Source organism: Galleria mellonella, unplaced genomic scaffold (genome assembly GCF_026898425.1).
Source record: "Galleria mellonella isolate WM207_F2 unplaced genomic scaffold, CSIRO_AGI_GalMel_v1 utg33, whole genome shotgun sequence".
In the NCBI taxonomy this organism is placed as follows: Eukaryota; Metazoa; Arthropoda; class Insecta; order Lepidoptera; family Pyralidae; genus Galleria; species Galleria mellonella.
In genome coordinates this window covers 7,667,553-7,728,500 of record NW_026442079.1, presented here as the reverse complement: position 1 = coordinate 7,728,500, position 60,948 = coordinate 7,667,553, and the positions used below count along the sequence as shown (strand labels likewise).

Here is a 60,948-nt window from a genome sequence, read left to right as displayed (position 1 = left end):
ACCATAAAAAAAACTAGTGATCGCATCTATTAATAAATGCAATCACCAGTTTTAAGGAATGGGTTACGTTAATTAACATACTACATAACGCTGAAATAATTATAATAATCATTTTGACAATGCTGAACAGTTTGGCAAACGTGTCTTGTCAACATTATAAAATGGGAGGCATATTAATAATGAGCGTATTATTAACATGCCTCTCTTTTTATAATGTTAACAAGACACGTTTGCCAAAGCTAGTCCCTATTGTAATTAATACAATTCGCCAGGTCAACCTCCACACGACAGTATGACAGCACGACCCTGGTAAACACTATGGTTACCATCGTGGTTATATCTTAGTTTTAACAAATTAGTCAAGAACCTTTTTACTAAACCGAACTCACAAAATTACTATGAAATGCCAAAAAACAGCAATTTAATAACATATTAAAATCTACAACTATCAACAATATGAAAAATTATTTACAAAGAAGCACGACATCGAGCCCTCATTGGTATAACGCGCCATTTGGATCATAATTATTCAAATACTTTGTGGTACATTTCCGGTGGGAAAATTATCTGCGATCTGATTTAAACTATTCACTTGGATCAGCTGTTTTCGTTTTAGCCAACCTGTCCCTTCCGAGATAGGATAATTTTTATCCAGCATAAGAAAAGTGGCGATAAAAATCAAAACATTTGTCAGGTCAGCTAGTTTATAGACAAAATATAAAAAATAAAAGCAATAAAAAACATTGTCTATTAAAATATTTACTTTAATTTTTTTAACTAAAAAGTGACAACTTATTAAATTAATAACCTTCCCAAAAAAAACAGGCACCTTTCCAATAAGATAAACATTTAAAGATTATTTTTTAAATTCGTTAATTTGGCTTCATACAATGGGCACTCTGAATTTGACGTTTGGTTATCCGACAGATATATTCAATTGAAAACCTTTTACAAAATCGTGGATAGAATACAGTTCAAATAATATATTAATTTAAAGAGTGTGCGAGTGAGAATAAGTGCCAGTTTCTTTTGTAAAGGGATTTAACAATGAAAATGTTACAACATAAATATATGAAATTAAAACTTGAAGTCTGACACCAAGCCAGTTTCAATAAAAATTATATAAAATATGATCTGTAACAAATACATATTTAAAAACAAAATTCATCTCTACTGTTATTCACATGAATAACAAAAATATAGGTAATTCAATATGAATTTTTTTGTACGTTTTGAAATTTTGGCTTATATATATATAATACAAGTTAAAATATACTTTTGGACTCATTAGACAGAAATATGACTATTACGTATTTATCTCATTAGGCAGAAATATTCAACACAGTTTCACCGCCTTGTACCTACTGCAATTTATGTCAATACGCTGCACGCGGTGAAGTATGAGGGACGGCTGATAAGTTCGCGGCCTAAGACACTTAGCGATTACTATCATCTCGCTAGTGACAACATTTATTGCATCACCTTTCAGTATTTGGTTCATTAACACTTAATCCTTGGAAGAACCAATAACACAATGTTGCAAATTATCTCAATTTGGAGCACCGCATTATAATTAAATTCCTTATTGAAAGAAACAATTATTTTTTTAAATGTCATCGTCCCTTCAAGATTCTACATCTTCATATACGACGTTAATAAATCGGCTTAGTTATTTCAACAAGGGTAAAGACTATTCACAGGTCGCCCAGTGATAGTAGTGAGGACAACACAGTGAGGCTTTGATGATGTTTTAAAAGGAACGCCACTGTCCATCCTTCCACCATTAAGTTCCCATAATTACCTCTTACGACACCCAAGGGAAAAGAAGGGATTGACCATCCCATGCCAGGACCACTGTACTATACTTTTCATTAATTAAGTAGCAATTGCGAACATATCAGCCTCCGCTCGTAACACTACCACTGCGGTATTGTGTGGACGAGCCCCAATATTATTTTTTTGTGCAACTCTGAAGAGAACTTAATATCAATTAAGATGCCCATATTCTAAGCCGTACTTACTAACTCAGTCCACAAACGATATCCCTTTGTATTGCTAGAAATATTATTATTTATTACTAACATTTTAATAATACTATTTTCTATTGTATGGATATCGATTTTTGTACGGAAACTTATCAAAAGCACAGTAACTTTATAGCTATATTTTTTTTTGTGGCATAGTGGCAAATCAAATTAGAGATAGAATTTTAAGAAATAAGATTGCTTAATGGTTTCCTGGACAGCCTGTTTAATACCTCAAAGGTATAAGAATATAGCTGAAACTAAAACTTTATATATTCTATTATTTTAACTAACGTTGCCAGGATAATAAATATAGTTAGAATCTATATGGCGATTTTGATGTTGCATATTTTTAAATTATTGTTTCGACATTCTATGATAAATAATTTTTAAAAATTTATTACTAACAATTTTTTAATAATTGACTTTCGGAAATAAATAAATCATTCACAGATATATTTCTTCTTTACATTTTTGGAATGCTTTTATTTTATTAATATTTTATACGTACTAAATACGTACTTTTTGTTACTTACATTGAATGTAATAAACTATGTAAGTAATTAATAACTAAATATTTTATTAATAACTAAAAGATCATAATTTAGTCATTACCCTAATTTTTCTCTAATACGACAAAATATTTAATAAGTCACATCAGTGGCATGCATACAAAAGTTGCATTACACTATAATATAAATTGAAATTAAAATAAAAGTTTGACACCTTTAATTACAATGTAATTTCAATATCTCTACACCGTATGCACTATGGAATGTCTATTGGCAGAATCCTTTGTAACATCGTCAAAGAAAGGGCCCATGTTCTCAGATAATGACGGGACATTGATTAAAAACTGTTGCACGGACGTGTAATAATCCCTGCAAGTCCAAGTGTCATCATGTCCGCCTCCTGGCATCACAATTAATTTCTTACATATCGCTCCGCATTTCATGTAAAGCTCTTTCGCCATAGACGGTGGCACTAAAGCGTCATTTGAGCCACATACTACCAACGTTGGTGCCATTACATGAACAATTTTCTTGATTGACACATACTGTAAATAAAATATTTTAAAATAAATAAAAATGGAGGATTAAGTATTTTATTTTGTCTATAATAAATAATAAATACTTTACAACAAAGGCGCTGTGCGCGTGACAGTAACTCTGTTTGTCTCATCTAAACCATTCTTTTTTTTATACAACTTAGAATGGCAAACAAGCTGACGGCCCACCTGATGGAAAATGGTAACCGTCGCCTATAGACATGAGCAGTACCATGGGCATAACAGAGTATACTGTTTCGCCCATGATACCCCCCATGCGCTGCCATTCCTGAAAACTTAGGTGTTATTCCTCTGTACCCAGTAAATTGGCTTTGATGAGTTTCTGTGATTTAGACATTTTATCTGATATTAAATGGTATATATATGTAATCTTATATTAGATGGTATATAGTTCGCATCCTGTGAAGCTGGGGCGGGTCTCTAATACTACATTATTAAATAGCATATGTGGTAAATGTATTCATGTAACGTAATGGTACCACATATTATTCAAGATGCAAAATGGTAAACTATTTCAAATTGATATAATCGATTAAAATTCACAAAAGGATAAAATGGCAAATTTTCTTTGAAATAACAGTAAATAGTGAACAAAGGATTAGGTTTTGTGTTCCTTTATGTATAGGTAATAACATAAATCGTATAAATCAGCGTAATTATTTTTGTGATTTAGAACATTGAATCCAAATTGTTTATCTTTTATTAATATAAATACTAGCTTTCACTGATACAAGTATGTATCAAAATTGAATACTTAATACATAAAGTAATAAGTAATATAAATGCTTACCTTATTCTTATGACAACATTCTGGTAGCCACAACAAACATCTCCATTTTAGAATAATTTGAGCCATGTCAGGTATACTTGTAAACGTGTTCTCTACTACCAGGGCCCAGATTTTGCTCCTATATTCTAACCTCGAAGCCAAATCTATGGCAACAGCTCCACCTGTATACATATATTTGACTTATCACACTAAATTACACAAAATCTATCACTTGGAAGATAAAGTAATAGGTAGAAGGAAGGTAAAACATACTGGATACACCCATGGTCTCCATCATAAATTACCAAACCTGAGGTCATGAATTTATGTTTGTGTCAGAGTGTACTAACACTCTAATAGATGCAAAAACTTAATGTTTATTGAAAATGAAATGTTTATAAAATTTAAAAAATAATTATATATAACTATAAAACTATTTGCTACATTATGTATAATGCATAATTTTAAGTTAAATAGTAATAAACACTTATTACTATTGTGTATTTGTGTCAAAAATTATCTTTGCATGTATACCTCGATAGTTAGAAGCCCACACTATAAAGACACATTTGGAGAATTACATTATAAAAATATGCTGCAAGTAAAGATTATGGAAAAAAATACTTCTAGGAAATTAATATAATTAACAATGTAAACTTGTATTAATTAATATTATATTAAATAAAGTACTATTGTCCACTCACCTAGAGATCTACCAAACAACATTATTTTTGTTGGATCAATGTCTGTCCTTTGCATCAAGTAGTCAAATGCAGCCTGAGCATCGGAATAAAGACCATACTCAGAAGGAGTACCTTCTGAAAGCCCATACCCTCTGTACTCCACCATAAGGATATTAATATCTAATTTGTGATAGAAGCCAGATACATTAGACAATCTGTAAAAGTATAATATATATTACATAGATTATCTACAATAATATTGCATGCCCCTCCACAATCTAAATAATAAAAAATATGTGCATTAAAATAATTTCCAAGATTTCAACCATCAAACATACACATGTTGACACTGCGATTAGACATAAAACTTAAACAAATACAATTATTACTCCTTTGACAAGTTGTATTTCTAATCAATAACACAGTGCTGCTCAAGTGTTTTATATGAATGCTATATATCCTTGCCAGCAGACAGTCATTCCAATTATGATTATTTGGTCAACAAATCTACTAAAACTAAAGATTTCACAAGTAAGGACAACAAATAAAGTAGAAACTATGTGTTATCTAAAAAAAAAAAAACATTATTTTACATGAGATATATTAATTATGATTCTTAATGTTAATTCTTAAAACTTTTTCTACAATCAATACTTTCATATATGTATGTGATAAGAAAACTATAAGATCTTGGACCACTGCAGGATCGCTGCTGAAGACATTTCCTCAGAAACACTAACAGAACACCACATATGAATATGGTCACAAACATTGAAGTAACAAGAGGAGTGTACAATGTTAACATTGACAATCTATAAACATATGTGCCTTAGATCTGTTGGAAATACTTTTAGTAAACTACTACTATATTCAATATTAGCTGTTTTCTGTGGTTTTGTCCACTTGCATCAATACATAAGTTAGGATATAACCTATTCCTATAGCAAATTTCTCTTAAATCTGATCAACTGTTCATGTGTGATTGAATAACAAACATCTAAATATGTTTACAAACTTTCCCATTTAAAATATTATTAGAATTACTTTAATATTTTGTTAATAACACTATGAAATTCACTTTTAAAATAAACATTTGTTTCAATTGTTTTTTTTTTTTTTTTGTAAGGAGTCATATATAATTTTACAATAGAAATAAGTATACCTATTTATTTATATTTAATACATAACTTTTTTTTATAAAGCTACAATATTAAAAATGTAATAATAATGAGAATATAAAAAATATTACCTTTGACCCATATTGCCTGCATTGCCATGAAAAAATATCATTGTAGGTTTAAGACTACTATTTGTCATTTGTTTTATAAGAAACATATGGATCTTGAAACCATCTTTATTGATAATTTTGATGCTTTCATATGGCAACTTGTAATTACTAGGTTGTAAAACAAACGCTCTGGAGTCTGGTGGATCATTTGGATAATACAATAATAGATCCTGGGCACTGTACAAAATGCCTAAAAGTATAAAAGTGAAAACAATATATAATATATTGTAATATAATAACAATAATATAATATGTAACATACTGTAATATAATAATAATAGTATAATATATAACATATTGTAATATATATAAAAAGACACTCCAATTAACACACATGATGTAACAATTGAGAAAATTAAAAAAATTACTTTGAGTGATAAGAATTAAAATTAGCATTAGTTCCCATAGTTATATTACATGTGTCACATCTCAATAATGCAATATTGAATAATCTCCATGGTGTAGCAGTAGGCAGACTGCTTTGCATAACAAAATCCCAAGTTTAATTCTCAATTGGGCCAATTTAGGAAACAAACTTTTCTAATTTTCCTTTGGATATTCATTTTTCAGTTACTTAAAATAGGCTAGCTTGAGTGCTCAGCAATTGATATGGTATATATTATTTACTTATTATTAGTAAAAATTAATAATTAGTATTTAAAATTTAATAAAAATCTTTATTTCAATTTATTTTACCCTATTGATGCTTGGTTTTTTACTGCTCCCTCCAGAACCTAATGGATTCTCACAAAAGTGTCATTTATATTTTTTTATTGTTGCTATTAGTTGCTGATCATTTAGGATGAAATATGATGATGATAAATAATTAATAAAATTTTCCTAATTTTTTTTATTAATATGGATTAGAACAAATAATTTTTAATCATCATCATCATATCAACTGTCCACCTGTCCACTACTGACCATAGGTCTCCCCTAAAATTATATTAGCAATAAAAATATTGGCAAGACCCCCAATGTCTTGCCATTAGCTATAAGTTTGAGTGGTGGATTGGAAACTGCAGTTAGACGGGGGATTGTTTTTTTTTTATGGCTGATAATGGAATGGTAACTCCGCCTGCACTATTGGTATACACTGGAGAGACACCAGTGAGGGATGATAGGTGAGGATGAAAATGCAATGCCAGTTAGCCCATCGTAATGTAGGCACTTAGAATTCAGCATGATAGATTCCAGTGGGGACCATTACATTATCATTATTATTTTTTTATTTTTATTTATTCATAAATTATTATATTAATTAATTCATTATATTAGTTACTACATATTAGTACATTGCTAGAAATGCAACTGGTAGTTTGCATTACTAACAATTCCTCCCCACCCTAGACACCAGTGAAGGATGATAGGTGACAATAAAAGCAGGTCAGTTAACCCATTCCACTAGAAATAAATATTTTTTTTTATTATATTTTTTTGGTGCCCCGCTAGTCTATACCATTAACACAAGCGGGATTACCATTCCATTATCACCCACAAAAAAACCTCCACTGGTGCCCTATCAGCTTATACCGATAGCGCAGGCAGGCAGGCATTACCAATCCATTATCACCCAATAAACGCAGTTGAACTTGGCTTGGGTGATGTTATAAGAGGATGCTGCTGCCCATTCCTCGACTATTAGGTTCCTTTAGTCACCTCTTATGACACCCATGGAAAAGGAAGAGGTGGTCTATTCTATGCCAGGCCTGCACAGCACATTTTTATTGTTTACTATGATAACCAGCAATTATTTAAGCATTATAAAAACATATTTTCTACGTACATAAGAGTACTTTAATTTCTATAACATAACACCTATAAGCAGCTTTAAAAAAATTATAGAGAAAAAGTAAGAGAACATATACTTACCAGTCATGCCAAGAGTGAAGACAAGGAGGGCTGTGAGAAACCCATAGAACCAAAAAACTATGACACTAGAAAATAGAGTAAGAGTTGACACGACCCAAACTTTGTACAATACTATTCTAAGTACGTGATACATGATACATTCTCTACTTTATAGTATTATAATTAGTATCACGTTTAAAATAGTGCAAAATTATTTTAGAAGAATAAATAAAAGTCAAAATAGGCACATCGGGTAGATATTTTTGTTATGAAGTCAAATGGTTTGAAGAGATTTAAACATTTTTTTGCACGTAATTTATATAATCTACCAAACGAAGACGTAGTTATATTTAAATTGCGTGCATTAATTTTTATTTCCAAATAAATAATCACATATCAGCCAAATGTTGCCAAAAGAGGTTACAAAAACATGAGCGATCAGCGAATAATGTTGCCAACTCACAGAACATTATAACTCTACGTGCCAACTAATGTAGGCCAAAGAGTATATAACCAAGGCATAAGAGAACGCACTTCATCCAAGCTACGTAAAATGTCTTGGTCAGCATTGCCTTACTAATTTACAGAAAATACTCCTTTTTTCAATATATTAGCCAGCCTAATGTTCAAAATAGGAATGAATAGGTTATAATTATATCATAGTTTGATAGTAGAGACACAAATCATGTGATAAAAGAAATTTGCAAAAATTCTGATGAACATTTTTTTAGATAAAATAAAACAAAAGGTAACATTCTTACATATATTTATTGTTTTATATAATATTACCTTGAGATTTCAATTTCGTAATATTATTGATGGTAAACACAAACTCACAACACTTCCTATAATAGAGTCTATTAATTATGCATAGTCGTAATTCCCTAGTCAAAAAATAAATAAATATGAAATACTAAAAAAGTTACAATACCGAAAGTTAAAACTGTTCCACAAATAGTTTAGATAGCAGCCATTTGGATCATATTTGACAGTGTTTTTGTTAGTTAAGTTGACACTGTTGTGATTTCATCATTTAACTAAATTTTGGCATGATATTTCCTGACCAAATCCATACATTAAAAGTTAGTATGGAAGTTACGCAAAACTGATATTTTTTTTTTAATGGGTGATAATGGAATGGTAACCCCACCCGCGCTATCGGTTTACACCGGCGGGGAAACGCAAAACTGATATAGGCATGGGTTACAAGGCTCTACGCTGCGCAATTGTGCCAACTCACTTCACTGCGATACATGTGTCAACTCACTTTTTAACCGCCTCATTGAAAATAACTTGACGCACAGTACAGCACAGTATCAGAAAAGTGAAATAGGCTTAGAGAAATATGGATAATATTTGTAAATCATCCATTTTATGGCATTTGGAAGTATCTATAATAGTACAGCGATACAAATCATCTTATGCGTTACAATGCATATGTAATTCAATAAGCAACGCAGTGGACCGCGCCTGAATTATTAAGTTAACGCAAGAAAAATTAATAAGTTACCCATGTTAACTAATCGTATCAAATAAAACCTAGATTACAGAATAAATACAACAATAAGAACAAATATAAAAAAAAAAAAAAAAAAAAAAAACAGATAAATAAGTCAAAAGGCATATAATACGTGATAAACATAGATTAAGTATAATACTCCTACGTGTGCCATTATCTTTTTATGATAATAATATAATTACTTCGTATTAGTCAACATTAATTATTTATGGTTCTAAGTCACACATCAAAATAAAAAGAAATATGAAATACCAAGCTGAAACTGTTGTACGAATAGTTTAGATAGCAGTCATTTGCATTGCATTTGACACTATTTTTGTTAGTTGGCACTCTTGCGATTTCATCATTTAGCTAAACGTTGGCATGATGTTATCCGACCAAATCCATACATTTAAACTTAGTGTGGAATTTATGTAAAATTTTATAGTATGATAATACCGAAAATGTATTTATATCATTGAATTTAATATAATATATTAATTACTTGCTCTCTGCAGTTTAATTTGCTACTAGGAGAAACTAATGAGGAATGGAAAATATTTAAAAAAAAAAATTCATCTGTAAGAAACACGCTAATTTTGTTCAAAAATAAAAAGAGCGACAATTTTGGAGTTTCTTACGAAATTCTTCAGTGTTCACTTTCCCGGAGTACAGAATATTTATAAACGTTGCAAATTTTGTTCAAAAAAGGAGGAAACGTAGATTCAATATCGAAGGTTTTTACTGTGGTTTATAACTTTACGTAAAAGTTTGTTTTAAAAAAAGTCATTTCACCTATCATCATTGATGACTGGTGGCCAATTAGCATTTTATTAAAAAGTACTATTTAAACTGGTATCAAATATCCTGAGTGGTGACGGGGTTGATGGCTGGCTTATTCATCGAATTTGTGAATAGGTGCTGTTTTTGGGGATTGATCTTTGCTCGTTTGCTCATTTATTTTAATTGAATAGTATATATAAATAGAACTCAATGTTAATTATAGTTTCATCCTCATGGGTGCATGGCATACTACTATTGTCCATGTATCTTGTTAATTTCTATTTCATACATCTAGGTTATGGAATGAGCTCCTGTCTTCAGTTTTTCCTTTATAACTCATAACAAATGTACAATTATCTTGTATATAATAGTTTAAAAATAGTAACTGTTGACTTTCTTGTAGGTTTTTCTTAGGATGTTTCTCCTAAGACAGCAGTAAAGACATTCCAAAGGGCAGTAAAATCATAAAACTTTATGATTTAAAAGAACTAGCAAATAAGTGTATTTGTATAAAGAATATTTCTATTCTATTTAGTGAAATTTTCGTCTATTACAAACTTTTATAGGAAATCACCTAGTAACACTCTAGGGGTGACTTCCAGCTTAACTTTTGATCTTATGTGAATAAATTTGTCAACTATGTTCAGTCAACAGTCGGCTAACAGTTTTTTGGTGCTCAACATTCTAGTTTCGTACTCTGGTTGTAGGAATATGACCTATTGGAGACCAATATAATTAAATAATATACATGATAGTTGAATAATTATATTTATTTACAATAGACTAATAAAAACTTGTAAATTTTATAAAGACAATTACCGGAATATTGATTATTGCATTAGTGTAAATAGAGGGTTCCAGTCTAGGTAACATTGCATTGTATAAAAAAATCACACTTTTGGACCCATGAGCTTAATCACTGTTTACAAGGCACAAGTAGTATTGAACAGTTGTATGAATAAAAAGAATTGTATTGTATTGTATTGAACAAAAACAATTGTATGAATAAAAAGAATAAAAGATTAAAATAAAAAATACAACAGATTTATTTTAAAAACAAAGTTATAAAGTTACCCAATATCAACCCCCTATATAAAATATGTATACCTAAAGATAATGGACAGAATTTTATATTGTAATTGTTATAGAGTATTGATTTAAAATAAATATAACTGCATATTTAATCTGTATTTTGTTGCTGTACTTAATACAAATTCCAGAAAAAACACCAGTTCCAAGCATAGGCATAACAAGATAGCAACGGGGTGGGCACGGCCACTAAATAAATAATAGTTGGCACGGCAAAAAGGCTCTTCATAACATGAGAGGCTATTTGTTGATCTTGAATATCACGTTTGATTTTATTAATTGTTCCTTAAAATTATAAATCTAAAAACTTTAAAGAGTATCTAAAAATTTGTAAACTTTTTTATAAATATATTTTTTATATATACTTTTTTATGTACATAGGTACAAATCACGAGATGATCTATTTCATATGGTGACTGCAGATATAAACACACGACACGAAGTCACAGTTCAAAAATATGTACATATTGATCCATTATTTGGCTCTATATACATATATTGGTATATACATATAACTACTGTTTAAATTCAAACACATAGAAACGTTAAGATGTTACGACACGACAAAATGTTTATATCTGAGTCCATAACAAAACATGTTTGGTGACCTGCCTCAACCAAAAGCTCTAGTTATATCTATGGTCTCATGGAACTATTAGTCTAAGTAATTATTATAATTAAAATGCACTTAAAAGCAAAAAGTATTGTTAGTATTCTCTTTATTTACAAAACATCAAGATTGTAAAATATATCTTATATAGCTTATATGCAAGACATATTAAAATAAAATAGTAGTTTCTATTAGCTGAAAAATCCCAAATCGAAAATAATTCGTTGGGATATAGTCCAATGTTTTCAGATTACTAAACACAGATCCACCTAGATGTCTCATTCCATATCTATTAGTTATATTAAAACCTAAGAGGCCCCAAAACATGACACATTATTTCATTCTCACGTAGGAAATATATATATATATAATATTGGTACAATAATTATACTAATAGTATGCTGGCTTTAGACGATCATCTAATTCTGATCTTTGAACTAGGACTCTCTTTTTGTAGGTCTGTACAGGTGAGAAATTGTACTTGCAAAGAATCAGATTTTTTTTTGTCGTCTGAGTACTTTTATGAATTATACGTTTCATGCAGTTTTGTATTGTATAATGATTGTCAGTTTACAAATCAGTGCCACCAATTCGTTGAGTACCAATCCAAACTCCATTTGGGGCCATTTTACCATTCCAAGAGTAATATCAAGCCAACTCGAATGATCTACGAACTGATTGTCAAGTAAACTAATAAAATAAAAAAGGTGCCGTTGGATTCTGAATCTACATGAAAACTAAGGATCCACATTACAGGCGCCCTATTCTACGCGTTTTTTTTTTTGTCAAATTTAGTAACTCCGAATCGATATTGAAACAGGTCTAGTAGGCTTCTCTGAAGCTCTTTTAGAGCCAAAAATTGTCCCACAAAGTAAATGCAGTTCTACGTTTGCGTTCACTTTTACGTCCATAAGTTTGTATAAATATGAGTTTTAAACTCCTCCTATCACAGAGGCACAGTAATTTTTTTAATATAAACTATTTTATCAACCATGTGGTCCCAGTATAGAATAGGCGTTTCCGGTGAGTGTTCTAAGAGAAGATTAACGGACTTTAATAGTTGAAGGATGGACAGCGGTGTCTCTCTTAAAACATCACTAAAACCTAGCTATAGCTGCCAACCCGCCTGCCAGCCATGGCAACTACCGGCAAAACCGCCCTCATTGGGAAGGCCTATGTTCAGCAGTGGACAATCAACGGCTGAAATGAAGATGATAATTTTATCAACGTAAAGACTACAGCAGTTGTAAAAAATATCAGGGTTAAAATCGCAAGAGAACCAATTACGCTACTGATAAATCGCATAGAGCCAGCATTGTTACACTTTATCACTCCACTAAATGGCGCCCATTAGTTACTGAGTATATTTGGCTATCGACACAATATATTTTACTAACATCAGATTTAATAGTGTCATGAACTCCTAGAAATTTTACAATTGTATATAATTAATAATTGATTACCTACTTACTTTATCGACTTATCAAAATATTGATAACGTTAAAGTCTCCTCAATTTAAGCGGTGGCAAGCGTATTCAATTATATCTGATATTTATTACACAGAGATTTTATAGATTACGTTTGATTGATACCTGTATATGATAGAATTAGTTGCAATATTCATGGATTAGTGATAATGATAGTGAGAGGAGTAGAATCGATATTCTATGGTTAGCATAGAGGAATTGGAAAGCAAACGTAATCGTTAAATAGACTACGAACTGTGAAAAAACATTTAATATATTCTGTATAGAATGTTATGTCATTTGATATATTTGTATACAATGTTATGTCATTTGATATATTTGTATAGAATGTTAACGTCATTTGATATATTTGTATAGAATGTTAACGTCATTTGATATATTTGTATATAATGTTGTCATTTGTTATATTTGTATATAATGTTATGTCATTTGTTTTATTCTGTATAGAATTTCTGTCATTTCATATTAAATATAATGAGTATAAAAACGCTCTGCTATCACAGCATCGACACGCACGTCAGTAAGTTTGCCGTGTGCTTACTTTAATGTAAACTTCATATGTATAGATTATTATAAACTCACCAAAATATACTTATTCATAACTATAATACATTAATCAAAGATATCGTCAGTCACTGAAACCCTGTTTTTCTGAGTTTATAAAGACATTGATTTGTATTGCTTGACCGTGCAATAATATATATAATATTGCAACAGCTATATATACATAGTATTTATAAAACATAATTGTAGCAACAAAATGTAAGAGTGAACGCACTGAGTTTTCGCTTAAAATGTTAATTCATGCCTACAAATACTACACTAAAAATATTTCATTAACTAGATATTACAACAACAACAAAATTAAAATAATATTAATCTAAAAGAAACTAGAAAGCGCGTTAAGATTTAGCACCATTCTGAAGTTTGTTGTATTCAATAAATAGTTCTTGAACGTCTTTCATTGAGTTCTCGATTTGTTGCACGAAGTTTGATGAGCTCTATAAAAGTTAAAACAAAATTTACGATAAAACCAGTAAAGCCATCCAAAACAAGTAGCAGCAAATTTATAAAGTTTAATAGTTATTGAATAAAATAATTTACTGCGAATTTATAATGGAAATGTAGTGTAACGGTTAAAAGAAGTGATTTTATTGTAGCAGAAATGCAGAATTGCATACAGCTCACTTTTTCAATCACAAAATGTAACTTTAAACATATTTTAATTAAATATTTAGTATATTTACCGTTATAGGGCAACTTCTCTTGCTTGAAACGTGGAAGAATATCGTGTCTTCCCGCGCGATGATATATGATACTCCATAGCCGTCGTCAGCGACTGGGCCAAAGCCACCACCTGCGCTTACGCAGTTCGGGTTTTTCTTCAGATCCAACATGCTTGTTTGACCTAAAAAGACGACATTTTCAAAATTGTTTTAAAGGATCACTGGTAATCAGGCGATACATATTCAATGATCAAGATAAGCACCATATGATGGTAATGTTGTTTGATTTAACAAAGCTAATAAATCATATTTGGTGGCATCTATCTACCATGTTTGCTTTACAAATATTTTCTTAAGAAATATCGTAACGAGACTATTCACTACATTTTTAACACGGCAAAGGTGGCAATTAAGCATATAAGACTGTCTGATGGTAAATGGTCATCGTAGCCTATGGACGCTTGCAACACTAGGGGTGTAGTCTCGTGCGCGTTGCCGATCTTGAAAAAATCTTAATATGCTTTATTTACAGAAATCAAAGTCAGTAGTTACCTGAGAAAATTACGGCAAAAAGCAATTTCTTTAATCTGATCGCTGGGGAACAGTAACTCTACCGAAATCACACTGTTCATGATAATTCAAATTGACATTTTTATTAGCAAAACATACTCGTAAATATTATAATCAATAAATGAGATCTAGTACTCAGACATGGGTCTGAGGTTAAACAATTTTATCTCAACTACTCCATTAGACGTGTTCATAGTCCTCATTAGTTACGAGTAATGTAATATTGCGTATATAATTTACATTCATAAGTAAATATTGTATATAAATCAAAACTAAGCTTTTCAATTGCTCAATATGTCTGTTAGATAAACAAGATAATTTATAAATAATAATGACAATAACACAGCTTTGCTCGCGTTAAACAATTTGCAAATAAAATATTTACAAAATTTTTCACTTGTTCTCTACTAGTTCCCATTTTAAAATCCTATGTTAATGGAAGTTAGAAACCGCGAGGACCCTCTGAGCAATATTCAAGAATAGTTTGGATGGTTCAGAGTGATATTTAAGCTAGTCAATAATTCAGTTTCTTTTACTACAACAGTCACCTATCAATAGTCTAGCTATAATTTAAGTAATTCCATATATTCGTTATTAGTTTTTATAGATTAGAAACTGCATCTCGAGAGTTGTATATGTAATACTATAGTCAAGTAAATTATGATAAGTTGGCTAGTACAACGATTCGTATGTCAGCAGAGTACCACAAAACTAATGAGCATTCTCGACGAGCAGCTTCCTTTTAAATCAATAAAATATATATGTACATTATGTATTACAGTTCCAAATAACATGCAAGCAACTTAAAAAATAGCAGACTGTTTACATATGTGGATTTATAACGGAAGGAAACTTGCAAAATCTGTATTACTCACCGTGTGGTGTTTGACTGGTGGACAGCCGCCATGGTTCGTTAAACACCTCTTGCAGGAACGGGGACTCAAGTTCCAGATATTTGGAGACGACGTAGAGACAGAACAGGTGACGGTCGATACCGCGTCCAGCCATCGCGTCTTGGTACCCCAACTGGTGTCGTTGGCACGCTTTTCTGAAGAGATTCACCTTCGTCTCGATCTTGAAAGTAAATAATGTTTATTTTCAATATGTAATAATTGAAAAATTAATTAAGCGTCGTAAGTAATATACTTATTATTTAAAATTAGCATTTTCGTATAATCGTATATCAAAAATAGGGTCTATGTTAATATTCTTTTGGCTTGAGTCGCAAAACTAAATGTGCAAATATTCATGTTAATTTCACGATTTCATTCAAATAATACAAGTCAGTTGCCAGCTTAATAGGTTCCATCGTAACCGGTTCCAGCTGATATCAGCTTAATTTACTCTGTAGCGACATTGATAAATCCCAATTTATTATGCCAAAATAATTCGTACAATATATCCATTAACAAATCGCAGAGGATTTGCAATCTAATCGTATTAGGTGGATGACATTACAATATCACCTGATAACAAAAGTTTCCGAGGTTAATCTCATTATCACAAGTACTTGCCCTCCCACAAGTAAATAAATTTGCATCAAACTCGATCCATCCGTTAGGGTGCTATAAAAACCGATGAACACACATATCCGTAATGTCTATTTCTCTTACAGGGAAAGGGATTGTTAGTAATGGAGACTAACAATCCCATTGCTAGCAATATACCCGACCAGATCGACCTCCTCGCGGTTTTCGCTGAAAACTGTCATGATTAATTCCTGATGAATTCATCATGATGGGCTAACTGGCCTGTTTTCATCCTCATCGATCACCCTTCACTGGTGCCCCGCCAGCGTATCCCGTTAGCGCAGGCGGGATTGCCATTCCATTTTCATCCAATAAAAAAAATGTCTATTTCTCAGTGACAGTACGTAGAAACAACAATTATTAATAACAGTAATTTAACATATGTTCTGTATTTTTTGCATTACATAAAATTATCCTCATAAACTTGTGGAAAAACATACAAATGTTGTGATGGACAGCAGCATTCCTCTTAAAACATCATTAAAGTCTAACTGCCGTTGCCAATCCGCCTGCCAAGCATAGCAACTATTGGTAAACCCTCTTTATGGAGGATGCCTATGTTCAGCAGTGGACAACTAAAATAGTATGGTGATAATAAATAGGTCCATCAGTTAGGTGACAACTTTGAAAGTGGCAAGCAAGTTGTCTATTTGAGTAGAATAAAAAATATCTTACCGATGCGTTAGGGTCGCACATGGCTTTCACCCAGGCAGAGCTCTCAATGGTGCAGGGTCTGACTGTCTCGGTACGGCCTTCGCGGAACATCCTCGTCATAGAAGCTTCGTATGTGAGGCAGAAGCGGCCAGCGTCTCGGTAGTACGACAGTTGCAAGATCAACTGTATAAAGGCGTCCGGTGACACTCTGCAACTCTTCATGAAACCTACGAGTTTAATAGCATATAAATAACCTTTACTCAAGTAAACTTGTTTACAAGCTCTTTATAATTGTTATTTTTTTAAAGATTCTACTGCTGGCTTTGAAATGTTGCTATCTACTAAGAAGTACCAGCAAGAAACTCCTACAGTTTTAAATTTAAAAACAGTAATGTCTGATGACCTATATGTGCATACATGAAAGAAGGTGATTTTGTGTTGATTATGAAAATATTATTTTATATATTTTACCTTTGCCATATTTGGTGTACATAAGTATTCTAAGGTCGACGTCGTTGAGCAATTTTTGTGCGACGTTGTAAGAAACATCGATACCCTTCAGCAAATCTTCGTTTGAAAGATCCCATTGTAGACGAATCGGTGTAGGCGGAGGAGTTTCTACTACACCGAAAGTGTTGCCATCCGGTTTGTACCTACAGAAATAAAACAATTTTTAGTAAATGTAATTAATAAAAAAAAATGTGAAAGTAGTGTCCTTTAGGACTTATAAGTCTTAAGATCGCTTCCTATAAAAAAACTAAAGTATTTGACTAAGATTTATGAGATGATAGCTCAGTGTAACTACCTTGTGATGTTTTTTATGTCTAAAAATGAATTTACATCAGTTTGTTTCTGACTTTTCATATCGTATAAAAATTGCAGAACAATAAATAAAAAAAATTGCAATTAAAATTAGGCTTTATGCATTTCTATGTACCGATATTTCAATTTCTATTTCTCAATTTTATTGACGACGACAATTTTATTCATATAAATTATTAGGCTACATAAATATCATACGGAAGCGTTCTCAGTGGCGTTCGTGTTAATTACGTAAAACACGAGATATCAGAACTTGTACAAAACGTTACGGAACTTTTAGAGTTAAAAACATATAAATAACACCCCTTATCTCCGTCTTGGACAGATAAAAATATATCAGTGTTAATGACGTTCGAGTATGTAATAAAAGATAATTATTGTTTTGACTAACTCAAGGATGATCAATAAACAGAGGTACTCACCCAATTTCTAGCTCTGACCAAATAACATATTCCCATAAATGACCCATGACTGGTGCATCTGCCCTGTAACAAGCAACATAGGTCATGTCAATATTATGGGCTGCGCACAACAATATTTCTGACTACGCTCTTGTATCTCCAGAGATAATCTTCGGTTCAAATTTTAATCTTGAAATTGCATACTACGACGCATACGTGTTGTGCAAGTACAGATAATTTTTGTCAGAGGCAGTGCCTATCGTCTACGCCGTCCATTAAGTTGTCGAGTTGGATAAATATAAACGTAACTATGTAAATTGACAGTCGTATGACTACAAATAAAAAATTGAATATCATCAAATATAGAAAAAAATTTAGTTTAGTGATTGTATATTTTATGTTTAATATTAAATCATAATCGTCCCAATCCAAGCTTAGTTATGTTGTCCAGGGATCTTATTTATACTAAGATTTAATCCAGGTTTCCTTCTTTTTCACTGATTTATAGTTCTATGCTGCATTAGTAGTTTTTTACAATATCATGGGGATGATAAGGAGTGACCATTATATTTATACCCCGTACTAAGATATCATTATTTCTAGTTTAGACAATAAATATACTCTCAATAATAAACATAAAATATTATAATATGTGTGCTTACCATGTATGTTCTGAATTGAAGCCGACCTGAAAAGATAAAAAAAAGAATCCATGTAAAACACCTGGTTATATTCATAATTTAAGATTTAATTACACAAAAAATATTGACCGATTGGGAACAACCACTTGTTGGAGAAGTCGTATAAAAATACAACAAAGTACAAAGAACGATGGATTTACATTTTTCCGCTATTACACGAGTTTAGTTTTAGGAATAAGTATTGTAATTGAAAAGAATAATATGAAATACTCACAAAGCCAGTTTTACTGAAGCATAAGTTGAAAGATTTGTCAAACCAACGATCGTGGCCTTTTCCGTGTAGCAATATACGCCCATACCTGTCCAATGAGGGTGGATCATTCTCATCATAACCATACTCTTGGTCATCTGTAACACAAAATGACAAATTGGATTTATTGTTGCGTCCGCTGATTTAGTAAACCTCAATGGGCCTATATATATTGTATATTCGTAATATTAGTAACATAATTATGTTTGAAATAGTTTTTAGATTTTAAAAATGTATAGAAACGGTTCAGCTATTCATGAGTTTTCCACTTAGCAACTCTTCGGTTATATTATATTTGAATAAAAAGTTCACTTAGTTTCATCATGCAACTTGGAATACCAAACAAGCTACAAAGATTCACTTAATGGAAAGTGATAACCGTCGGTTAAAGACATGAAGACAATGAACATCACAGACATCATCATCTGACGACCTATGTGATTTCACTTGTGAAAATCAAGCTACTGACCGAGTATTTAGAACTATATTATCATGTGTTATAAAATTCTATAATTACATTAAAGAACCGATTTCTTTTTTTTTTACGACACAATTACCACATTAGTATTGGTGATAAGATTTGCAAGTGTTGGTGTATAAATTAAAAAGAGAAGGGTCAAATATAGTGTAAGAATAGGGGACATTGGAACTTGATCCTCGTTGCCGAAATAAACAATATGGGGTCAGGGCCGGAACCTGACTAGAAGATAGATAAATTAATTATAGTCAAGGCCGAGGCATTCTTCTAATAACTAATGATAATGGGATGTCAAATTATATATTACTTAGCGGACTATCAATAACATTACGCATGAAAGATCAATACAAAATAAAAACAACAACAACATATTTTTTCATGAAATAACTAATGTATAAATATTTAGAACTATTGTAAAAAAGTGTCCTAAATATAATTAATGTAATTTAACTTTAATATTGTACTTTAATCTCTTATCTATATAAACAGATACAAATGCCATGGGCATGTTTCATGATTCCCATATTTGGAAATAATGGTCCATCAGAGGATGAAGAAATATGATTGTGAAAGTAAAAGGATACCAGAAGGTTGATTCCCTGTGGCAGCAATCATTGCGCAATTCATTACTAATTGACAAAAAAATGGTGTTACATAGCACGATTGCTTCCTAATCGCCAGTTGACTTAAATGCACTTTTATCTGACATGCTATTTGCTATCAAGTAGCAAAAGTCAGCATTAATAATAGTTCCTAAATACAAAACTTTCACTCGTTAATCTTTTTTAAATACAATGTAAGTTTACTATTGTAATCTTTTGGAGGAAACAATAAAGAGTATTTATCTATCTATAACGGAAAAAATGAAAATTTCAATTTTATATAAATACATAAAAACTGAAAATAAAGCAAGAGACGTATGCATCTGAGATTTATTACCAAATAACTTTTAAAGATAATGAAAAATATTTGTGAACTATGAGGCTGTGTGATTTACATACCCAGGCATACGTTAAATGCAGCACGTTCTATACAATGCAGGGAAGTTCTATTGTGTCCTCTATTGAACATCGTCTGCCTGATATGAGCCCAGTGGGTACGCTCTCCCGCGGTCAACGCAGCTAGTCTCTCTTCACCCACCGCGGGTGGTGAGTCGTCATCTAGGATTTGTTGAATTTGTCTGTGGGATAAAAATGAATTTCATTACATTTCCATATTACTGGCTAGAGTAGTCCATTGTCTAGATATAAATAATAATAAAGTAGAACAAAGCGTGACTGGTGTATATCGGTAGACAGTGATAAAGTCTATGCCCTTCTCAATACCAAATACAATATGCACATCAAATTTAGTGACCATCGGTTGAACTTTTAAAATGCCAAGAAGTAAAATAGCCAATAACATTGACTTTTAAATTTATAATTAAGTAAATAGTAATGACTAGCTGCTTCACTTAGAAGTTTGGATATAACCTATCCACGTATAAAAATTAATTTAAATTAATTCAGCCATTTAAGCATGATTGTGTAACAAATTACCAAACATATATCTTTATAAACTTTCACATTTATAATATTAGTGCAATAAGATTGTAAAATATTTAATTGTAACACTACAAAAAGAAAACGAACGACTTTAAATAATATGTAGACTGATATAATATTTATTACATAACTACGGCATTGTATGTAAATTAGACATCATTTAAAGTGACCTTAGGGACTCAATTGGATTGCTATTCGTAATTAATAAATGCACTCTACTAACGTAGCGGTCTTAATTGCACATCGCACGTATGCTCGTTGCGTGGTACGTACTTTCAATTAAAAACGAGGTCTGGGTTAAGTTTCTGGATTATTTCGTTACAATAACAGATATTAATATATTTTTGGGCGCTTAGTTTCTTTTCAAATCATAATTTCGAGTGAAACCCTATTCCTCCGTATGACGTTCTCAAACATCTATAACAATGTTTACATGCAACTGTGATTGTGTGTAGTCTGTGACTGTAGCGTCGGTTCAGTCCAGTTTTAGACTTGAAACAGTAGATTTCATAAAAAAAGTTCTTAAAAATTTCTAATCAATATTACAATCACATGGGACAAATTACATACTATTTGTGTATATAAATGGAGGAATCAGTGGTATTTTTCGATAATTATACGAAATGTACTGGAAGATTTTTATAACTGTTCGCATTTTTTTATGATAATTGATAAAGTATCGTTAGTTGAACATATATATAATATAGGTATTCCAAAAGGAGGTTAACAATCCATCTGTAATTTTTTGTGACTATGTTACGCGACTGCTTTTGATAGTTATTTTTCCAATATATTTTGGGTCTACTTCCGTGTTGGTCTCATGCCAATTTTTATGACTACTACTGAGCTGTTTTTCTTTACAATAAAAAAATCTACTTTTAAAGAGATACGATTCAGCACTGAAATAAATGTATTTTGAGGGCAAAGCAATAAACTGAGTTGTGACCATTTTGTGTTACTATGCACACATGCACGAAAAGAAAAATCTCGTTTTGTGTATCTCTAACTATATCTGTTGTTATTTGTGTAATGCAATTAAATTATATATCTACTTATCCACCATTTCCAAACACGTGAGTCTTCGAAACATCCAAGATGTTGTTCATCGGTATATTAATACAGTTTTCTTTTTGTGTAATAAAATGTACTTGCAAGTTAGATCTATTGTATTTTCGTAATTTTATTGACGTATCAAATATATTTTATGTGTACTTATTTAAAAAAGTTTTTGCATAATATAAAAGCATATAATATAAAAATATAGGTTTCACATACTAAGCTTACTCAGTGTAAATGCAATTAATATTTATAGGCGAATAGAAATTACTATATACACGTGACAACGCTAAATATACTATAATAAGTAATCATATAGATTACTTTTATCTTATCTCCTAGACTTCAAGTCGATGTCTGTAAACGTAGTGTATTTAATAGTAAGATAATGCTCATTTATATTTATTTTACCAACAGACTAGTCTGCTAGTACGAGGGTCAAACTGAAAGTCGTTAGAAAATTAAAAACTGATTAAATTTGCAGGTTTTTACCTTTATTTTATCTTTTCAAAATAATGCGCATTCACGTTAATACATCGCTGCATCCAATAGAACCACTGAGAAAAGTACTTTGCCCACTCGTCCTTAGGGATCTCTTCAACGGCCTTCTGAAACGTAGCAACAGCTTCCTCGGCTTCCATAAAACGTTTTCCTCGAAGTTTTTCTTTAATTTTTCGGAATAAATAAAAATTGCAAGGTGCGAGATCAGGGCTATAAGGCAGATGACCTAGTAGTTCTACATCTGAGGTCGCCAAATAATCGATTGTTTGTCTGGCGGTGTGCGACGAAGCATTGTCGTGGTGAAGGCGGATCCTGCTGCGAGGTCGTTTCTCACGTACTTTTTCCAAAACAACTGGCAAACAATTGTTACTGTACCACTCTGCAGTAACTGTTTTTCGATCCTCTAAAACAATTGTTGCGTAATGACCTGTCCTTCCAAAGAACGAGGCCACCATCTTTTTTCCCACGCTTCGACCTCTCTTCACTTTAGTTGGCAACTCCGCGGAAGGAAACATCCACTGAGCTGACTGTCTTTTAGTTTCGGGATCATAACAGTAAATCCAGCTTTCATCTCCCATAACTATGTCAAACACAGAATTTGAGTCACCTCTGTTAAATCTTTCATGCATTTCACGACACCAATCAACACTCTAAAACTGACCATAATTTGAAATCTAAAGGGTTGAGGTCTGTGCTAGATGAGGGCCAATCTTCAGTTCTTACAAAGTCTGGAACGTTGGTTTCAAGCCAGGCTTGGGTAGTTTGTGCCTTGTGACCAGGTGCAGAGACCTGTTGAAAAGTCCACGATCTATTTTTAAAAAATGTATTGCTGAGAGGTTTCACAACACGATCCAAGACTGTATCTTGACACATTTTGGCTGAAGTTTTCACTCCTTTTTAACAAAAATGTAGTTCTATGACTTTTTGATAAGACACGGCCCACCAAACCATCACTGATATAGGATGATGATCACATTGTACCTTTCCGATCACTTGAGCAGCTTCTTTAGAATTCTGAGCGTACATTTTATCATTTTCTTTATATTCTGTATGTTCTTCAATCGTGAAAATTTTTCATCGGTAGAGAGGATATTTCACCTACGTATTGAGACAGAAAGTCTCTCTTGAATTGTAAAGATTGATTTAGGGTATGTCCTGTATATCGACGATAAGCACCGAGCTTCAGGTCTTGTTTCATAATACGCGACAGAATCCTAGCGGGAATCTTCATTTCTTGCGATAAGATTTTTTGCTTCCTAATGGAGTTTCGACTATTCTGGTTTTAACAGCATTAACAGCCTTTGTAATTCTAACAGCACGCGGCCGCCCCGATCTTTTCTGGTCTTCGACAGAGGAAGTGTTGTTGTATCTGTTCTACGATACACGAACATACTGCGACTGATACCAAGTTTTTGAAGTGTCTGGAATATGACCGACGGCTTCATACTCATTTTGTTCAAGGTGATCACTGCAATTCTATTTTCTTTAACACCCCATTCCATTTTGTAATTTGATAATCAACACGAAAAATATGTAAAATGGCGCGGAATCGAAAGAATTTTATAAAATAATAAACATGTTCCAAATTCAAATTAATAAAAAGTTGAAAAAAATTAAATTATTTATGTAACAGTCTTTATGGCCAGACTAGTTAGTAGCGTAGAATATAGAGATATTTGTTAGTTGGAGGGCCCTGTTTAAGAGTTCACTTCAAAAATCATGTGTATCATCCATAACACAGTTAGTTTAATGTAATAATTAAAACTTACACTTGTATTTCTGCGGGTTGCAGCAAACGTCCTCTGGAGTACACAATGACCTTGAAATATCTCCCCTTGTGGTATACAGTAATGTGTGATGAGTCCTCATAATGCACTATTTTATCTGTTTCAATTCCAGGCACACGGACCGTGTTGAACAATCTCTCATATTGCCACGAACATAGTGGCACCATACCTTGTAGCATTATCTATTGAAAGAATAATTAAAGAGGGTGTGTATTGTTATCATTGATATTGATTATTAAATTTATATCTCTATCGCAATCAAAATAAGGACAAATAAAGAACTTCCTTATCGTGTGTTTAATATAGAATATATGGTATTACAATTTATAATTACATTATTAATTACATTCATAATCTGTTGTATAATTAGTAACATATTGATAATAGTAATCGTACGGCTAGACAGAATAAATGCTAAACGTCAATATTCATATTTATTAAGACATTATCACGTGTTTGTACAATACAAGCATTATACGTACCGGTTCCAATTCTTGTCTATCAATAAGCCTTCTAAACTTAAGACAAAGATGAATGACGACGCCTGCGCGCGCTGCCTGTATCTTAGTTGGTCTTAATAGGATAGCATCAATCCCATAGAAGTTTGAATTTACCATTAGAGGTGATCGACCACGTAGGTACACATATTCCTCCCACCAATCAGACACGTAGTTGCTGGACCACCTAAAATTTAGTATATGATTTTTACTTGTACACTGGATATTTTGTTACAATGTACTTAATACTGACAACAAGGTAGCCAGCACATCTAATAAATGAAGCAATATGAATTTAAATATAATATTTCTTTTGTTTTATTTGTAACAGAAATTAACTATATATAATATTATGATAATATTTTATGGAACTATTATTTTTCATACAAGTCTATGCAATAGATAATAGATATATTATTATTTTTATTCTCTACTATATATAAAAAAATTAAAAATGTTATAACATTTTGTGTAAAGATAACGTAAAAACTTACCATGACTTCAAAATAAGGTATCGCTGGAGCTTAACAGCTATTGTTTCTTGAAATTCTTTTGCTAGTTTTTCAACTCTCTGAAAGTTTTCGTCATCTAATAATGGGCGAACGCTAATAAGATACTGGAAAAAAAAAGTTTAGCTGATATAACTGTGTATAGGTTTAGTTATAAAAGATAACGTATACTAAATCGTAACTCCCCATGAAAGTGAACAAACTTTTCTCAAATGATATTGTCGAAATATGTAAATAGAAAAATAATATGCGAGTGTAAGCTGTCTTATAGTTATATTTAAGAGTTCGGTGTGTAAATGCTCCCCGCCACTAAGTTATGACCAAATCTTGCAAAACAATAGTTATCTTGGACTCTTAATCGAAGTACAATCATGTACCTATCTATTTATATCAACTTCATAACACTTGACTACACAATATTGAAATTATCAAAAATTAAAATTATTTAATCAGTTGTCTGCAAAATAAATAAAAAGATTTGGCTATCAAAATATAATTAAAGATTGTATCCGAAGAAAAAAAAAACCTATTTCAATTGGGACAAAACTAACAAAGTTATTTTGATCTAAAAACTACTATTACTACTACGGAATCGATTTTGATAAAATTTCTATGGGACCATTCTGTAAATATATTTAAAAAAAAAAAAGGATTTTCCAAATTGATTTACAATTGATGGAGTTAGGAGGTAACAAAAACCTCCTTCTGTTTAAAGTTGATTGAAAATTAAAATAATCCCTATTTCTTACTATAAACAGCATTTTTCCAAAGGTATGTACTATGATTATGTATCATGGAGAAATTTGTTCAATTTCATATTACGAATGCTAATCGTTTGATAATTGTTACAAATCTTTTCAATCATTTAAGCACGATTGAGTTATAAATACATTTTGTAATATTTTAAAATTCGTGTCATCCTTCGATAATGTAAATTTATTTTGAAATAAAATCTAATTAATTTATTTTACTGAGTGCTTTATGTTAATCCTGAGTTCCTCACCCGTTTCATGGTATCTCGAACGGAAGGTAAGGGAAGCCTTGGCAGTGATCCTTGAAAACTGTACAGTTTTGGTTTATTCCACCCTGAGAGCACCTTTACAACAGCTATCCACAGCAGTGTTTTTCTAGATATTTTAGCACCAGGTGATCTGGATTCATACATCCAACCCTAAAAAGGTTTTATTATAATAGAGTGATATTATAATAAAAAGTAAAAGTAGATATATTGCAAGTGCGCCGAAAATGAAACCTAGAGAGATAACGCTGTCACCATTATAGAATTTACATACCACTTTTCCGTAAATGACGAACACTATCTTACTGTTTGTTTTAATCATTCAATATTTTTTCAATTATTCGACAATGTGATGAAATGGTATTATGCTGACACAGCGTCAGCTTAGAATGTATTTTTTTTTACTTCTTGCAACGTTTAATGAATATTAATAAAAGGACTTCCTTTCTCAGGAATGGCAACGCATGGGGCGTATCATGGGCGAAACAGTATACTTTGTTATGTCCATGGTACTGCTCATGTCTATAGACAACGGTTACCACTTTACATCAGGTGGGCCGTCAGCTTGTTTGCCATTCTAAGTTGTATAAAAAAAATATTACTAATATAATAAAATTGTAAACAGGGGTCTTAATGAGACTAAGAGACGTTACAATATTAGTCTTTAGAAATTTTGTGTTTGTCTGGTTTTTTTTTTATGTTTCTTCCGCAAATACTAAATACAATTAATTTGAATGTGGTTATTACAGTTGTATTCCTGAAGAGGGACTCAGGAATTTGTTAGCGCATTTGCTCTATATAACTGGCATGTAAAAATCATGTTAGAAAAAAAAAATAACATCAGCTTTGTACTAGCCTACGTCTAACTATCCTAGCGTGTAGATATTGATAGATTGTAACTGATTGATGATAAAAACTTGTAGCAGTTAATACATTACCTTGTATATCAGCAGCAGTTTGAGAAGATACCGCATAAAGAATATAACAGAAAGCCACATTGTGAGAGCTGCTAATAAGCAAGCAATGATTTGCCACATAGTTGAGTCGCTAAAACAAAACCATGTATAAACTAAAAATATTTGAAAGCCTGCACTTATTTATAAAAATATATATGATAATTTTAAAATAAACTTCTAAGTTAGGTAGTAATGTATGTAAATAGATCGATGGATGTAGCCACGCGATGTTTTTATGGTGTATTCATATAATTTTATACATGTACATAATAAGTATCTCTATTTAATACGTCTATAGCAATACATATTCCTGATTTTAATTAATTTTTGAAGGAGCCGTGGCAGGGATATGTTGATATAAGAGACAACTTTAATCTTCAGTAATATCCGAAGATTGTTTCCACTTTTCATCAGGTATACTATCAGCTTGTTTGCTATGCTTAGTGATATACATAACATTACCAGTTATGATAAGCGAAAAAGCGCATTAGAACATTGTCGCTATGAATCTACTTGATGGATAATGATATTGCTCATTAGGCACATATAATTACTATCAAACTGTACATACCCGGGTAGGATTATTGAAGCTTTATTTACTAAGTTGAATGGTATATTGATGCCACCGAAATGAGCAGCAACCAATAATGTCCATAACACATAAAGGGATTGCAAATGTCCAGGATATACTCCATTGTGTACACTGTTCTGTGAAATAATAAAGAAAATTAGTCGACTACTTTTAACGCGATTCGATATAAAATATACTCACGACTGTACTCTCAGACGGAGAAATATATAAGACTAATGTGAGTAAGTTAATAATGGTAATCGTTACCAACTTGTTCATATACATTAGAATATATCGTGGCATTGGAAAATAGTAGCGACATTAGTAATCAGTATCGAGTGAACCTACATGTGATTTCCTCTCGAGACCATCGTGATGTTGCGAATTTACTACAATGAGCTAAGTAATCGACCTGATTTATTCAGTTATATCATCATATATATATATGATATAACTGATATGACTATATAATTTTTTATCATATTTAACTGTTTTGTTTTAATTTCTTTCCTAATTCGATGACTAATCATTTTACTTATTACTGTTATTTTTTGGTGGTTATCTGTTTTTTTTTTTTTTTTTTGATAAGATTTCCTTTCGTTACTGTAGTAATGGTTTTATGACAAATGAGACTTTTTCCTTACTAATTGTGTTTGTTTTTCTAGTTATGAATTTTAGTTGGTTTAATAATTTATTATATTTTTCTTGTATTGATGTACCTTCTTTTCCCATAAGTTCATTGTCGTCTAGAGATTTTTGGAGGTTGTTTAAGCAATTGTTCCGGGTCGCCTATGTATTAAATACCTAATGTGAAATCATCTTGTTTTCTTGGGACGTATTCCTGCCAATGTAGCCCGAATCGTTCTGTGGTCTGTATTAAAGTTTAGATTGCGTATAATAGATATATCCTCGAAAACTTGTTTATTGTTGGACATAATATAGTCTATTTCGTTCTTATAAAGTCCATTGGGCGAAATCCATGGCCATTTTTGCTTCTCGTGCCAAACCCATGTCTTCCTATGGTATTTTCTTCTCTATTGTGTTCCGATTTGCCTATTAAAATGACGTTTTTATATGCTCTTTCAATTGTATTTTGTAAATCTTCATAGAATTTTTCGATTTTTATTATATGTTCCTTTTTTTTCCGATTCCGTTGGCGAATACGCTTGGATAATACACCATTTTTTTTTTCCGTTTCTCCATTTATGGGTAAGTCTTCGATATTGTTTATAAAATTTCTTGTAATCCAACCCAACCAAGGAAACCAACTCTATACAGCCTAGGTGTCTCTCCTTTATAGTATAATATATAATTTTTATATTTCTTTATACTTTCTCCAAATCTTCTCATTTCACTGATGCCAATAAAATCCAATTTTATCTCTTCTATTACCAGTTCTAGTTCCTGTAGCTTTTCTGGGGTTCTAAGGGAACGAAAGTTGATGGCTGCTATATGAAAATCCTTTTCTTTTATTTTAAAACTAATTAACCAATTTTAAATATTAATTTACCTATAGAAAAGTTCTATTAGAGATAACTACTATTTCATTTAAGATTTTCTTGTTATAACTTTTGAGCAGTAATTTTATAACACTGCCGGATTAGATCCAAGAAAGAGATTTACAACATCAACATTGCTCAGATAGAAAAAAGTTACTTACCCTAAATCTTACGAGACGTTTCTTCCAGGACCTGACGCCAGATTCCCATACTAAGTAAAGGACCTCACGGTCAAAGTTTACATCCCAACCATCGTGCGTAATTGCAAATGAAAACGCCACTGCTGAATGCGCTTCCGCCATTATGAATTATCGCACCTGCAATGCAAAATCTATTTTTATTTTTGCTCATTGTAGTAACAATTAAAAATACATTGCGAGCGAGAAGTTTGTTTGAACCCTAGAATTTGACGTGTTTCTGCTTGTCCTAAAAGTTGACAATGTATCTTTGCTAGTAATTTGTAACTATACAAGGGCATTTATATAATTAAAGCGAATTAATTATAGTTGGTATTTTATATGTATGATTGGATAATGAAGATAAAACACTTTATTAATTTAACGTAAAAAGGCATGGCAATAAAATATAATGTAAGTTGTTGTTTGTCATATTACCTTTATTACTACTCTGTCTATTCGTCCCATTCCCTCTACAGGGCAAGCAGAAAAAAATTGTGTAAAAGGCCTCCTTATTTATACAACACAGGATAGTTATTACACAACACTAATTTATTCACAGCCGAAATTATTGACTAGTACTATATATAACTTTACACAGACATATAATATAGGTACAAACTAAATAAGTAATAAAAAGGGCTTCTTTTATATAGTCATAAGGCTAATGTAATGAGTTAGGTGCAGCTGAAGCCAAGAGAAACGACTAGTCTATATAAAAGGAGGACTAAAGCACAGCAGAGTCACTAGAATCACGAAATTTTGAACATTTAACCTTCAAGGTTTATTTATATTTCGTATATTTCAAAAAGGTGTTAATAAGATCAAATCAGGGAATAAAAAGAGATTTTAGATGTGTATGTGCTCCCATATCTTATGTGGGATACATAAAAACGCAGTTACTGATAATTTTAATTATCATCATTATCATTTCAGCAACTTTGTTCAAAACGAAATTGCTTCAAAGTATGCTAAAATCATGTTTATACGCTTGAATATATCTGAATGAAATTTAGTACAGGGATAGGCGATAGATAAGTGCCTGACGAATTCGCCATCGCCCAATTATCGAATTAGAGTAGCCTGTGTTATCTGAAATCAGATAACAAATATCTCGGGTTGCAATCCAGAATACTTGAGCCAATTTAGAAGAATTCTACTCCTAAATTTAACCAAATAGGAATTGATATTGGGAATTAATTATAAAAAGCATTGTAAATGCCACTGAAGACTACATTCTGATTTAAAACCTAGGATATATTATATCCTAATTGATAGGGCTACAGTTGTCTGTTACAATAGTACTACATTTTTCAATGTGAACTGTGAGCTTTTTTGAAATGACAAATCGCTTTGCAGTCACACTATAACAAAATGTTTAAGTAATATCAAATTACATAGCAATACTCTTCCAACAGCATTTAAAATACAATAAGTAAATGTACATACATACATTCAAAAGTATAAAAGACCAGAATCATTATCATAAATTACCCAAACTTACATAAGTTTAATAAAAAATTATTGAGAGTAACTTCTATTAAATAAATAGGTATTATATTCAATTGTATTTTTTAACAAGAGTAGAAGAGTTTATGTTTTTAAGATTTAATTATAGTATGAACTATTTGATATTATAATAAGCTTATGGGAATTCATATCATAGTCTACATTATCTGTCAATTTTCATGATTAATCATGTAGTGTTGTCATGCACCATGTCATACCAGCATAGAATGCACCCCATCCTTTCACATGGGAACTTAGTAAACTTAATGGTTGAGGGATGGGCAGCAGCATCCCTCTTAAAATATCACCAAAGCCTAACTGTGGTTGACAATCCACATGCCAAGTATGGCAACGACTGACAAAGTTATGGGGAATGTAAACACTTAATGGCTGCTATGACGATATGATGATATAAAGTGTAGTGACAGAGTAAGGATACAATGAACTTTCAAAGCCCCAAAAACCAGTATGCTGGTAAAAGGTAACTAATAGAACAAAGCATAATGCCAGAGCATAAGAAAATTATAATATTTTTTTTAGCACACACAAAGTAAACTTTAAGTAAAAAATATAAGGCAAAGTAAATATTATGTATAGAAATTTTGTAATAAATAAAAAACCACATAGTTGATTAAAATTTTTTTTATTAGTGGTTGATTGAAGAAATTATGTTTTGGAATATTTTACAAAAAACGACATAAATATGCTGAATAAGACTCGAAAATCACCCAAAGATATTTGCAAGACATAATTATGATATGTAATTACACAAAACTGCCTTAAAGACAAATTGTATGTCCAAAGATGAAGATGGCTCGAAGGAAACATTTTAATGTTAATAAATATTAAAGTGATTTGCTTCTATTGAAAAATATTTATAGCAAATCTATAGGAAAAAATTTTGCACTATATATTGTGCTAAGAAATAATCACTAATAATAATAATCATCATCATACATGATTATCTAATTTAAATATTATTCTAAGGCCAGCCATGACAGCACAAAATATAAGCAAAATATGTAACAACTCAATTAAAACAATGTCATCTACGATTAATTGATAAGTTTTTTGTTCAATGTCTTTGCATACATAATAACTAAGTGTGTTGTGTGTATTGTAGTCATAATTAGTGAGCACATATACAATAATATGAAATACAGATATGAAGGTTATTGTTGATTTTTATAATTTACTATAACAATTTTTCAGTTACTAAGAAACTTTTGTCGAAATTGTTTTTTAAATTGGGCAGTAAAATGTTAAAAAGCTATTATGCAAAAATGCTCAAATTTAAGTTTACATCAATAAAAAATATCTTTAGTTACATTTTAGTTAAGAACAATATTCGACAAACTAGTTCTTAGTTACAATAAAATTCTAGTTAATCTAAAAAATATTTATCCAGCCTTTATAATTATGGAGAATGTTACTACAACTTTCTAGTGTTTTATGGATGTACCTATGCTTGTTATTACTTGATATTGTAGGTAGTTAGACATTTCTCTTTCTAGACAGATTTATGTTAGTCTGTTAACAGTTTAGATTTACTAAATACGTACCAGAAATGAGCAATTCTAAATTTCTGATATAAAACAAAATATTGATAAAGTTTAAAAATAAATTTCACTTTTTTAACATTGAGTAGAGGCAGTAAGCACTAGGAGAAATCGTTGTATACACGAATACATTCGCATTAAACAGGATATAAATACGCGTTCGCAAGAGCACACGCACACAGAAATAAGAGGTGTCAAAGTCTAATCCGGGGAACGTTACCGCATTCTACGTATAAGTTTACCCACGTAACAAAAAAAGACGGTTGTGTTAACTGTTAATAGAACAACAGTTAAGACTTGACAATATAATAATCATCATTAGAAATTAGCATTTTTAAATGTTTCATGTTAAATACATTTAAATATTATATATTGCCGTGACTTTAGCTTTTAACTTTTAAAGTAAAATAGAAGTAAAAGATGATAAAATTACCAAAATAATAAAATATCATACCTTATAAGTCACTAAAATAGATGAGAAGCGGCAATAGGTACTCGTGAGCTGCACAAATAAATGCGCAGACAGGTATTGTAACAAGTACCCGTTATTTTAACAATTATACGCCACCTTTCAACATTATGTTACAAATAAAAAAATATAGAGTTTATACAAATATAAACAATTTATTAAAAATAAAATTGATTAAATTAATTGTTAAAATAAATTTATAGACATAAATAACTTGAAAGCACGAGCGTTTACAATGCTGCAATAGCAGATTAATGAATTAATAAGATAGAAGCAAGAGAACGATAAACAGCGAGTGCTCAAACGCAGGTAGACTCAATCAGGGTTACCAGATGCGATCTTTGAATTTTACCCAAATATCAAATATTTTTTTCGAATCGATATAATTTTACCTAATTACAAATTTGTATTGCTTTTCGACTTGTTTTGTTATATACCTCAAAATAAATAACGGTAAGAAAATACAAAAAATGCCTTCCTTTCATTTCTACTTGTAGTTTATTTTACCGTCTCGTTCTTTTGTTTTATTTTCATCTTAATATTTTATTATATTTATACAGTATGTTAATTAACGGAACCCATTTTTAAGTACCACATATATGAATGCTTAAATTTTAGATTATGATGTATACGTTATATATCCATAACTTAAATAAATTATAAAAAAATAGAATTGTGTCAATTTTTTAATTATTTGTAGATATTAAAAAAATACTTTATTGATGTTTATAGAACTTTAAAAAAGTAGTTACGTTTATATAAAAATTTCTTAAAAAAATAGTAAATAAAAAAGAAAATGAGATTAAACTGTAGAAACGTAACTTTGAGCAATATGACATTAATGACATCACATTAAAGTAAACAATCATCGAGTGTCATACAAAAGTTTGGCCAATATTTATTATTGTTATTTTTTACTGTTACTTAAAAGAATAAACTACAAATGATATGTACTATAAAGACACGGAAAAAACTATTTGTTAGAGTGCTAAAAAGGTCCAAATAAATTCAACGATTTTCTTTTGTGAACATTATTAACCAAATTAAAAAAAGAGGACATTCTAAGTTCTAATGTTTATTATTTACTTATGTATGTTTACTATGTCAACTGTAGACTGATTTTAATTTTTTTTTTATAATCTAAAGAGTATAATAATGAGGAGGTCAAGGTATTTCCAAAAGACTATAGCTTAGCTATAACCAAGCTTATTCTTAAAAAAGTGGTAAAGAGGTTTCTTCTTTCTGTCCAAATAAATCGCCCACAATTCTCTAAACCCATTTCACTTTTCTCTGAAAATTTCTCAAAAATATTCTTCATAATTTTGCTAACAAAAAAATTATCCAAAATTGTGACATAAGTACATAATCTGGCAACACTATAGTCAGCTCATGTAGTTTTTGTTCAGTATGTTATTTAGATTAAACATGGTATCTAACATTCTCTTTTTATGGTATCTATCCTTTATAAAATTAGTAATCAGTTATTATTTGGTTATGACAGCTGAGAATTACATAAGAGATGAGTTCCTAATCTAATTGCCGTCGATTATTTTTTTTTACATTTCGTTCTAGACATAATAATAAAGCAGCCCTTTAAGTTGCCTCTGCAGAATGTTTTTAAAAATTAAAATTATTATTATGAATTTAGTTCTGTCTTCTGCCATGGATCACAAATAGCGCTGTTATGAGAGAAAATCATTGATAAGGATAGACCTGCGGCACAGATTAAGGATAATCCTTGCATATAGTATAAAAATTTAATTAGATATTTTAAATAAGATAAATCAGGCACAAACCCACATTGTAATAATAGATTTATGCGTTTTGAAACGGAACCAAGGTAACCAGAGTTCTAAACTTGTTAAAAAAAAATATCTTTTACACCAATTAAATTAATGTCGATCTTCTTGAAACCAAACCATTAAAACTAAAATTAATGATGTATGATAAATTAAAAAAAATTGATACATTGCAATATTCAACATGTCGCTAAGTAATACGTATGAAAACATAAAAAAAGTTATAGTAAATATATATATAAAAAAAATATGTATTGAATAGAAAAATTTGACACGATAATCAATAAGTTTAAGTTTTTAATTAATTTTAATTTTATTAACAATGATCAAAATATAATATGCAAAACAATCCATACACTGAATTATTTGTTACGCGCCCTTCATAGATATTTTTGAATTTAAAAAGCATCATGCATATTTAAAAAAACGGCGGACACTATGAATATTAATGAAAAGCTATATATATATATATATATATATATATATATATATATATATATATATATATATATATATATATATATATATATATATATATATTTTGACTTTTAAATTTTTATTTGAATTATATCAATTGTTTATCTTTACGAAAATTAAAAGATTAAAGTCTCTACTTTCTTCTTATGTAATTATTTTTTCTAATTTATTTCTAATATAGTTATATTAGATATTTAATAAAAAATACGAGTATTTACTATATTCTAAAAAAAACTAGCATTAGAATATATTTGCACTTCTGTAATATGCCATATAATTATAAAGTACAAATTTACGTGGCCAGATATTCTATAATTTTCATAAAATTTGTTTAACTTTGTGTGCCTAATAAATTAATACAAACATTTTGTAAAGGAAATTTTTTAAATATGTAAATTTACATTAAATTTTTTTTTAAATACTTCTATTTTTTTATTAATTAACAAAATCTTAATGAATTATTATAAAATTTGTTTTCGATAAGTATAAACCAGTTTAACATGCCAAGAACAAAAAATTGTTATTATTAATTTCATAAAATGAAAAAGTAAAAAATTATTAAATGAAAAAAAGTTTTTTTTTATATGCAGTGTTATAGAGTTTAGGAATAACCTTATTATAAAAAATTATGTTTTTACTTCATAGTAGTATTTGATTTTTCTGAATTAGTCAAGAAGTAACAAAATTATATAAATTTCAAAATAACATAGACCAGGGAAAAATCATACGAGGGTGTTTTTCCTTTAAAGAGGTCAAATATACCCTATCTTGAACCTATCATGTTTTGGTTAATTTTTTATCTGTTTAATGTTAAAAGAAATATCAAATTCTGTTGAATTATTACAGGTACAGTGTAATCTAGGTTTCTATAGTCATTTTAAATTTTTTGTAATAGTGTTTCAATTGTATGCGAAAAACGATTTTAAACTAGAACTAGATTTTTACAAGCAATTTTTTCTACTTTCATTTCATTTTTCCTGTACTTTTTTTTTTTTTTTTTTAGTACGTTTGTTCCGTTTGGAACAGGCTAAGGTCGGAGACCATGCTGCCTAGTCTTCAAAAAGATAATTTGTCTGGAATTTTTCCTGTACTATTTTGACATTGACAGTTTTGATCACAATGTTTTTTTTTCTCTGACATATACAAAGGACAAACAGAATTACAAATGGACAAGCGATAAATATATCTATTTTGAAGGGAAAATAGTGTTGAATTACAAATAAAAAAATATCATTTTGCTTTGAATTATCTTAATTAATTGTTTATAGAATTTATTTGTTTTGGTTTAATTCTGGTTGTTATACCTATGAAATTTACAAAAACTTTTTTCTATAAAAATAAAAATTTGTGTTTTTCTATATCCTTTTGGTTATACATAATTATTATCTTTTTTTTATCGATACGATGATATCACGTACACTATCGAAGTCCAGGGATAATTTTTTTATGTTGTTTATTATTTTACTAGTAGCTTTTACTTTAGTATATTTATATATGAAATACTTACAAGAAGATAATAGTTTGGAGTGGTCAGAACAAAGATGTTTTTCTGAGTTGACATCAATTAAATATCAGTTGAATGGTAAAATATTGTATTTTTTAAAGACACTAGTTTTACCTCTGTTTCATACAAGTGGATTTGAAAAGTAGAAAAAATCCATAAGATTTTAATTAGATCTTCAAGAAAACAACTGTGAAAACCGCATCCATTTTTTGCACTTGTTTTTGCATGATGCCGGAACAAATATACAGACATATGGACAGATAGACAAAAATTCGAAACACTATTATTTTGCAGCTATGGGTTTTATTAAGAGCCCTCATATTAATGTTTTTCAAATGTTTCCCATGTAAAGACATTGTTCAGTTACAATTTTATTAAGAATAAGTAAGTAAATTAGCTAATGAATTATTACATTGTGAATATAATACATTTTCAGTGGTTACCGAGTATAAAAATCGTATAGATAAATTACTCACAGAAACACAGAAGGCACAGGAAACAGAGAAGGAAAAGTTTAAGGAAATAATGGAAAGCTGTGTTGCAATGAAACAACAGACTGCCATATGCCAGGTAGGTATTGGGATCATTTAAGAATTGCTAGCTCCTAAACTTATACCTGAAATTAAAAATGCACGCATATATATATATATATATATATATATATATATATATATATATATATATATATATATATATATAAGATACTTTATATACTGAATCTCACAAGAAAAGCCATGGGAAACAGTTAGTATGTTGCCATGTTGTGAAGGGATATATTATAAAACAAATAGGTATAACCAAAATAATTCCTTAGGTTATTTATGAATTACTTTTAAGTTATTAAGAATATTTTTTACATTTGTGTAGAATCAATTTGAAGATCTCCAGATTGAGTGCAAGACTGTCAGGGATGAATATAATAAACTTCTGAAGGAGCAGAAGAAAATTTGAAGACTGGTAGTATTTATTATTGTTTGTATTATTTTGCACATGGTCAATTTAAACTTTACATATTTATTAAATTATTGGTCAAAGACTGATGTATATTAAAGTAAGACTCAAGTACAATGAAGTCAATGTTATTTTAACAATATATCAGCTAGTATAATATAGTAGTAGAGGCAAAAATAATGAAGTATATTCCTAATAATTATATTTCAGTCAGAACTTTTTCTTGGTTACAGTTATCTTTGACTGCAAAATCCTAATTAATGATTAGTAAATGGAATTAGTTACATCTAACTGATCTAATGTATCAGGCAATAATAATTTTCACATTGTAGGTACTAATATAGATATATTTATAAGAAGAAATTTATTATAGATTATATTGTAAATTATTGTTTAGTGTAATTGTAGGTACTTTATTGTAGTACCTGTGATTTATTAACTATTGTAATTAATTTTGCTACCACAACATATTATACTGTAATGAGTAAGATGACCGTCGAAATAGTATTCTCTATTTTATTTACTAACATGGTTTCTTCGAGGGTTGTCCGGCTTTTTAAGGAGACTTTAAGTATGTAGCAAATTTTATTCTAGAGTAAGGAGATGTTACATGATCATCACATATCTATTTATCACAATTATCATTCTGTTCATAAAAGCTAGTTGGCCACAAGTATCTACTGTTAACTTGTCACCTTATTTAGCACCTTACATATTTGGTCGAGTTTCGTCCTTGTAGGATGTGTTCTTTTAACATTATTGATTCACCTTCGATATATTTCTTTCTTACCTTTTTTTTTATCCATGCTTTATAAATAATCTTAACTAACAGTAATTAATTACAGTCATCATTTGATGAAATTCAAACATCGAAATTTTTTTACAAGTTTAAAAGCATTAAGCGATTGCTCGTATATGGGTTGAACAATCTATAACTGTAGGATAATATCTGCCACGCTGCTAGCTGGCTAGGTGTGGGGCTTTATATAGAATTTGCTTTGTTTAGCCTTGCAATGCTAGATAAGGCAAATTCTATATAGAGCCCTACACCGAGCCCTTTGGTGTATATACTGTGCTTCCTCTAGTCGCCTTTTACGTAATTTTAATATTAAAATTAATTGGAGATGTGCGAGAACGGAGTGGTGCGACATAGTATTCTCACTCCGTCACCACCATCACATTATGTAAAAACATATTAAGTGTAAATAATATGTTTAAGAGCATATGTTTATAAATTATTTAATAAGAACACTTAAATTTTTATTTTGTTAACGTTTTCTACAAGTTTTTGTAATAATGTTAACTTTGAAGAAATATTTGAAATATTCAGTCATAATTTACATTTATAGCTCTATTTTTCAAAAAAATATTTTATAAAATACAATAATCGCAACTGTGACATACCGACTCATTTTTTTAAATCACTTTTGTATTCTCTTTCTTGAATAGATTCTAATCTTTAATATTTAAAATTTTAATTGAGTAAATATATATTATAAAGGTTTTCGATCAAAATATCACCATTTAAGGATGAGAATAGAAAAACTATATCAACGACAAAATTGATAATTTAAAAAAATATATATTACATAACTATTTAGCTGTCTATCTATAGATTTGAAAAGCTTACAATCCACCTATAGATGGTGACTATTTTAATATTTTTTACGTTTAACTTCTTAAATTTTCAATAAAAATGTTTGATGTGACGATATCCTACAATGCTAATTATTGAAGCTGATGTATTCATCGCTTGTAAAATGTACACAGTACATTAGGTACCTATTAACTTATATGTTTGAAAATTAAGTATTAAATAATTAATTGTACTTAGTAGTATTAGTTATAACTTGTATTTAGTTTCATTTGTCTGTGAAAGTTGTTTATTTGTAAAAGAAAGAAAATGGTATTTATTTAAGCGATCGATTTTAATGCATACATCACTTATAATATCTACCTATTATGATTGTAAATTTTTATTATTAAACACATTCGTTTTTTTTTTTTTTTGATAACGTTGTTTTATTTCGTAACAGTTCGATTAAAGTTCGTAAAGAATAAAAAAAAGTGGAATTTGGACAAAGTAACGTTTGCCGGGTCAGCTAGTATGTCTAAGTAGGTATAGAAATACATAGTTACTAGCAATAGTTCTTAGTGACAAGATTGTAATTGAACAAATTATTTAATATATAAAACAGAACCTTGTTCCATATTAATCAGAATTAACCTTTACCTGTGACTTCGTCGATATGGCCTGCATAGTCTATGTTTTCCTTTGCCGTATATCTGGTGTATATCTATCAAATTTCACAATTAAAGCGCCAAGAGGTTAACAAACTTACATAATATTACTAAGGTTGTGTGTATTTAATTATACTTCGGACTTAATTTCGAAGTTTTGGATCTAGTGTGGACAGTGGCTATTAAAATTAGGCATATAGACGAAAAATCATGTTTAATTCATAATAAAGTTTAATTAGCATATAATCTATAATGTATTTAAATTTATGGTATAAGCTACGTATAACGGGCTCTTCTAATGTACCGTTAGCACTTTAGTACGACTCGATATTGTACGAGATATTACCTTTACGATATAATATATGGTAAAAGAGGGCCTACCATGAAATGTTTTTCGAAATTTCGGAGCCAAACGAAGCACAAATTTCATGTTAATATTATATAATAGGTACATACCGTTTGGAAATATTTAAAAATGTTATAATATTGTTCCTTTGGACTTTTATGATTATGATAGAATGTATGACGAACGAAATGTTAAACTCCATTTATTGGTCCGATTTTGGTATAAACAAAAACACGAAATTGAGTCTGAAATTTCGGAATTTCATTTCATGGTAGACCCGCAGAATATAGTACATATACTGTTCAATTAACAGTATATGTACTATATTTACAAGTTGTTTACTTTTTTAATTTTCTATATGAAATTATTAAGTACCTATCTACTTTTAATATCATTTAATATAAATAGGAGGATGTTTTTAATCCATCTTTTTTTTATAGATCGGTAAGTACGTGATATTTTCACATAAAACTGAACCAATTTTTATTTATATTTGCAAAAAATGAAGGTTTACTTCCATGTTAGTCCCATATACATATTTATTGTAACTGAAGATGCCGTTATATTTTTGTACAGCAAAAAATGCGTGTTGCTAAATAAATTTAGCATATGCGTTTTTTGTTGTTTCTTGCGGGGCAGAATTTTACCAAGTCCCTAAACAGTTTTACCTAGTGTATTTATGAACTTGGTAATTTCAATAAAAAAGTCATTTCCTCATAGTATCTACTGGAATTCTGTATTCTGTAATCAAATTATGTAATATTGTGATAGCGCCATCTATTGAAAAATTACTGTTAACTTCAATGTTTCTTTAGTTTGCCCAGTGGATTACCCATTACTTGCTCTGTGTATTTCCTTGTTTAGAGTTACAGTACAATAAGTTTAGATGGCGTAATTTGTAGATAATTTACATTTAATAAAATCGTCATTGAAAAAATATTCCATTAATAATAATAAATTTATATTATTTAACAAATCAATTTTTTAAAATACAAGATAATTATTTTCACATGGACATAATCCTGTATTCATATTTCATAAATGTTTAAAAATCCGATCTTATTTATATAATATTATTGGTATTTTGGGGTTCGTAGGGTATGGCCAGTTCCACTTGTCCCTACCAACTTTTCTCCTTGGGGGGTAAGAATGGATTTTTCCACTTGTCCATATCATTGTCTGTCTAGTAGGGATAAATTGAAAAATAGGCAATTTTTCCTACCGATAATTTTTTGATAATAATAAAAATAAAATAAAAAATATAAAAGTCTTGCGAAATGCCGTCTTTGTCAAAACGTTGTCACATTTATTTTTAAATCCGAGGTACCGCGTGGAGGTCGATCTGATAAGGTATATCGGTAATAATAAGGCTTTTAGTAACAATCCTTTTCCCCCTTAGGGATATATTTTTGTAATGGGTGAAAATGGAATGTTAACCCCGCCTGCGTTATTAGTATAGGTACTATTGGTGGGGCATCAGTAAAAGACGACAGACGCGGATGAAAGCAAGTCATTTAGCTCATCCTGACGAATTTAATTACAATTAATCTCGATAATTTCCAGAGGGAAACTTGTGGAGATCGACTTGATACGAAATATTGCTAGTAGTGACACTATTTGACCCCATTTCTAACAATCCTTTCCAGCCTTTGGGATATGTTAGTGCTTACCTACACTAGGAACTATGTACAAGTTAGGAAACAACGTTGATTTTAACATTCTGGTCAAGGCAAGAGGAGAATTGGTATATCTGTCTTTCTGCAATTAAATTCGTAAAAAATAATAACTAAAGCTACGGAAGTGGCTAATCTGTAGCAGTTATCTTAATATTGCAACTAAGTTATCCGGGTTATTTGCTTTTTTGTTTAGAAGATAAACAAATCTTAGTTCACACATGCTCGAGTCAACAGTTCGAGGTTTAACATTACGACTTCCGATGTTTAATTAATTAGCATGACAGATGACAACATAGAGTCAACAGACATAGGTAGATATTTCAGTGTGTGTGTATGGGGCAACACCTATCTAATTCAATGTACCTATATGGGTTATTGGAACTTACTAGTTGGGTTTTAATTTAAAGTATTTTTTTTAAATTAAATGAAAATGACATGGTAAAGCACTTGATCAATTTAGGTATTTATATCTACTGCCGAGGTATCTGTGAGATGATAGGCGAAGAAATTGGCTCATCATGACAACTTCACTAAAACTTCCACGTGATTCCCCCTGGAAATCATCGTGTTGAATTCCAACTGACCTGTATTTTCATTCTCACTTATCATCGCAGGTTTTATAACCATTCCACTGTCGTTCATAAAAAAACATCAACTCTTTTGTAGTAAGATGGTAACTTGTTTCTGTTAACTTTTTTGTAGTAAGATGGTACCTAAATGCTTAAATAGATAATCAATCAAATTCATCCAATATTCTACTCGCACCTTTTAAACTTTATTTGTATAGAATACAAGGTGATTTATTATTTGTGTATGTGTGTAACGCACGAATGTATGCTAAACGCTTATTTTTTTAAGATAGATATTTATTAATAAAAGATTACGTCATCTAGGTATTATCCTTAATCTATAATTACGAATTATTTACTTAACGACCATCATTAGGTGTATAGATTGTCTACCATAACATGGAGCGCCTCTCCAAAATCAAAATAATTAAAAATGTGTGAAATAAAATATTTACAAGGTTTAATACTATAATATTCCTCTGGACGGACTGATACTGAAGAAGTTGGAGGGGCATGTCATGTTAATGTAGACAATCTATACGTCCCTACTCTTTGATATAAAGCATAAAATTTTAAGAGTTAATTTATTCGTATGGGTATTTTTTGATGTCTGATAATGGAATGGTAACCCCTTCTGCGCTATCAGTATACGCTGACAGGGCACTAGTGAGTTAGTCAAACTAATGTCTATTATAATAAGCGTCGATGAAAGCAGGCCATTTAGTTCATCTTGAAGAATTCGATAAGAATTACGCACGATGGTTTCTAAGGGAAATTGCGTGGTGGTCGATCAATATCTATCAGGTACTGATTTGTAAGCACTATTTCATTGAGACAATTTCATTGCATTTTTTTTATTAAAATACTTTGTACATAAAACTATGAGGATGATTTAATTAAACTTATTATTGTTTAACTAAGACTTCTAGTCGACAACGCTATGGTTTTTCGACGGAGACGAGTTAAGAGTAGAGTGTTAGCTACAAACTCGTAACTATTTAATTCGGTTAGTATCTAACAAAATCTTGAAAGGCACAGCTATCAGTATCCTTACTTTAATAAAATTGCATTATTTTATTATTATTAGTAATTGCAACTGAGCTACAGTTGCGTATATTCTTAGGCACAAGCTATTTTCTCATTAAAGAAAGACTTAAAAAAGGTCAAATTGCTTGTTTTTTGAGTGTAATTCTATAAGATGTCGATCATTATTTTTCAATTGATAGAGTTTACTTAATATTATGTGATCCTATATTTATAAACATTAATTTTCGGAGCAAGATCTCAAGTATATATAGTTTATATACCTATAATTTTTGAAACTACTTAGGACCTTGTACAATTTGATTAGGCATAATTCTATAGTTCTAGTAGTACTTACTTATACAAAAATATTAACATTTTAAATGAATATGAATTTAAATTTCTTTACTTTTTAGCGCAGATAAATGAAAAACTAACAAACATCTAAATATTCAAAATTATAGATATATATTTATTTATACAAGATAGATTGTCATTGATTTTTAAATTTTTAACTAGGTTTTGCTTTTTTTTCTGTAATAAGAATTTAATTTTTATAAGTTATCTGTAAGTTTATGAAAATGGTTTTATTCTCGAAATTATTTGCTTTACCAACATATTCATATTGGTTGCAGATATACAGTAGACACTAGATAGATACTCTTTATTGTTTCCTCCAAAAGGTTTGGGGTCTGGGATTTCATTTAAAAGTTAGGAGTCACATTGATGACGTTGCTGGTACAGCTGGCTATATTATAAATTTAATTTAATACATGGGTATGTAAGTACTCAAAGATATCGAGTGCAATGCTTTTTGGTCGTATAGTATAGTTGCCCGACAATGAGTATAGAGGATAAAGTCTGTTAGGGTGTGAGTGTCACGAAGCGAAGGGGAAGTGCTGTGCAAGATAAGTGGGCGCCGCCCTCGGCCGCGGCTTGGGCGTGAGTCGCTCCACCTGGCGTTTGACGGGGCTGAGCGACAAAGACAGATGCGGCCCCTATGCAGTTGTTTGAGCGAGACTTGCTTTGTGAGGGCGGGGCGAGGCCGCGTCATAGCGCAACAACCGGTGGCGCCCACGGTCCCGCTCATTCGTCTTTCGTTTAGCGTCCGCTATGTAAACGTGTCTTGTTGTGAATCCAAACAAAATCAGTCAGTCGTCATTTTGTTGCCGAAAGAGCAACGTGTCGAGGGTTCCGCGCTCGCGGTCTGAGTATGTTGTGGTGGTGAACGTGGCTTGCAACGATGCACGCGTTGTTCGGCGAACAGAGCCCCTATGCGTACCGTGGCGGAGCCGCCGGCGGCTATTCAGCCGGAGTGACACCCTATGCCTACGAACAATATCGATACGGATATGGAGCTCCTTACCTCCATCCGCACCAACAGCACGTTGGAGCGCCTAAGGATATGGTCAAACCGCCCTATTCGTACATAGCGCTAATTGCTATGGCGATACAAAACGCACCCGATCGACGTATCACTCTGAACGGTATCTACCAGTTTATTATGGAGCGATTTCCTTACTATCGAGAAAATAAACAGGGTTGGCAAAATTCGATCAGACATAATTTAAGTCTTAATGAGTGTTTCGTGAAAGTAGCGAGGGACGATAAAAAACCCGGTAAGGGAAGCTATTGGACTTTGGATCCAGACTCTTACAACATGTTTGATAATGGTTCGTATTTGCGACGGAGACGCCGATTCAAAAAGAAGGACGCCATCAAAGAAAAGGAGGAAGCGTTAAAAAGGCAGCAACAACTTCAACAAGCGCAAGAAGCACTCGCAGCACAAGAAGCACTAAGTGCAGCGGATGCACTTGGACAAACGCGTGATATCAAACCTGATGTCAAACCTCGAATTTTCGAGTGCAGACCGAAGCGAGAGCCTGGCGCAGAATGTGCACGTTACGATAAACCTGTCGATGCGCTCGATGAATTTAGTGAATCTCGACTGCCACCCTCTGCGGTATATTGTTCACCGCAACCCTATTCCTTAGCTGCTGAAGAATTTCGAGCCGCTACGTCTGGTTGGTATGCAGCGCCTGAACCACCCGCAGAGCAGTTGCCGCCGGCATTCCGGGACCTTTTTGAACCGCCGAGCTGCCAGCTAGCGGGTTTCCGGGGCAGTTCGCCAGGTCCGGATGCATACCGAGCCTCCCCACCACCGCATCATCACTACCGCACACCAGCACCTTCATATTATCATCATCAAGCGTGTGTAGCAGCTGCACCAGCGCCTGCTCATAAGTCCTACTGAGATACTGCCCTCAGGTGAGAGTACTAATTATTTCCTCGCTAGTGCTCTGCGATCTCGTTCCATATTTATAGATTTGTGTGGCGTTCGCGAATTCCGCAGTGCGAATTGCTCGCATATTTCACCCCTGCGGCCGCAGGGTGAGCGTCGATGTGCATCGGAGCACCTCGTGACGTGGTTGTGGTTGCAGGAGGCCGGCATCATACGGCGCCGAACGGATTTAGCCGCGCGCGTCAGTTCCAGAGCGGATAAATATAGCGCAGTAGCCGGAGATGCCGTGAAGGCAAGTGGCGGCGCGTCGATAACCACTGTTTACAGATCGGCGGCCGACCCTGCCGCCTCTCGCTCCGTTCACACCTATAGGTATGTCGAAACTCAACATGTGTTAGAAGTTGCCTGTAACAATGAGTGCCTGATAATGTGAGGGTGTGCGTGAATCGGATGGTGTGTGTGAGATCGCCAGCGGTGCTCCTCGTCTACTTTACTGATTTTCTGATGTTTCACGGAAGTTACGAACACAACGATTGTTTTGATTAGCTCTGGACATACATTATCCAAAGAATGCGCGGGTTTATCTTACTGGATTGTAATAATTTTTCAATATCTAGATTTGTTGCAAAAGTAATAAGATACTTTATAAAATAATGTCAGTAATTAGTTCTTTTGTCTTCTAAAAATATTCAAGAACAAATGCATTGTAAATCAAAACACCTGTTTGAGTTAAATGCGTAACGTATGGGTATTAAAAAATCATTTGCAATTTTTTGCCGCTTTGTTCCTTAGAATTGACCATATGGTAACCAACTGGGGTATAAGCTAACAAACATTGAACGTAAATATTTAACAATAGGTACAGATTGAAGCTCGCAACTCATCCTTTTGTAGTGTTGTTAAATTCAACGTTGAGATAATAATTTACTTAACTATACAGAATTTCTGTTAGAAATAATTCATTCTATAACTTAGTAACAATATTAATGAATGGGATAACTTTTTCCAAACAGAGTAGTCGAAATCTTAAAATGATTAGTGAATTATTTTTTTTTTATACAACTTAAAATAGCAAACAAGCTGACGGTCCACCTGATGGAAAGTGGTAACCGTCGTCTATAGACATGAGCAGTACCATGGACATAACAGAGTATATTGTTTCGCCCATGATACCCCCCATGCGTTGCCATTCCCGAGGACTTAGGTGTTATTTCTCTGTACTCAGTAAATTCTTTCTTTAAACCAAAACACAGCTATGCAAACATAGCTGCTTCACGGTTGAAACAGGAATGGGACAGAGGTACCTGATGAAATTTCGACTATACTTTTTAGGGGAAAGTTGTTCGCCAGTTTCATAGGTTATTATTATCATTAGTTTCTAGCTTGATATAACAGTTACGATTTACCCTATCTAATCTACAAGTAAAAAGGTAACCCTAATATAACATTAGTTGGAATCAAAGAATTTGGAACTTTTTTAATATGTACATTATTTGAAAGATATAATAATTATCTAAATTATGTAAGTACTTTATATTGGTAAGTTAATTTTCCATAGTTATATTTAAGTGGCAGTAAAGTTATTGAGTACGGAGGCATCGCTTTCGTCCTCAGGAGTAATAACTTAGGAACTGTAGGTATCTAGTACTCCATGGATGGTTTAGTCACTAAACTTTGGTGTATAGATTTCATTATATTTATTTTCATCATCAGGGGCGTTGTTTTCATTACAATTACACGTAATCTATTACTTATTGGTTAGCGTTTGTTTTAGAACAATCTTATTTTCAACTGACGTACCTACTGAATATGGAAATGCGGTTCAAGAATTGCTAATTGAGTGATTGATAGATTGAATCATAACAGTAGACCTAGAATTTCCTAAATTAGAATCACGATATTAGGAAAGTAGGTTGGTATGTAAATTTATTTTGTTATGTAGCATACTCTAATGAGGTGCTGTTGCCGTGTCGTCCCAGTATAGATTGGGTCACCCCTTTCTTGTCCACAGGTGTCGTAAGAGGCGACTAAAGCAACTTAAAGGTCGAGGGTTTGACAGCAGTGACTCTCTTGAAACATCACTAAAGCCTAACTGCAGTTACCAAGCGTGGCAACTACTGGCAAAATACCTTTTAATGGGGGAGGCCTATGTTCAGCAGTGGGCAGCTAATAGCTGATATGATGATGATAATATTATCACAATATATTTTTTCTCTGTACACGTATGAACTAAGCATGCATGTATTTTTTGAGACGGACGCTACTGCGCATCTCTCGACCATTAAGTTCTCCTAGTCGCCTCTTACGACATCCATGGGAAAGGAGGGGGTGGCCCATTTTATGTCAGGACCATACGACAAGTAAAATATGATACAAAACTATAATGTTTTGTTACTTATAACCGTAAGTATTGAATGAATTAATGTAGTATATGTAGACATAATGTATATTTATTTAGAGTGATGGATGTACCTACATTACGTTAGACCCTCAGATATCATATACACAAATGAGTACATAATGACTATAGACTAAAAAGAGGATTACTAAAAAATAAATAGTTAAAACCGAAAGCATAATTTAGACTGTAACGTATTCTGAATCAGGAATTTATTAAAAGTTGCGTTTTTTTAATCAAGTGTAACCCTTTTACTCGGTCAGGCATGTACCTACCATGATTCGCTTCTAAAATTAGTATCTACCAATTGTTAACTGACCTTACCGTTCGGTCAATTAACTTCACTTTAATCTCGCGCAACACCTATCAAACGGCATTTGCGCCCATAGAACAAAAAATGGGTTTGTGTTGTGTTTGCTTCGACTAATGCACGCCACACATGTTACAATCGCATTTTACCTACAACTAGAAGTTAATTCAACGATAAATAGCAAATGGTGTAGGTATGTGATATATTATATTATCATAATTATTATCATTATCTTTATTTCATAGTTTATACATTGTGAAAGTAGTTATATAAAGTAAGACGAAAAAGTAAATTCGCTAGTTTATAACTCCACTACCTCTACAAAATAATATTTAAGAAAACTGATATGGAAAATGAGGTTGCGCTTTACAAATTTATAAATTGAATTAATGTGGATGTGATCCTAGATATTCAATCTTGATATCACCGTCATTTAAAAATAAATTTAATGAAACTAAGTCAAAACAATTTATCAATGTATATTAAAAATAGAGTATCAGTTTATTGTCCAATTTATTTTACATTTTCTTAACACAATAAGTAGTCATGTAAATCAACGTCATGCTATAATTTCAATGCAGTCCGTATATACATATACAAATTGCTTGAGTTTTTAGATTGAGGCTAGATAAAAAGTATGCTCGAGAGAACCATTAAATATCTCGTAAAACATTACGATTTAGTAAACCTATAAATATTTTAGCAAACTTCAAAATTGCATAAAACATAATCTAAATACTTTGGATATCATATTATTTATTGCCTAAGTATTCTTGGTGATCTTATTCGATTCGTTTTGTGCTACATAGTAACATCTTTGTTCGTTCATTATTGAAAGATTGAAAAGCTCCTCAACGACTCCTTTACATATAGATAATTATTTCTTTCTGACACTTAGGTGACGTATCGTAAATATAAACGTAATACAAGTACATTGTATAGTATTTATAAACTCTTAGAATTTGTAGGATAAGAGGCAAATTTTACTAATGTAATAAAATTGTAACTAGACAACGTCTGTACAGGGCAGATACTTATTTAACAAAAATCAGTAAATAGGATCCTAATAAGACTAACAGAGGCCAAAACAATATTTTTTAAGTAATTTGCTCTCTCTATCTGTATGTTTGTTCTGCAATGACAAAAAAAAATACAAAAATAATCTAGAAATGATCTACTTCATTGGTTTTTCTATTTTTGCAACCATACGTACGAAGTAGTGGGCAAAAAGTACTTAATGGGTATCTATCTAATACATTCTAGCAAAGCACTACAAATACATACAGTAGTTAATTTCAATACAAGTTTATGAAAAGACATCCTCTAAAGAATTTTGCGTGAAGACAGATAAAACTTATACATATACTTTAAAATATGAAATAGCATTAACTGTTTAATTAGGTAACTAAAGGACTCTTTCAAATTTATAATGATCCAAACGTAATCGAATTTTACAGTGTCACCATCTTCTTATAATTGTTAATGATAAAGACGTATACAAACTTTATTTTACTAATGTAATAAAATTGTAATTAGACGATGAGAGATAAAAAATGAATATGATGAGTTTTAATAACACCAATAGAGGTCAAAATAATATTTTTTAATAACTTAACTGTCTGTCTGTATGTTTGTTTCGACAGCACGCAAAAACTATTACACAAAATTCGGTAGGTACAATTTACAGAGTTTAGATATAGTTGTGTTCCTGGACGTATAACTTAAAAACTGGTACAAGTATTATCTTGATGTGCTATTTAGAATTGACCTATTTTATTGGTTTTCATATAACCACGTCAAAAAGTTAGCTATAAATATTAAGTTAGATAAGATATAATTAACCAATATTTAAATCAAAGATTGAACCGACACGACATTCCCAGTTAGGGTAGATACTTACGAGGGTGTTAAAAAATCACACAAAATGACTCAGAATAAAATAAAAAAAAAACATCCGGATTACGTAACGAAAGAACAGAATTATTAGCATTTAAAATTTAATCGCCAATAATCTCTTTTGCGTTATCTTTGTTCTTACAGAATCTATAATCCTTGTTGTTTTTAACAGGCCGCAACGAAATTTACGAAAGTGTAAAAGAATGTTTATTCTGGTAACTTTTTTTATTAAACGACTTCAAAAAGAAGGCGCTAAAATCGGGTGTATTTTTTTATGTTTGTTACCTCATAACTACGTCATTTGTAAACCGATTTGGAAATTTCTTTTTTTAATCTGAAAGATTGGTCCCATATAAATATTAGCAAAACCGGTTGAGTAGTTTAGTTTTTGGTTAGTAAAATAATTGGGTTTGCTACAATAAAAGTATGTAGTTTTTTTTGTGGGATACAATCTTTATTTATTTGTGACGATTATTAATTATTTTTTAAGATTATATATATATTTTATAAAAAGTCTATATTATTTAACTAACATATCAAGAAAAGAATAGGTATTACATTAGTTTTTGCATATACCAGGGAGTAAATTAAATAGATTAAATTTTTTTTATTCAATTTAAAATGGCAAACACGTTGATGGCCCACCTGATGGAAAATAATATGTCGCCTATGAACAATACTATAGACGTAACAGTATACTGAGTCCACAATACCCTTTATGCCTTGATATCCTGAGAACTAAGGTTTTATGCCTCTGTATTCTGTATAGTCATTGTCATATCCTACCCTTCAAATTGAAACACAACTGCTTCATGGCAGAAACACGAATGGGACCAATGTACCCAAGCAGATGATTTTTATACAAAGTATCCCTGAATTATTAAATAATTTAGAATTATGACCAGATTATTAGATACCATGGAAACAAAAACTAACTCCTTATCATTTTGTCATATCTGTTTCATTTTCATATCATATGAAAATGAAACAGTTTTGGTGGAAGCGGTATGATTGCCATTTTTAAGGAAGATTAATATTTTACGTGATACGACATATTAAGTGCATTATCGATTAATGTTCAAACGCGTTTAAAACGGCCATGTTCTTTTAATGTGCTCTACCGCTTGTAAAACGGAATGTATTCCAAACAATGGAAGTAATGACCTATGTGTAAGATGAATGCTATAGCATTGCTTTACCCATCACAATCAGCTCACGGAAAGTATTTTTTTATAGCAGTTAACCTCCCGGGAGTGATTACTGTGAACTTGCCTGTAAGCTGTGGTTTTTTTCTAAAAGGCATGGGCATATAAAATATATTAAAAATTATTTGAATCTATGATTCTACTGACAAAAATTTTAATGTGTCAATCATATTTATTTCATATTTCGTACCCTACTTTATTACAAATATTAATTAAAGGTAACCGATGAGAAATGTTATAAATTCATCATACCTTTAATTTGTATTTGTTTACCCTAAAAGTATACTAATCCGATGGCAAAAAAATGTTTAGTTTTCATGGTTAGAAACGTACCATAAAATAAATAAATCAAGATATAACCCTTTAAAAGTTTTTACTTTAGATTTATCAATAAAATCTAGGAAACACATACATAAAATGTTTTATACATGCTCACGGCTGTAATTGCTGGTAAGGCAGTCAGAGATGACAATATCTGTAGCTGCCTTACCATCAGTTTTACCTACTACTATTGTTATGGTGAACGTAAAACTCCCACATTACGTCGAACATATTAGAGTTCAATATGGTTATAGGTGGTTTATGGTCAAATTTAAATAAAAATTATAATAAATATGATTTTTTCACATAAGAATATTTTTTGTCCTAGGTGTAACGGTCTAAGAAGAACGCGAGAGGCTGAGTGCAGGGGAGAACGGGAATATCTAATGTTTTATGACGACGCGGTAATTTAATAATCTGAAGTTTGAAACAGTGAAATTCTTTACAGTGCGAACAGTTTTTATTTATTATTCATGCTGTAGGAATCTTAGGTATTTTGAAGTATAGTGCCAGAAGACTTATTTTAGAATGTATCTAAAGGTATACATTTAAAGGTGAACTTGTAGATACGAGGATAATATTAAATAATCTGATTTAGATACCCATATAGCCTAGCTACATTTATTGTTTCCATGTTGTTAGGCTATAAGTAGTATGAATATGAGTTAGAGAGAGAACCTAATTTGAAACGCATTTCTATGTAATATTATCTATAATGTAAATAAATATATTGACGTATTATAAGTAATTGAATTTAGGTATAGTAAGTACGAAGTTTTAATAGATTTGAGTAAAATTTTAAAGTTTTACGAAAATCAATATGAACGAATTCTAGTCTGTTGTAGGTATATTAAATACATTTTGAATTTCTTTTAAATTTATTTAGTACAAAGTTTTTATTCTATTCGACAATTTAATTATAAATATATACCAGTATAATTAGATTAAAGAAAGTATAATTTTAGAAAGTATAACCTTTTACAATATTAAATAAAAGTTAATTTTCAGCAGGCGATACACCATTAATGTTATTACGATAATTATCTCTATAGAACAATGTTGTAGACTTATTTATCTATCTAATTACATTAATAATAATAATTTAAATTTATAGTATTTTTACAGTACACATTTTGTCATAAATATACAATAATTAAATGTATCATATAATGATATATATATATATATATATATATATATATATATATATATATATATATAGTTGTAGAATACTGATGGATCTGACAAATATTACATATATAGATCCGTCAGTATTCTACGACTATGACGATATATCACTGAATGTTAGGTACAATTAATTATTATACTGCAACAAATATAACTAATTATATAGGTAATTAAAGTTACCTGTTTTAATTTGGATATGGAAAGAGGGAATGTATTTATTATATTTAGACTTGTATAAATCATACACAAAAATATAATTGCATGTCATTCCAAATAAAATCTGGAAATATTATTTTTTTTACTTAATAATTTATTATACAGGGTTGTTTAAAAGTGATCCGCTGAATGTCATTTTGAGGCTCACTACGGTTACTAAAAAGTATTTAGATTATTTAATATAAAAGTATATAGTCATATATAGTCTTCTGATTGTTTATTTTGGTATATATATTTTTGGATGAAATATGGAATGTCTTAGGATGATGCTCAAACATAAATATTTACCTAAGTGCCTTTATTATCTAATCTGGTTTTAAAATTTTTATGTATATATTAGGCATTTATTTTCAAAAGAATAAGTTAACAGTTCTACAAAACACTAATAAATTAAGGGATTTTACTTTTTAAACAACCTTGTATAAGCATAAATGATATTTTACTATAAGATGAAGACATAATGTTGTTCACAAGACAAATTATTTTCCTACAAGTAAGTAGGCAAAATTGTATTGTAAATAATTTAATCTCACTATGTTTAAGTACATCTTTAGAATAATACAATAGTCATAGTGATTATTTGTAAGATTATTATTAATGTAATAAAATGTGAATAGAGTAATAAAATGATGTAAAAAAACACTATTCCAAAAAAGCATGCTATTTTCAAGAGACGATAGCGATTTAATACAGCGATTGTCGCAAACAAACTGTCGCTGATGAAAAACAAAAATAACTAAATTTATAACGAAAATCGGTGCTTATTGGTAATAAAATTAATGATAAATGATATCAACAAATAGGAACATTTCATGTGTGGATGCAATTGTTTTTACAATGGTATAAAAGTAAAAAACGAAACGAAAAGAAGTAGTGTGTACATAGAAAATAATTGTAAGTTGTCATAAGAAGCCTCTTTAGCATATTTTACGTTTATTAGTCCATGTAAAAGATATTTGTAATTTCGAGTCGAGTTTTGCGCCCATTGTATATTATAGAACACACGTTCAGCAACATAAACAACTTGAAATATTCATCATTAAAATTGAGCATACGAGTTGTAATTGAATTTTAGATGACTTATTAGCTAATAACTTTGTGATAATTATCGTAAATGTGTGTACATAAATGTATTAAAATAATAAATGTTTATTTGTATTTAGAGTATTGTCCTCATTTTTGGTTTAAATTTTTTAATTCAGCATCCCGAATAGTCAGTCATTGACAAAGTTAAAGGCATTCTCGATTTTAAGTCTCAGACTAGACTATGGTGTAGAATGATTTTTTATAAATAAGTATAAAACTGAAAGAATAATGAAACACTTGAATGGTTAAAATTAGGTATTTAAATAAACGTACGTTTTCGTAAAGTTAAGACATCTTCTATGAGTCGTATGATATATACAACGCCCAACATCGAAATCTTACTTACAGTTGTAATAGGCCAATGTTTCTAGATACTTAAGGTAAGTTCAAGCAGTCCCAAAATATAGCATGAAGTCAATTAAGGAGTGTCTGGCTCGATCATGGATTCGAAGGTACGGTCAATAGATTTTCGCAGTTTTATTGCACAATGTTTTTGAACATCAAATAGACATTTGTAAAAAAAAAATGAAAGAGATAGAGTAGATATCTATAATCTAAAATAAGTCAGTAATTTCCGTGTTCAACGTTAGGCATTACACGATCTTGAAAGAGCAAATCTACGCAAGAAAGCATCTCTTGTATTATAATCATAAACTGATTATATATAGTAAGGAATTCAACACAGTAGGAGTTTGTTTTGTTATTTACATTACAATATCTTGCTAATATAATACGATTACAATTATACGATATCTGTACATGACAGATATTTAAAAAAATATATGAGGGATTTTAATAAGACCAATAGATACCAAAACAATAATTTTCAATATTTTTTCTGTTTGTATGTTTGTTTCAGTATCACGCAAAAACAAATTAATTCGATTCTTACAGTTGTGTTCCTGTAGGTCTAACTAAAATCTGGTGTACGTTTTATCTTAATACACCATCTAGAAATGGATTATTTCAATGGTTTAGTAAAAAGTTTGTAAACAATAAAACTGTTTAAAAAATGAATTTTCAGGGGGTTAGGGGATTGTTAGTAATGGGGTTTAACATAGCCATTGCTAGCAATACCTACACCCTATTAGGTTGACCTCCATGCGGTTCCGTCTGGAAACTATCGTGGTTAATTCTTAAAGTCACGATGAGCTAACTGACCTGCTTTCATCTTCACTGATCATTCCTCACTGGTGTTCCACCAGTGTATACCAATTACGCAGGTAGGGTTTACATTCCATTGTCAGCCATTAAAAAAACTATCATCATCATTATTTCAGCCACTATCCACTGCTGGACATAAGCCTCCCCTCATAAATCGCTATAAAGAACAGTCCTGGGCCACCTGGGCGGATTCTATCACGCAGAGACTCCGAGCATAGCCCTCTCTATAGCCCGCTGAGTAACTTGTAGCTTTTCATACGGGTAATCGTGTAGGACCACGTTTCGGATCCGTAAGTCATCACTGGCAACACGCACTGGTTAAAGACATTTGTCTTCAAATTCTGAGGTATTTTGGATAAAAAGGTATGGCGTAGTTTTCCGAATGTCTTCCGAATGTTTTCCGAACCTCTTGGTCGAAGTTGGACTTACCTATTCGGACAATTTGTCCCAGGTATAGGTACATACTCATCGACAACTTCGAGCGTAGTATTCTCAATCCTAACCGGTGTAGGTGTGATATGGACATTAGATTTTAAAAAAAATAAATAAAAAATAAACTATAATGTTTTTTAATTATTCAATTTACCGAAAACTATACTATGCTTATATTTACATACTCTAAAAGATCGAATATGTAAATATATACACGCTTTTATCATCCATCTAGATCAGAATTCGATTTTAAACCATAAATATTAAAATGGTACCGTTGTTAAGAAACTATCTGTTTTGGTAGACGATCCAGGTATTAAATCTTTACGAATAGAGAACATTTTTTATTGTTAACGGATGTCTGCAAGTGTAGAAGTGATTTAAGTTCGCTTGTTATATGTGAATGAAACGAAACTCAAGAGTAGCCACTTTGTCAACTCAACATGGGACGAAATTTGACGAATCACCTCTCAATCACGACGTACTTCAATACATTCCAAACAAGCACACTGCATCACTTATCGATTAAAAATAGACGGAAATATTAAATTTTTGTCATATTAAGTATACTTATAAGTTAGTAGATATCTACGTAATAATAAAAACAGTAAATTAAGATTTTATATATGAACTAGTTGAGAAATTAAGTTAGTATACAATGGCTTTGTCTTAGTGAATTAGGATAAAAAAATCTAGTTCGTGGATCACTCAAGTAGGCACTTAATTTCATTTAAATGTATTTAACTGTTTAGGCGAGACTAAGCATAAAGTACCCATCACATCATTGTCATATCAGCCGTTAGTGTCCACACATAAGCCTTACTCATAGGAGGGTTTTGTTATAAAGTATAAAACATCAATATTTACATATTTACGTTAATAATATTAGTAGGAGAATACGTACATAAAATATACTAACATTAAGATAACAAACTGGTTTTGGTTTGCACTGAGGGAATGTAGCAATACTAAATAGTCGGGTTTTGTTACGCACGTTTCATAGGAAACGTCGTTCTGATGCATTGTGTTTCTAAATACCACGTATTTAATACAAAGATGTGTGTATAAAACGACAGACATTAATAGATTGTAGAAACTGGATGAATGGAACAATTCATGTGACTGCATAGAGATTTTAATGATTTTATAATTATAAATTACACAGTGATTGCAAAATTTGTCGAGTTCAAAGACATACAAATTAAGATTGATGTAAAATATCTTTTTATTTAAATTATTTTTTCAAAACCAATACAAAAACAATATATAGGAAAGATAAATTATTTATAAGGAAAAAAAACCCTTCATTTTTTGTATAACTTGAGTTAAGAATTATGAATAATACAAAATAAATTTTTATATCTTCTACATTTTGAGTGGGCGGTATTCAATAGTTGATTTGGACCTTGCGTTTCGTTGTGGACTAAAAAAATCAAGTGTCGATTCAAGGAGCTGACATTGGCCGCAACAATGAATGGACACCAACCATAAAGTCAGACCTCTCGATCCAGCTTATTTGTTCGATAGTCCACGTGGCTATATGCACAGTCAGGGGTGCTCTTTCATTGGCTAGCCAGTGGTTTTTGAGGGCTTCTCCCTGTCAGTGGCGGATTCTTCAGATTGTCATCTTACCTCCCGCGTAGTTATAGCAGTAATTTTTCTTAGCATGTATTCTCAATATCACTGAGCGTATTTTGAAATCTATTTTATTTATGAAATCAAGGAATTACTATATTTGTTGGTCTTAATCCTCTATGAAACATATTAAACATATAATTTGTGTAAAATTATGATAAAATTATTTGTACTTATTGTAATACTTGATTTTTTGTTTAATCATCTTTTTAGGAACTAGGTTGACGTAAGGGTTGCTATCTCGTTGTTGATACAATTAAAAAAGTTGGTTAAAATTAGGTAAATCTACATAATTTCAAAGTGATTCCTAATTAAGTGAAATATAAACAAAGTCACTGAGTAGTTATAACAAAAAATTTATAGATAGAATCTCTTCCAATTAGTAAAGTTAGCAAAAGCATTATTTATGTACTTATAATATGTATATATATGTAAAGTATGTAATTTACATTGTACATTGATTGATATAACGTACGGTCAATAAAAATTGTTATGATTTATGTATAATAGATATTAATCAGTCATTGTGCGTGTTCAAAAACATAAATTTAATGCTAAACAGCATTCTTTACCAGTCAACTTTATGGAAAAGCAAAATTGTTATTGTGATTGTTACGGTTTCTTTTTTTTTTTGTGGAACAAAGGTTTAAATTTATTATTAATATTATACAAATTGCAAACAAAATAATTTAATAAAAAACATTAAGGGATTTATTTTTTGTATATTTTTAAACAGTAGGTAAGTCCAAAACGAAGTCGCTGTTAGCGTCTGTCTGTTTTATTTGTGCAATGATGGAAAGTGACAACTGTCGTCTATAGTCATTAACAATACCGCGGATCGTTGATAGGTTAGGACGAATGCGAGTCAGTTCGTCTATCGTGACTTATTCAGGAATCAACCATAATGGTTTTAAAGGGGAACCGCATAGAGGTTGACTTAACAGGGTATATTGCTAGTAATATATTCTATGTTTTTATTTACAATCGTACATATCTCTCTTGTTTTTATTTAAATTCGTACATATATACATTGTGAATTCAAATTATTATCATAGTTACGGAAATTAAATTTAATCGAAAAAAAATAGATTACTTCCCAGAAATAATCCCTAATTGTGAAAGCATCGATAAATTATTTTCTACATAATAATTATTAATTTTTGTAGATGTATACATAATTAATAATTATGTATACATCTACAAAAAGAGACGTAGGATATCTACGAACATCTCGTTGCAGCCTAATCTATAGGTACATTTGTAAATAAGAAAGTAAACATTGCGTGTTAACAATCGCTTCGAGTCCCAACGGATCGAGTTGTCGAAACGAAAATATTTTAAGCTATTAACAGTTTGCAATTGTTAGTTACCTACGTCCATGATCAAACGCGTATAATCTATAAGTTATAATTACATATAAACTACAAATATCAATGCATCAATACGTTTAATAACGTTATCAACTCCATTGGCGTTGATAAGATTATTATCCAGGGGCGGAGGGGGATAGATATATATATTTTCGAATAGCTGAAGGCTCTGCTAGAACATTGGGTCGGGCACCAGTTAAAAAAAAAATGGGTTGGAATGCCAAAGGATCAAGTTGTTGGAAGCAAAATTAAACGTATTTTGTAATTACTTTGACTTGCGTACATAATCAAATACGTGTGTGATATAGTAAACATATTATTCGCATTTAACTTGACCAATCCTCTGTGTCCTAACAGCAATTTATCAAAAAATTTGTGATGTCACCCATGTAAATAGAATTAGAACGTGTAAACTTGTCATTTTATTCAAAATTAAGTATATAGAGTGAAACTGAAATCAGTAGCAACAATTGAAGGGAGTGTTTTACCATTGTAACTGAACATTTTCGCGAACGAAGTATGATTTAAAATATAAAAAATTTTGGGCCACACAGCGTGCACAAGATTAAGTTAGTACGGGAGGCTTATAATTTTTTGTGTGTGTTGAATTTTTGTTTGTAAATGAAATTTTTACAGTTTAAGATATTTATTTATCTAAAGATTTGTACATAAATCACTTAAATGAAAAATTTAAAACTATGAACATGCACTTAATGTTTACTGTTAACGACTTCTAATTAATAATTAAATTAAAAAATCGTGTTAGTTTACATTAATATATAAAACGGGTTATATATCTAAACAATCGTTTTCTTTGTTTAGACGCAATAAAATGCAAAGATTTTTAAATCCATTTGGTGGTTTCAGACCATAGCTAGTTTAGCTCATTTCTTGACTAATGTTATCGGCTATTCAACATCACGATACCATCACGGGTGAAGCCATACGTTACAGATAGTAAAGTAATTAATTTTGTAATCTAAGGCGTACTTTATCCGTGAGTCTGTGGCAACCTTAAGAGTAGGTGACAACAACTTATTTTAATATTTTGAACGTGAAAGTTTGTGATTTGTGAACATTTTTGGAAATTTATTACATACACCTGACCAGATTTTGGTATTGGACTATGATAAATTATATGTTAGATTAGATTACACTTAGATTGGCATAGGCATAGAGAACTTTTTCTCCTATTTGCACGTGTACCAACTTATAGATATATTTACCTATGTATTTCCAAATATTTTTCTAATAATTATTGCGTTAAGTTATACAAATTATACAGATTATATTATTATTATTATATGAACATTTATGCAGTGTTCTATTTCAGCATCCATTGTGAAAGGTAAGGAAGGGGTGCTTACTTTGGCAGACTATCCGGCTATATCGGTCAATGAACCCAGCGCCTGTGTTTATTGTTTTTCTACAACGGTGCTGTTGATATTGGCACAAATTCTATTTG

General features: G+C 30.9%; 4 protein-coding genes and 1 long non-coding RNA gene across 7 annotated transcripts; 3 read left to right on the top strand and 2 right to left on the bottom strand.

The window, feature by feature from the left end:
- Window positions 1-2,738: 2,738 nt before the first annotated feature.
- Window positions 2,739-8,147, bottom strand: LOC113520085 (protein ABHD13). Its single transcript, XM_026905353.2, has 5 exons — window positions 7,706-8,147; window positions 5,795-6,023; window positions 4,567-4,760; window positions 3,884-4,044; window positions 2,739-3,081 (listed from the first exon to the last, which is right to left on the bottom strand). Exons 1-5 carry the CDS (start codon window positions 7,836-7,838, stop codon window positions 2,779-2,781), a joined length of 1,020 nt encoding a protein of 339 aa, XP_026761154.1. The 5' UTR covers window positions 7,839-8,147; the 3' UTR covers window positions 2,739-2,778.
- Window positions 8,148-8,946: 799 nt separating this feature from the next.
- Window positions 8,947-11,005, top strand: LOC128201079 (uncharacterized). Its single transcript, XR_008253065.1, has 2 exons — window positions 8,947-9,919; window positions 10,369-11,005. It is a non-coding gene; the product is annotated as an uncharacterized LOC128201079 (long non-coding RNA).
- On the bottom strand, window positions 10,718-33,734 carry LOC113519534 (carnitine O-palmitoyltransferase 1, liver isoform). 2 transcript variants are annotated; one of them, XM_026904649.3, is made up of 17 exons: window positions 33,420-33,734; window positions 29,883-30,038; window positions 28,223-28,359; window positions 27,634-27,742; window positions 26,681-26,848; window positions 25,663-25,784; window positions 25,154-25,355; window positions 24,654-24,853; window positions 20,785-20,963; window positions 19,270-19,403; window positions 19,017-19,042; window positions 18,376-18,438; window positions 17,603-17,784; window positions 17,153-17,358; window positions 15,824-16,022; window positions 14,400-14,560; window positions 10,718-14,153 (listed from the first exon to the last, which is right to left on the bottom strand). In XM_026904649.3, the coding sequence occupies exons 2-17, from the start codon at window positions 30,021-30,023 to the stop codon at window positions 14,055-14,057; spliced, it is 2,328 nt and encodes a 775-aa protein (XP_026760450.1). In that variant the 5' UTR covers window positions 30,024-30,038; window positions 33,420-33,734; the 3' UTR covers window positions 10,718-14,054. The 2 variants fall into 2 exon arrangements, with proteins under 2 accessions (XP_026760450.1, XP_052752666.1); XM_052896706.1 differs by lacking the exon at window positions 33,420-33,734 and adding an exon at window positions 32,969-33,105.
- A 3,109-nt stretch (window positions 33,735-36,843) lies between these two features.
- LOC113521287 (uncharacterized) lies at window positions 36,844-39,472 on the top strand. The gene is made up of 3 exons (XM_026906781.3): window positions 36,844-37,292; window positions 37,651-37,784; window positions 38,082-39,472. The coding sequence occupies exons 1-3, from the start codon at window positions 37,115-37,117 to the stop codon at window positions 38,163-38,165; spliced, it is 396 nt and encodes a 131-aa protein (XP_026762582.1). The 5' UTR covers window positions 36,844-37,114; the 3' UTR covers window positions 38,166-39,472.
- Window positions 39,473-45,099: 5,627 nt separating this feature from the next.
- On the top strand, window positions 45,100-53,423 carry LOC113521400 (fork head domain-containing protein crocodile-like). 2 transcript variants are annotated; one of them, XR_004224043.2, is made up of 3 exons: window positions 45,100-46,288; window positions 46,462-46,634; window positions 52,721-53,423. XR_004224043.2 is itself a non-coding variant. In XM_026906933.3 (2 exons), exon 1 carries the CDS (start codon window positions 45,264-45,266, stop codon window positions 46,272-46,274), a length of 1,011 nt encoding a protein of 336 aa, XP_026762734.1. In that variant the 5' UTR covers window positions 45,100-45,263; the 3' UTR covers window positions 46,275-46,288; window positions 52,721-53,423. The 2 variants fall into 2 exon arrangements, 1 of the variants encoding a protein (XP_026762734.1); XM_026906933.3 differs by lacking the exon at window positions 46,462-46,634.
- Window positions 53,424-60,948: the final 7,525 nt, after the last annotated feature.

Bases quoted from the DNA above. Each gene is read 5' to 3' on its own strand.
- LOC113520085 (XM_026905353.2), bottom strand. From the start codon at position 7,838: ATGTATCACGTACTTAGAATAGTATTGTACAAAGTTTGGGTCGTGTCA. The intron at 4,045-4,566 runs GTGAGTGGACAA...ATATGTATACAG, and splicing joins GTTGTTTGGTAGATCTCTAG to GTGGAGCTGTTGCCATAGAT. The intron at 3,082-3,883 runs GTAAGCATTTAT...TTTTATTTACAG, and splicing joins AATGTTGTCATAAGAATAAG to TATGTGTCAATCAAGAAAAT.
- LOC113519534 (XM_026904649.3), bottom strand. From the start codon at position 30,023: ATGGCGGAAGCGCATTCAGCAGTGGCGTTTTCATTTGCAATTACGCAC. The intron at 28,360-29,882 runs GTAAGTAACTTT...ATTATTTCACAG, and splicing joins AACGTCTCGTAAGATTTAGG to AACAGTGTACACAATGGAGT. The intron at 17,359-17,602 runs GTAAAATATATA...TTAAACTCGTAG, and splicing joins GTACACCAAATATGGCAAAG to GTTTCATGAAGAGTTGCAGA.
- LOC113521287 (XM_026906781.3), top strand. From the start codon at position 37,115: ATGATATCACGTACACTATCGAAGTCCAGGGATAATTTTTTTATGTTG. The intron at 37,293-37,650 runs GTAAAATATTGT...ATACATTTTCAG, and splicing joins AATTAAATATCAGTTGAATG to TGGTTACCGAGTATAAAAAT. The intron at 37,785-38,081 runs GTAGGTATTGGG...ACATTTGTGTAG, and splicing joins AACAGACTGCCATATGCCAG to AATCAATTTGAAGATCTCCA.
- LOC113521400 (XM_026906933.3), top strand. From the start codon at position 45,264: ATGCACGCGTTGTTCGGCGAACAGAGCCCCTATGCGTACCGTGGCGGA.